We start from the raw sequence: 72,089 nt of genomic DNA, 5'->3' as shown, positions 1-72,089 counted from the left end.
TGTCAGGCACAGGAGCCCAATATCTGACTACAAGAGCCCCCTTATATACATTGCCAGGCACAGGAGCCCAATATCTGACTACAAGAGCCCCTTATATACACTGCCAGGCACAGGAGCCCAATATCTGACTACAAGAGCCCCCTTATATACACTGTCAGGCACAGGAGCCCAATATCTGACTACAAGAGCCCCTTATATACACTGCCAGGCACAGGAGCCCAATATCTGACTACAAGAGCCCCCATATATACACTGCCAGGCACAGGAGCCCAATATCTAACTACAAGAGCCCCTTTATATACACTGCCAGGCACAGGAGCCCAATATCTGACTACAAGAGCACCCGCATATACAGTGTCAGGCACAGGAGCCCAATATCTGACTACAAGAGCACCCGCATATACAGTGTCAGGCACAGGAGCCCAATATCTGACTACAAGAGCCCCCCTTATATACACTGCCAGGCACAGGAGCCCAATATCTGACTACATGAGCCCCCCTTATATACACTGTCAGGCACAGGAGCCCAATATCTGACTACAAGAGCACCCGCATATACAGTGTCAGACAAAGGAGCCCAATAACAGTGACAACAAGAGTGATCCTGAAACACACCTCCATGTGAACATAGCCTTAGAATAACCCGGCTTAATAACTTGAGCGATAAGTGTCCATATTGCCTGGATACACTCTCCATACAGTATACAATGTATGTATACCGCCACATGATAGGTAAATAGTTGTCAGATCGTGACTGTTAGTGATGATAATTTTATTAATCACTTTAATATAATCACAAGATAGCAGAGGATGAGAAGGCGGCATGTACTACAAACATGAGTGTCAGCCCCCGGAGAGTCGCTGTCAATAGCATTCACTGCCGGAACGTTCCCGGAAGTCATGAAATAATAATGGGGGAATATTTATTAGCTGTGATCCCCCGAGTCCTGTCACCACTCTCCCGCTGAATGCATCAACTACTTAGCGCTAATGTGACCTGTATGGCATCATTACTTCAGTGCTCCGGTTATAGCCAGGCCGCGCCGTATGCTTTTGTGCACCATGGAAGACAAAACATAGAAACAAACATTTGCAATATGTTGATCTCGGAGTTGTAACTTGGGGCTCAAATGCAAAAAACAAGGTCCCTGTCATGTGCCATCTATAATCCTGGCATCTTCCTAAGTGCCCTTCGTCTTTAAGCTTCATCAATACAATTTTATTGGGATAAAGGGATTTTCCCACAATCCTATCTTCAGGAGCGCACTACTCCTCTTCCTCCCGGCTTCCTGCTTGTGCTCCTGAAGACTGACAGGTCAGATCAGCGGCATAGTCGGTGCCGCTGGTTTGAACTGTGTGCTTTCCAAAGCTGCAAGCAGAGGCAGCTTTTCCTTTGTAGCATCGGAGGAGCACGGTAGAACTTGAGAGCAGCTGTATAGGAAACAGCTTAAAAACACACGCTCCTTGCCAAGGAAACTGACCACCTAAGTCAGGGGTGTCAAACTGCATTCCTCGAGGGCTGCAAACAGGTCTTGTTTTCAGGATTTCCTTATACTGCACAGGTGATAATTTAATCACCTACACAAATAATGAGTTGGTGATTAAATTATCACCTGTGCAGTACAAGGAAATCCTGAAAACATGACCTGTTTGCAGCCCTCGAGGAATGCAGTTTGACACCCCTGACCTAAGTGGTGGCCGATAAGCAACAAGCTGTAAAGAATACAATTAAAAACCCCTAAGTTATTGAGAACAGAAAGGAGAACAGAAACGAGGTCATTTTTAAAGTTGCTAATTTTTTACAAGCATTTTTCAATTTTGCCTGTTTGATAAAATGAGGCAACCCTTTTAACAAAGCTAGATTGCGAAATAGTCTGAATATAGGATAATATGCAAATTGCCTCTTCTGAGAAAAAGAGGACTTAAACTCTATAGCGCCACCTGTTGGAAGTAGCGATCCTACAAGTCACAATCAACTCTTTAACGAGTCGTGCAATATGACTTATGATAAAAGCCAAATCAGTATCTCAATTCGCAGACACGGTGTTTCGGGCTGTTGGCCCTCGTCAGTGCGAAGCATGAGAATTAATTTGGCTAGGTGAGAGGCTCTGGACTGGGGTCTAAGGGGTATCGTTTCTCCTTATGGAGAGTGACATACCAAATTAGTTCTCATGCTTCGCACTGACGAGGGCCAACAGCCCGAAACACCGTGTCTGCGAATTGAGATACTGATTTGGCTTTTATCCTAAGTCATATTGCACGACTCGTTAAAGAGTTGATTGTGACTCGTAGGATCACTACTTCCAACAGGTGGCGCTATAGAGTTTAAGTCCTCTTTTTCTCAGAAGAGGCAATTTGCATATTATATTTCCCAGGGGAGCATTGCACGGCGAATAAGCCTCCTTACTTTGACAAGCCAGAGATGGTATGTCACTCTCCATAAGGAGAAACGATACCTGAATATAGGATAGACATTTCAACCTTAAGTACTCTGGTAAAGAATATTCAGAAAGATCAAGAATAGATATATCATTCTTAGTGACATTTTAAATTGGCCTTGTGGTATTCTCCAATTGTTTTATTTCTTTTTGTGCATCCACCTCGTTCCTTCTATCCACGCACCCATTTCCTTCCTTTGGGTATGGGTCTGGGCACAAAGGAAGCCACAGACAGGGTTCCTGTTACTAAGGCTATGTGCACACATATAATGGTCCACTGCGGATTTTTCCGCAGTGGATTTGATAAGTCTGCAGGGCAAAAAACGCTGCGTTTTTGCTGCAGATTTATCTCGGATTTACCGCGGTTTTTCTGCGGATTTCACTGCGGTTTTGCAACTGCAGTTTTTTATAAGAGCAGCTGTAAAACCGCTGCGGATCCTCTCAAAGAAGTGACATGCTGCGGAATGTAAACCGCTGCGTTTCCGCGTGGTTTTTTCCGCAGCATGTGCACAACGTTTTTTGTTTCCCATAGGTTTACATTGTAATGTAAACTTATGGGAAACTGCTGCGGAAACGCAGTGTTTTCCGCATCGTGTGCACAGAGCCTAAGAAGTTGCAGAAGGCAAGGCGTCTGACCTTCCCAAACAATTTATCAACTCTTCCGGGAGATCTTCAATTTTTCCTCTTGGAATGTTGTGGACGAATTGGCAAGTAAGAGACATGTTACAACAATTCATGTTAAGGCCACGTTCACACGTTCAGTATTTGGTTAGTATTTCACATCAGTATTTGTACGCCCAAATCATAGGATTACCATGATCATGCTACAACTCAAGCCATATTACAACCTTCATGAAATCCATCCATGTCAAGGCCATTTGCAACTTTTTTTCCCCAAATGCTGATATCGCAACAAGGTTTATTCACAGGCAGGACTGAAGACTTGGTGCAGTTGTGGCAATTGGACAATTGTACTCCATGAACATCACCGGATTGGGTTTTAGCCTCATGCACCCGACATAATAGAAGAAATGGAAAATCATTTGATTCTGTTTTGCCCCTTTTGCAGATGTTCTTGAGTTGCAGAGTGCAGGGCGGCGTTCCTCTCTGGACCGCGGATCACGCACGTATCCGGCTTCTCTCTTGTTATACAGATATATTTTTATTGGTTGGTGTAGACGGTTTCTGAGGATTCTTTCAGCTGCTGTTCAGAGGCATCTGGAAACTCAGGAAGTGGATCAATAAGAATTGATTTTGCTCGGGACCCGGGGAGCACGTTTAATAATCTCGTTTAGAGGTTGCGAAAAACATTTGATTCAAAGGCCAGAAGAGAGAGGTGTATGGAAAAAAGCAGGTACAACAATGCTGGGGGCTAATGCAGATATCTTAGAAAAATACCAAAATCAAGGCAAATATCACAAGCAGGAACACATGAACCGCTCCAGATACTGAGAACAACCCTGTTCTATCAGGAGAGGCTTACAAGTACAGCAATCAAAGCAGTTATAAGACACTGAATAACCCCTCTCCTAATGCCGCGTTAGGATTTATGAATTTCATAGAGGTCTTTCAGTTCTTGGGACCCCAGAGTGGAGAGCGGTACGACCTCTAATGCACTCACCATAACCAACGAGTTGTCATATGGAATTCAAGGGGCTTATTATTCTTAATAGAGGATTTCATGGCTCACACCTCCTCCTCCTCCTGTACAATAACTAAGAACACCTCTATGTACAGGAGATAATGCAAGATCGCCATTCACAATAGGTGATGTCACAGCTCACCTCCTCCTCCTGTACAATGACTGATAACACCTCTATATACAGTAGATAACACAAGATCCACCATTCACAATAGGTTATGTCACAGCTCACCTCCTCCTCCTGTACAATGACTGATAACACCTCTATATACAGTAGATAACACAAGATCCACCATTCACAATAGGTTATGTCACAGCTCACCTCCTCCTGTACAATGACTGATAACACCTCTATATACAGTAGATAACATTGGCGCCAGCATTCAGAATAGGTGATGTCACAGCTCACCTCCTCCTACTGTACAATGACTGCTAACACCTCTATATACAGTAGATAACACAAGATCCACCATTTACAATAGGTTATGTCACAGCTCACCTCCTCCTGTACAATGACTGATAACACCTATATATACAGTGGATAACACAGGATCCACCATTCACAATAGGTGATGTCACAGCTCACCTCCTCCTCCTCCTGTATAATGACTGCTAACACCTCTATATACAGTAGATAACACAGGATCCACCATTCACAATAGATGATGTCACAGCTCACCTCCTCCTGTACAATGACTGTTAACACCTCTATATACAGTAGATAACACAGGATCCACCATTCACAATAGATGATGTCACAGCTCACCTCCTCCTCCTGTACAATGACTGCTAACACCTCTATATACAGTAGATAACACAGGATCCACCATTCACAATAGATGATGTCACAGCTCACCTCCTCCTCCTGTACAATGACTGATAACACCTCTATATACAGGAGAACACAGGATCCACCGTTCACAATAATTGATTTTACAGCTCACCTCCTCCTCCTCCTGCACAATGACCTTTGCCCACATGAGAGCTTCCTCAGATATTGCACCTATATATAGAAATAGGGTCTGATTCAGTGTATTGCTAATAATAAGTAGCAGTTTAATATTATGCCTCGTGTCCAGTTTGAAAATTGATAGGTTTGTAACATTTTCTTTTCATATGATATAAAAAACAAAAAAATATCAAAACTTAAAGACATTTCACATAAAAACTTAATTTAAAACAATAAGTCATTTTCTGGTATTTCGTTCCCTTTAAACTCATTCTCATGTTCTGATCTTCACATAGATGACTGGATGCAAAGAAAAATAAAAGATTCAAGACTGGATGTAAACACCAGATATGGATCATATTTAAGGGAACTGCCAATGGTAAAACGATGTTAGAGATATAATCTAGGAGAAAATTCATAGTAACATAATCCTATCGGGCTGCAGGCGACAGCCATGACTAAATATTTAATTTAATCATATATTAATAAATCAAAGCCAAGAAAATAATTACGTTTTACACCAATATCAAATGTTTGGTGAGGGGAAGAAATGTGCACACTGTTTACACAGGGACCAATGGCAAATGGTGAGGGTTGTGTTACAGAATTGCATGCATTTGGGGCTCAGAGTTATTTTTGCTATTCGATCTGTTTAAATATTTTGCACCGTTTTGCTTTTACAGGATCACTGCATCTCTGCAGAAGGTTGCAAAATGAGTTAAATTACAATTTGGCAGTGAGTTCTGATGAGAAGTTTGCAGTATATATATATATATATATATATATATACTAGCTATTGAACCCGTTCTACGCCCGGGTGGCGAGCATTTATATTGGTATATGGTCTCCATCCTGGTATGTGCTGCTCCATCCTGTCATGTGCTGCTCCCATCCTGCGCCCGTTCTGTCATTTGCTGCTCCCATCCTGCGTCCTCGTTCTGTCATGTGCTGCTGCCATCCTGCGCCCGTTCTGTCATGTGCTGCTGCCATCCTGCGCCCGTTCTGTCATGTGCTGCTGCCATCCTGCGCCCGTTCTGTCATGTGCTGCTGCCATCCTGCGCCCGTTCTGTCGTGCTGCTGCCATCCTGCGCCCGTTCTGTCATGTGCTGCTGCCATCCTGCGCCCGTTCTGTCATGTGCTGCTGCCATCCTGCGCCCGTTCTGTCATGTGCTGCTGCCATCCTGCGCCCGTTCTGTCATGTGCTGCTCCCATCCTGCGCCCGTTCTGTCATGTGCTGCTGCCATCCTGCGCCCGTTCTGTCATGTGCTGCTGCCATCCTGCGCCCGTTCTGTCATGTGCTGCTGCCATCCTGCGCCCGTTCTGTCATGTGCTGCTGCCATCCTGCGCCCGTTCTGTCATGTGCTGCTCCCATCCTGCGCCCGTTCTGTCATTTGCTGCTCCCATCCTGCGTCCTCGTTCTGTCATGTGCTGCTGCCATCCTGCGCCCGTTCTGTCATGTGCTGCTGCCATCCTGCGCCCGTTCTGTCATGTGCTGCTGCCATCCTGCGCCCGTTCTGTCATGTGCTGCTGCCATCCTGCGCCCGTTCTGTCGTGCTGCTGCCATCCTGCGCCCGTTCTGTCATGTGCTGCTGCCATCCTGCGCCCGTTCTGTCATGTGCTGCTGCCATCCTGCGCCCGTTCTGTCATGTGCTGCTGCCATCCTGCGCCCGTTCTGTCATGTGCTGCTCCCATCCTGCGCCCGTTCTGTCATGTGCTGCTGCCATCCTGCGCCCGTTCTGTCATGTGCTGCTGCCATCCTGCGCCCGTTCTGTCATGTGCTGCTGCCATCCTTCGCCCGTTCTGTCATGTGCTGCTGCCATCCTTCGCCCGTTCTGTCATGTGCTGCTGCCATCCTGCGCCCGTTCTGTCATGTGCTGCGGCCATCCTGCGCCCGTTCTGTCATGTGCTGCTGCCATCCTGCGCCCGTTCTGTCATGTGTTGCGGCCATCCTGCGCCCGTTCTGTCATGTGCTGCTGCCATCCTGCGCCCGTTCTGTCATGTGCTGCGGCCATCCTGCGCCCGTTCTGACATGTGCTGCTGCCATCCTGCGCCCGTTCTGTCATGTGCTGCGGCCATCCTGCGCCCGTTCTGTCATGTGCTGCGGCCATCCTGCGCCCGTTCTGTCATGTGCTGCTGCCATCCTGCGCCCGTTCTGTCATGTGCTGCGGCCATCCTGCGCCCGTTCTGTCATGTGCTGCTCCCATCCTGCGCCACCATTGTATTATATGTCCCCCGCTCCAGTGTGTATGCCCCCGAATGCTGCTGCCATATAAAAAAAAAAAAAATACCATACTCACCTATCGTCCGGCTCCACTGCAGGTATGTCTTCAAGAAAATGGCGCCGGAAAGCGGGGACTGCGCAGGCGCCGATTCCGGCAGCAGGAATCGGCGCCTGCGCAGTCCGCGCTTTCCGGTGCCATTTTCTTGAAGACACACCTGCAGTGGAGCCGGAATGTGTCTTCAAGAAAATGGCGCCGGAAAGCGCGGACTGCGCAGGCGCCGATTCCAGCAGCAGGAATCGGCGCCTGCGCAGTCCGCGCCCTCCGGAGCCGGGAGCAGAGGAGCCGGGAGACGGAGCCGCAAGCAGCGCTGGAACCGGGAAAGGTGAGTATACTTACCCTCCCTCCTGGCGGTCCCTGACTCTCCGGTGGAGATCGCGGTATGCGTTCAGTGCTTACGCATACCGCGATCTCCCGGGAGCGTCGCTCTGTGAGGCCCAGACTGCGCCGGCGCTTGCGCAGTCTATAGACTCTGGCTTCGGACAGAGTGACGCTCCCAGCGTTATATTATAGATATATATATATATATGTATATATATACATATATATATATATATATATGTATATATATATATATATATAGTTCCTTTTAACTGATTTTTGACCACATCTAAGTTCAGCTCAATATGGACGTGGTCAAAAATAAGCGCAGAGGAGTTCCGAAGAAGGCACACAAAAGAGGTACAATGTCAAGAGTGCGTCACGTCCTCCTGGGAGATCTGGGGTTAGAAGATTACCATGAAGTGGGATTCGCACATCTTCCATTGAGCCTGTGTGTTTGCGTCCCATATTAATTCGATTTGGTTTCCTTTAGTGCTAACGAGGTTAACGACTCTTTCTTTGCCGATCAGAAACTTGCAGCTCCATTTTCAGCTGCTTCTGATCTGCTCATTACCTCTCCCTATAAAACCTAGCCATACCTTCTCTGTCTTGCCAGTGAAAGCTTTGCTCCCTAGCTCCTTGGAGACGCTGTGCTGAATAGGAGATAATTGTCGCTACAGGAGACTGTTGCCTGCTGTTTTTGGGTGAATGCTTTCCTCATTGTCCTATTCCTATTTGGTTGGTACATTCCTATCCTTCCCTATATACCTGTTTATCTTTGGTGGTTGTATGCTTGTTGCTTTCTGCTATCCTTGTTTTGGCTATATGTCTTGTTTACCTTAGATTTCTGTCCCAGGCCTCATGGGGTGAGGGAGAGGACAGATCAGGGTTAACAGGGGCATAATAAGGTCGGAGACTCAGGCCTCTCCACCTTCAAGAGTACCCCTGGGACAGGGATTATATGGGTCTTAGTTCCAGGAACAGTTGGAGGACCTCCTTCCTTACCAAAGACTCTGACTGCGTGACATACAAACTCTCCTATCAGAATGAGCTCACTGACGATTTCTCTGTTCACTCATTCTGCAGTCAGCCAGATGCAGAGAGCTAATGAGTCTGCAAAAATCAAAAGGTGCAACATTTTTGGCAAAATCTAGTTGCAAAAAATATTTTTATCCCACAATACTTGCAGCTAAAAAGACAAAAATATTCTTAAAGGTGATTATTATCTTTAAAGAGGTTTTCCATTGATGGCCTATCCTTACCAGAAAGTAGATGCAAAATTTAGGTTAGATACAAACTTATTGACGAGATATGATGGAGCTCATGTTGAAATCAGCACCAATGTGTTAAGCGATAATATAGCGATTATATTTCTCCTTTTGAGCTGTTATGGTAGCATCTTCTGGTCCACATTCATAGAGGAATAGATTAATGAAGGTGATGTGGGACGAACTATTGGGCCTGGACCCTATCTGACCCTTTTTTTGCAGCTATGTATAAGAGAGGTGTCCAAGCATTGCCATGTGTATTAAAGTAGCCGCAACTTCCATAGACTTCAAAAGAAAGACAACCATGTGTGCAGGGCCAACTCTTCTTGGTTGATTAGGACTGCCGAACATCTATCAGAGAACATTTGTTTTCCTGAAAGGCAGATTCCAGAACTAAGCTTGTGAACAGTGACTGACATGGGCATACCTCATGGGCATACTCTCCCAAAATGTCAATGAGGATCCCAAGAAAAATGGTAGACCACTTGGACTCCCGAAGGTGCTGTTAAGTATCTTGGGCACCACAAAAGCCTCTTGAAAAGCAGAATAAGAGTGTTTCTCGTGCATGGTGTGGGGATGCTACATCATCAGACTCCCAAACACATGTGTAGGGGTTGGAATGGGTTGAAAGGGTTGTGGTCTTTCAAAATGGGCAGTTTTATGGGAAAAATCAGCAGCGCAAAGAAAGTAGTTTCAATATCTTCCATGGTGGGTCTAGAAAATGCAGATAAAAGAAGAGCTGGGTTTTGCCGGTGGTGGAAGGAGTTGGATTTCTTAGCTTTCAAATTGGAGTGCTGTCAAATGCCTTGAAAAGTAAAGATATTACAGTACCAGACTATATTCCCAAGCGGCATGGAAGTCAGATGTGGATGAACATCCCTTAATGGGGACTTTAAAGTTTTAAGGGGGTCCATGGCACACTCCTTCCTCCAAGGCTAATCTCTGATGCCAATGCTAGATCATCATATAATCCCAATAGGGAATGGTTACAGGCAAGGAATAACATTATTATACCACTACGACGCTACTGTGAGACTGAAATAAAATGTGGGTCAAACATAATATATCAAGAAATTGTGAAGCTTTTCTCTAGATCCTCCAGGGAACAGAATGCAATAAGGATTGAGTCCCACAGTATAATCATTTCATAGACAAAATTCCTACAGTGAAATTATCCATAACGTGATCAGTGAACATCGCTGATATCACCTTGTAATAATTCATTCTGAACAAGTGTTAATAATATTTACAGTCAATGGTAGGAAAAGTGCTCAACACGGATATAAAGCATTAAAGGAAATCCTCTCAAAATGTAAAAAGACGTTTCATCTCTATCATTTGAGGAGAAGTGAGGACAGTGGTTTGTATCCACTAATGTGACTTGTGGCCAACAGGGCAGTGAAAAAAATTAAATCTTCAAATGCCACTTGAAGAGAACAAGACAGGGCTGTATATAAGAATCTTGGGCCCTATAACAAAAATCTGTCCCCCTTAGTACCCCTCAGTCACGATTCCACAGTATTGCCCACAGTGCAATGCCCCCATAGTGACCCCACACAATAGTGTGCCCCAAGAATTCCAAATCCATATTATATTGCCCCCACAGTGCCAGTACCACAGTGTAATACCCTAACAATGACCCCCCCCCCCCCAGTATGATGGCCCCAGAGCTCCAACCCCATATTATATTGCCCCCACAGTGCCACCATCACAGTATGGTGCTTAGGTCATTCCCCAATCATATTATGATGGCCCCAGAGCTCCAACCGCATATTATATTGCCCCCACAGTGCCACCACCACAGTATGGTGCTTAGATCATTTCCCAATCATTATGATGGCCCCAGAGCTCCAACCCCATATTATATTGCCCCAACAGTGCCACCACCACAGTATGGCGCTTAGGTCATTCCCCAATCATATTATGACGGCCCCAGAGTTCCAACCCCATATTATATTGCCCCCACAGTGCCACCACCACAGTATGGTGCTTAGATCATTCCCCAATCATTATGATGGCCCCAGAGTTCCAACCCCATATTATATTGCCCCCACAGTGCCACCACCACAGTATTGCGCTTAGGTCATTCCCCAATCATATTATGACGGCCCCAGAGTTCCAACCCCATATTATATTGCCCCCACAGTGCCACCACCACAGTATGGTGCTTAGATCATTCCCCAATCATTATGATGGCCCCAGAGCTCCAACCCCATATTATATTGCCCCAACAGTGCCACCACCACAGTATGGCGCTTAGGTCATTCCCCAATCATATTATGACGGCCCCAGAGTTCCAACCCCATATTATATTGCCCCCACAGTGCCACCACCACAGTATGGCGCTTAGGTCATTCCCCAATCATATTATGACGGCCCCAGAGTTCCAACCCCATATTATATTGCCCCCACAGTGCCACCACCACAGTATGGTGCTTAGATCATTCCCCAATCATTATGATGGCCCCAGAGCTCCAACCCCATATTATATTGCCCCCACAGTGCCACCACCACAGTATGGTGCTTAGATCATTCCCCAATCATTATGATGGCCCCAGAGCTCCAACCCCATATTATATTGCCCCCACAGTGCCACCACCACAGTATGGTGCTTAGATCATTCCCCAATCATTATGATGGCCACAGAGCTCCAACCCCATATTGTATTGCCCCCACAGTGACTCCCACACTATGGTGCTTAGACTGTTCCCCAAATATATTATGATGTCCCCAGAATTTGAACCCCACACCACCCCCACACTGCAATGCCCCCACAGTGACCCCCTCCAGTATGGTGCATAGACCATTCCCCAACTGTATTATGTCCCCAGAGTTAACACACAGTATAATGCTACCACAGTGGACGCCCTCCCCCTCCCCGCACTATAATACTCCCTTAAGTTTATAAATACAGAAAAATCAGTTAATCATCACCTCGCTCAAGAAATCTTTACCAATATATTTTTTATTTTATTTTACAATGTCCAGCCTGTATATGCATTGAGCTTCTTACTGGGGTAACTTTTTGATTATGTGATGACTGGAGTTTCCTTTTAACTTATGGTTTATGCATAAGAATATAAGCACATGTGAAAAACATGGATTCCTGTGGATAATATGCTTTATATTGTTCCTTTTTATCAGTGGTTAGCACAGCAGCCTTGCAGCACTGGAGTCCTGGGTTCAAATCCCACCAAGGACAACATCTGCAGGGAGTTTGCATGTTCTCCCCTTGTTTGCGTGGGTTTCCTCCGGGTTCTCCGGTTTCCTCCAACATTTACAAAGACATACTGATAGGGAATCTAGCTTGTGAGCCGGAACGGGGACAGTGATGATAATGTGTGCAAACTGTAAAGCGCTGCGGAATATGTTAGCGCTATATAAAAATAAAGATTATTATTATTATCATTATTATTATTATCACTGTTGTAGTGCAGTTTCTACCTTGTAGCAACATTGTTGCTGTTTTGTAAACAACACAATATGTGTTACTACCCACAGGCCGTATACAAGAGAATTCATAGCCCTCGGTACTATGAGATATTGCTCTGTCTTGAATATTGCCGACGCAGCAGAGTTATTTTGCAAGTTCCACTATCCAAAGTAAAGGACCGTTCTCCAAATTGAGCCGGAGACTGCTCAGAGCCCCTCTCCGACTTATCTCATGATAAGTGAAGTCATAAGACGCGTACAGTAAGTCATTTCATGCCTACCTGCATTGCATTTCAGGGGTGCGCAGATTTTATCCGGAACACAGGCAGAACTCATTATCCCGGGAAGACTATTATTTACAATGCACAAGTCACTCCGCTCCGGTATCTCTCCCTGCAGATGCCAGACATATATATTGTAATCGGTAATGGCTAATATAGAGCCAACCTTCTCCCGAGCCGGATCTTAAAAACAAAGAGAAGAAGCTATGATTAATAAACGTTCATGTGTCAGAAGAGAATACAACAATCGCATTATAATCTGCGGCCGACGAGCCAACAGAACGTGGGTCTCTTGCCAGGTATAAATATTAAATCCATTTATTACTCCTTTTTTTGCCACAAATAAATAATCTCACTCCAAACTTAGTTATTTAAGGAGAAACTAACCATAAAATATAGGATGAAATACATTTCAAGACCAGGTCAATCCCATAAGACCTCGGTCGTATCAGCAAATTGAAGGACAGTAATAAAGTCCATTTGATGTTGCCAACTACATTCTCGCTGCATTTGCTGCTGCAGAGACAGTAGATAACAGTTTGCCGGGCATGTTGAGAAGTAAATCAATGGCGCCTTTTGTATTAAAAAGGTTGCCAACTTTGAGGCAACGCTTTAAAGTGAACCTGTCCGATCCCCCATGCCCTCCAACCCCCCAGCTTCCCAGCTTTTGTGCATTTATAGCTAAATTCTCTGCCTCACCAGCCCTTTATCCTGTTAGTCACCTAAACACATTGAAATAAAGTATTTATAAGTTCCATTTTTCTTACGCTAATTATTCTTTTGATTAATTGATAGGGCGTTAGTTTCCCAGACTAGTCGTCCCTTTTTGCATGCTATCACGCTCCTGTGGGCGTCATCGCCAGCTCTCTGCAAGCCTTGCGCATGCGCGCAGCTTTCTTCAGTTCTTCAGGCACGTCATTGCGCCTCTAAAGCCGGATGTACGCTTCCAAGCTTCAGAGGCGCACTGCGTGTGATCGGAAGTGAAGGGGATGGCTTAGGTACATCTTCTGCATTTTCGATCATGGCAGTGTGCCTCTGAAGCCTAGAAGTGTACATCCGGCCTCAGAGGAGCAGTGACTTGCCTGAAAAAGTGAAGAAAGCCGCGCGCATGCGCAAGGTTCGTAGAGAGCTGGTGATGACGCTGGGTATTACAAATCATTTTATCGGGCGTGATCACAGGCAAAGATGGATGATTAGTCTGGGGGAGACCGCCCTATTAACTAGTCACAGGACTAATTAATATAATAAAAGCGCAGCTTATAAATACTTTTTTCATCATGCATTTAGGTGATTAACAGGATAAAGGGCTGATTAGGCCAGGCATTTATCAATACACAAATGCTGGTGAGTTGGAGAGCATGGGGGATTGGACAGGTTCCATTTGAAGCATTTTCTCACTTTAACTGAATCTGTACCCCCAATAAGATGTAGCTAACATGGAGAAACTAAAAAAAAGCCACATCATACAAAGCAGACTCACCAAAACCTTGACAAATGCTGTAGCAGGATGCAGCAGGCCCCCACTGATAAAGGCTGGAGCAGCACAGGTGCCAGCTACTGATGAGAACAACCACCCACTCACCTATATAGAGGGGTTCGCTGCCTAGCAGCAAAAATGCAAACAGCCTATTGATCACGCCCATAATATTAGCCGGGGGGCTGTCCAGCACTATATATATGCACCACACAAAAACAAAGCCAACATAAAGGGGCCCTGCTGCACACTGCAAAAAAAAAATGATAAAAAGTGCAATAAAAAGATGAAAAAATTAATACATATAAGAAATCCATTAATAAGATTTATCCTATCAAACACAGCACTGTAACGCTATTTCCCACATATACATTATTAATATATAATATATAACACATACACATCACATACTTATAGTTTAAACCAGAAGTTTCCATACACTACATAAAAAGACACATCTGCATGTTTTTCTCAATATCTGACATGAAATCAGAATAAATCTTTCCCGTTTTAGGTCAATTAGGATTACCATAATTATTAATATTAATATTTACCAGCTGCCAAAATAATAAGAGAGATAATGTTTTAAGGGCATTTTTATTACTTACTGCAAAGTCAGATATTTAGGAAAAATATGCAGTTGTGTCTTTTTATGTAATGGATGGAAACTTCTGGTTTCAGCTATACTTGCACACACATTGTACACATAGACTTTTACACTACACCTACTTTCTTTTCCAGGCACATCTCAGGATTGGAGAGCAGCCCCTCTCCTTCTGTCCCCTCTGAGAGAGCTGCCTTATTTACATTCAGGCAGGAGAGTAAGCGAGAAGGAAGGATTTTGAATCTCCATCATCTTGCATCATCTTCCACCTTCCGACCTAACTGCTTCCAGGGCTTTTTTTGGATGACCGGTTTTGTTAGAAAGGAGCCCACCTTATGACGGATGTCATTCTGTACCTCTAAAATTCAGCTGTAAGGCTACGTTCACATTTGCGTTCTGCCGGGCTGCGTCGGGCGCAGCCGCGGCGACGCATGCGCCATGTGCCCCTATATTTAACATGGGGGCGCATGGACATGCGTTTGCATGCGTTTTGCGATGCATGCGTCTTTTTTGCCGCAAGCGTTAGGGCGCAGAGGACGCATCAAGATGCATTTTTTTGGCGTCCAAAATCCGGCAAAAAACGGACGCATGCGTCGCAAAACTATGCGTTTTGCATGCGTTCTTGTTTGCGTTGTGCGTTGCGTCGCCGACGCAGCCACGCACAACGCAAATGTGAACGTAGCCTAATCTCTGATGGAGCACAAAACCAATTGTTAAATTCTCCTGCAGCACCACCACAGGTTAAATAAATTATTACACAGTGAACATAAAAAATAAGTGGTCTCTTTAGTTTGCATGAAGTTTCTGGGTCCTCTAGAGCAAGAGTCAATGCAACGGTTGAAGAGCATCAAACCCTTAGACTATGTGCACATGTTGCAGATTGGACGCTGTAGATTCGCAGCCGTTTTCCATGAGTTTACAGTACCATGTAAACCTATGGAAAACAAAATCCGCAGTGCACATGCTGCGCAAAATACCGCACAGAAACACAGCGTTGTTCTTTCCACAGCATGTCAATTCTTTGTGTGGATTCTGCATCGGTTTGCACCTGCTCCTCAATAGGAATCCACAGGTGAAATCCGCATAGAAACCACAGAAAAACCAGGGTAAATCCACGGTAATTCTGCAGGAAATCCGCACTGCGGATTTACAAAAATCAGTGGGGAAAAATCCACCCACCATTCCGCAACGTGTGCACATACCCTAATACTGTTTTTCAAAATGCCTTTTATAAACTAGACAACCCCTTCAAAAAGTATATTCTGACAACTTTTAGATTGTTTGGATCTTGTAATGTAGAGATCGATATTTGTGGATTTCATTACGTTCGAACATACGGTTAACAATTTATTTCACGTCGTGTGGTTTTAAGAGGGGGTTGTAGACCTACTCTAATAACCAGGTGTGAAGAACATTGAACCTTTTATGCTCCATTGTGCGGTCTACTACCTGGCAGACGGTATACAATTTGTGGAATCAATGCTGACCAGAGAGATCCCTTGGCGCAGCGTCTTAATGGTGCGCAGCATTCTGGGTATGTCAAGGCAGGAAGAGATTAAATGCCGCACATCTACAGAACATCACACACTGGTTTTATTGGATTTAGTTGTTTCGTAATATGCCAGGGCTTCTCGACAAACAAGGCTCCTTACTCCAAAGTTTAATTTCTTCTGAGCGAAGGTTTTCAAGACCAGGAAGGGTTTTTGTAAATGATCTGGAACTGAGCCTCAAACAAGTCTTATCTCTATAATCACAATGCTAATCCTTCAGACCATGGGAACTGTGGGAGATATTAACCTTTAGGGAAAGCAGAAAAAAGCCAAGTCGGTGTTTGTCTCCTTCACTACATTGGAGGCAGATACTTTGCTGACTATATGGATGAGTTATGATGGCATACACAATGATCCATACCTCCCTGATATTATTGTGTGCTGATATATAAAATATTCTCTAAGTATAGGATATACAGCTCAACATGGCCAAAAGTAGCTTTCAAACCCTAAAACCTGCTCCTCACATCTAATGATACCATTACAGTAGTATTCTCAGCCACAGCATATGCCATAAAAGTCTGATAGATGCTGCTCCCCGAAATGGGAAGAGCCCCCTATCTCTCTGTTAAGGTGTCTCGCCGAAAGGTTCGGAAGCCCATACAGCTGACCATACAGTAATGGGATCCACATCCGTCAGACATTCATGGAATATTTTGTGGATATGCAATGTGTGTCACATAAGCACATACACAAATATGAATCATAACCGAATCTGCAGATTTTTGCTCTTTGGATGGTAGAAGATGAGGAAGAATAGATCAGGCATGTTGGATTTTGATAACAGATAAATAGAGAATAAGTTCACTGTTGACGAAATACGAGTCAAGATTCATGAAATTTGAAATTTGATTTGTGCAAATTTTTTAAAAAAAATGTTGGCTTCCATTTTACACATTGCAGAAGATTGCATTAGTCACAGAAGCCTCACATGACCTCAGTCTTCCTCATAATACCTTGCACCTACCGCATCTCATGGTAAAATTGCAGCCAATCACCTGGGACTGTCATAGCCTGTATAAAAAGCTGAGGTAGGAAATGCAGCAGCCATTTTAAGGTAATTTAGGATAGTGAGAGAATATTGCAGCTTATAGCTCATCAAAAGAGATATTAATAGAAAGCCCTAAAACATTGGATAAATACCCCAAATAGCAATGTGCTGTATAAGTGCAACAGTAAATAAGATAAGTGTGTTAATATGCAAAATGCCTCTTCAGAGAAAAAGAGGACTTGATCTCTATAGTGCCACCTGTAAGATAAGTGATATGGTGTACCTGCATATGAATTACAATTAAACTTTTTCCCTTGATTCTTAATGCCCTAAAAAGCAGCAACAAGGCAACACAACATAAAAATATGACATCAGTATCAGACTGAGATTATGTGCATGCTTTTCTCAAGAAACTGCACTGAGTTTTGACATTTCTTGTGCATTCCTTTTTTTTGAAAGGGAAATAATTGCTTTTAAAAAATGCAAAAGAAACTTACCCAAATCCAGGCATTTAACTATGACTGTCCTATCTATCCCACAAAGACTGCATGTTGCAAACAATTTTTTTTCTTATACGGTACCTATTTTATTAGTTAAATGTTACAACTGCAAATGTCTCATCTATAAAGCACCCTATTGCAGGTGCTGGCTTTTTAAACATGTATCTACTAGGCATTTCTAATCACATTATTATTGGAAAGGGGGTTGACTTTTCTTAAATAGAAATAAAAAAATGTAGATATTTAACTGTGGATGTTTTTGAACACCTGTTTTATAAGCCTAACTTGAGAACCGTAATTACTAAACAAATACAGAGTTCTGCTGCCATATATATTTTTTTCCATATGTGCAGCTACCTACCACCTTTTGTGGCAGGGGTTGAACAATTGTGATTGAAAAAATTGTCAAAAGTTAATTATAGTGTCGCAAAAGAAAAAGTAGCAATGACAATGGATTAGGTAGTGCAAAAAAAAAAAACATATATTACTGATAAAAATGTGAGATCCACTAGCAGCAGAAGTATCATTACTACCACTGGCACCAGCTGTCCTGGCAGTAGTACTACTAAATGTAAGTCACAATTGGCTTTTCTTTGCCTCCAGTAAGTGTATTAGTGGGTTTCTATGGAATTGGGGGTTGCTATGGAATTTATGGCACACCGCTCATCTTAATCACAGCAAGATAATGTTACCTCTGACAGTGACACTATCAGTTTGAGCCAGTGCTCTGCATAGTATGGTTTTCCTGGCCACTCATAACTAAAAGGGATACTTTCTGGACAGTTTTTAATTGAAAAAATAACATGAAAAGTCTTTCAGTATGCTGGATTATTAAATTGGCTGTCGGTTACTACCAGGTTACAATCCAATTCTATAGTGTCACTTTGACATTACTGAGGCTGAGTTTGTGTTAAAAACTTAAAAGGGGTTGGATAATCTCTTAAGAGACCTCATAGTTTTACACATGCCTTTTTAGGGTATGTGCACACGTTGTGGAAAGTCCTGTGGATTTTTCCAGACTGATTTTGGTAAACCCACAGGTAAACCGGACTGCAGATTACCTGCGGAATTACCACGGATTTACCGCGGGTTTTTTTTTTTGCAGATTTTGTGCGGATTTCACATGCGGTTTTACACCTGCAGATTCCTATTATGGAGCAGGTGTAAGCCGCTGCGGAATCCGCTCAAAGAATTGACATGCTGCGGAATAAACATCGCTATGTTTCCGCACGCGTTTTTCCGCAGCATGGGCACTGTGGATTTTGTTTTCCATAGGTTTTTCATGGTATTGTAAGCGCATGGAAAGCTGCTGCGAATCCGCAGCAAAATCCGCTATGTGTGCACATACCCTTAGAACAATTGGAGGTATTGCAAGGTAGAAAAAAACATGTTGACAGTGAGGGGGATCAATGAGTGGAACAGGCTGCCACAAGAGATGGTGGGTCATCCTTCAATGCAAGACTTCAAGCAAAGGTTGGACAGACATCTGTTTGAGATGTTTTAGTGAACTGGTTGATAACTATGGCCAATTTTTGGTACAGTTGTTATGAATGATGGTACATTTCATAAGTTTTTAGGTATTTTGGGGTATCAGAATTGTTTATCTGTAACTTTGAATGGTACACACAATAGAAGGTTAAGTAGACTTTTTAATCAATGAGTATGATGTGTGGACCGTCTCCAATTGTTAGAATGATTTTGCTTGGACAGCATGTTTCTTCTTCATAATGATATGTCTGCGTGTAAACCCAGTGGCAAATTTAATTAAAAAAATAGAACTGTAACATTTCTCCAACACAAAAATACTTTCTATTATTAGTTTCTTAAGTTGTTCAGATGCAGAGAACCAAAATTATAAAGCTATAATACTCCAGAAAGGGGAGACCTTCTAGAAACCTGTTTGGAGAATTGTCTTTTTACAAAGGGATTTTTGAAACTTGTCTTTAGGGTCATGAAATGGAGGAGACTATCTTATTGATAGCTTGCAATGTCAAGAAGAACATGACAGTGGTATTGTGAGCTTGCTTACCAAGTTTTTTTGCCCCAAATTCTACCTCACTTTCTAGAAAGAAAACATTCATTCAATGTGTATTAACCGGAAATAAGAGAAAATTCAAAGTAACGTTCTTTAATGATGCCGAAATCTTGGTCATTCATTTTATTAGAGCTGAATCTTTAAATAATATCTTTATTTTGATTACAATCTGTTACATAAATCTTTTTTGTTGAGATTTTCTCAATAGGTTAGAGATTTGTTTTTGGAGAAGACCACTGAGGGCCCAGATCTCAACATAGAAGAATAGTTTATCATGTCTAGTGTCCTGGGACCTTTTAGTTCTAATGCTTTTGAGCTCCATCTACGAACCATGTTCTCTGGTACTTTCATTGGAAGAGCAAAGTGCACCGTGCTTCACGTCCTCTTGATATGTGGGACAAATCTATTCATAAAGGTTTAAGATTTCAGTAATGCTAAGATTGTTAGACTTTTTTAAACTTGTTTTGACTTAGATCTTATTTTTATAAGATTTAAGTCTACATCTCTTGGTGTCCTTTTTGTCCACAGGATAAAACTTTTTCTCGTTACCCTGTGCTTTTTTTTATAACCATTTTCTTCCTTGTCCCATGGCTTTTGAATGATATCCTACTCCCAGTGAAAGTCCTGACCAACAGTTTCATAGAACTTAATGTTGTGGGGTCTATAGAATTCTCGTAACTGTTCTATATCCTCAGTGTTGATCTGAACATGAGCCCGACCCTTAGATTTACCCAAACAACGAGGTGCTCCTCCACCACCAGGCTTTTTGAGACATGGAAAACCCTTAGTCTTGTTAAAGTAGAAATGTTTCTCTGAAACCAGACGTTTGAGACCAAGGAAGTCCTGTACTCTTGCCATCTCCCCGGCTGGATCTGTGATCAGTCGTTCTCCACTTACAAAGTGCATTTGGGATATTGGGAAATGATTAAGCCAGGGCTGCAGATGTAAAGCATAGAGTCCAATCCGAATGGCATTCCAAGAAGTATCCACCTCCCCACTTGTCCTATTAAGGAAAGCCAACTCACTGAAGCTGGGGATGTCCGGTTTCTTGGATAGAGTCTGAGTATAATCAGAGATTGCCCGAGTGACGGGATTACGGACTACCACAATCAGTTTGACTCTGGGTGACATGTGTGAAATCCGATGAGGTGCTTCCCTTGTCACAAAGTAGCTTGGGGTCTTCTCCACTGTAATCTGGTGATCCAGTGATCGAGGCATCAGATTTCTGTATGCAAGGAGAAGAAAAATTTAAAAATTAAAAATATGAATTGTCCCTTAAAATTTAAGCCCGTTTTAGAAAAACCCTTGAATATCTGAGTATAATATATAGAATTAGATATGCAAATTATGTTTCCATTTGTCTCATCATCCAGAGACATTGAAGTAGAGAAATCTTCTGTCTCTCTACGTTACATAATACCAATGGGGATTTCATTGGGATATTCTAATGTTTTAGCTGGGGGACAATAGTACCAGATAAAGAGCACCCGACTGTATCCCATCATAGCATGAGCCTGGAGATTGAATATCTTGAAGGACACCAGATCTCCATCTAAAATTACTTTGTATTTTGTTTTGATTTTATCTGACCTTTTCACTTACAAAAGTAATATGACCTTGACAAAGCTACCACGAACTATGATAATTTAAAGGGTTATTCCAAACCGGGCAAGTTATTACTCTTCCACACTTGCATATTTCTAGAGCCCAAGAACTGGGAGCTAATCCAAGTGTGGGGACTCTCAAACAGCTTATCTCTAGCAATCAAAAAGACATTTTGGAGTGGAGGCATGCATACTCTATACTAACGGGCAATTCAGAACCATATTCTTGGAATCAATGGGGATCCCAATGGTCAGAGCCCAAGGGATCAGCAAGATAACAATTTTTACAGTTGGAAATAACCCTATAACACATTTTTCACTGTGTGTAGACCATCAGGTGCTATCCTTATGGATATTATTTTCAGTTTTGAGAAGACTGTACAAGTTTGAAAGGGTCATGCGCCCAGCATGGTCCAGAGGAGGACCAGCAGTTCATGAAGACTGTACAACTACACAGAGCAAAACTGCCGTAGAGAAACTATTGGGCACAGTATCTAGCAAAATAGAATAAGTATAGGAAAAGAGAATATCTCTGTAGTATCTGATGTAGATATATACATAGAAAATCCAACAGAACCAAGTGTACGGTTAAGTGTATTGGGAAACCTTGAAGGAAGCCCTACTAAGCGCAGTACAAAACCAGGCACTAATATTGATGTGTGCATAAAGCTTTACAGTGTTAGTATCAATTTGGGTCTAGTATAGCTTGGTCACTGGTTGGTTTTCTAACCACACGACCAGTCATCATTGATGTAACCTGTGCAGCCGTAAGAGTTAAGGGTGCCAACATCCACCTCCAACGCAAGTGGCTTGTGCATTATGATGAATGTAAAGGACTCACAAATAGGGGCCCTCTTCTGTCCGAGTCAACCCCTGACATACAAGACTTACATGTAAGATGTTGCATTGTTCTTAACAGGTTAATGGGAAAACATTTTTCAGATTTTCAAAGTCCAGCTCCGTGCGCTCCTCAGACGCAACCTAGGACTGTCAAAGCTATCGTTCCCGGCAGTGACAGCTGCTTCGCTCCCATGACTTGGGCTAGTCCTAATTAATCAACACCCTGCCAGTCTGCCACCCGAGAAGCAGAATTTAAATACATAGAGCCCTCTTTGCACCCGACGGAGCTAGAAATCATTAAAACAGACAGAGTATCCACTATAGATGTATGTGTGCCACCATCTACTACCCTGGTCTCTGCCTTACTGAGACAGGCATTTATGTGCAGTTAATTTGACTCAAAGTAATTAATTTGAGGTGAAATTCCAACCTAGATAAAGCAAGCTACATTCATTAAAAAACCTCATAATAAGCTACAGCTGCTGCAATTATTTCCTAATCAAAAGCTTGTCGGGATGAAGATTTATCCGTGTATTGCGCATCCGCACTGTGAAAGAAGCAGACTGGAAATTACTGCAGCCGCTCATGTGAAGCCATCAGTTAAGGCGATATTTGCTTTTTCTGCTTGAGTGGCACTATAAACAGAGATTCTTCTTCAGCAACGAGGGGGTGGACTAAATAAGCAAGATAGTCCTTTTCTCCTTCCCTATGGACTACCTATGCCCATAACAATATATTAAACACACTGCAATAAAACTCAAGTCAAAGTCAACGGTCAGCAAGAGAAAAAAATAGAGAAAGAAAGAAAAAATAGTGAAAAATAGAGAACAAAAATTGGAATAGCTCTCTGGTACTCTTAAGGCCATGTTCACACAGTGCGTTTTTTACTGCAGAACCGCAGCGGTTTTGCCGCTGCGGTTCCGCAGCTGTTTTCCATGCAGGGTACATAACAATGTAACCCTATGGAAAACAGTCACTGCTGTGCACATGATCCGTAATTTCATTTAAAAAGCCGCGCAGAATAGCTGCGGCAAAAAAGAAGGAGCATGTCACTTCTTTTTCCTGAACCGCAGCGGTTCTGCACCCATAGACCTCCATTGTGAGGTCAAAATCGCAGTAAAACCCGCAGATCAAAAATATATCTGCGGGTTTTACTGCGATTTGATGTGCAGAACCGCTGCAGCAGGAAGTGCGGGGGAGCGGGCGGAAGTGCGTGGGCGGAGTGTGGCTGCCCCCCCGTGCTCCGATCCCGCCCCCCCGTGCTCCGATGCCCCCCGCCCCCGTGCTCCGATGCCCCCCCCCCCAGTGCTCCAATGCCCCCCCCGTGCCCTAATCTCCCCCCCTTATACTTACCCGGCGTCCCGGTGTCCGTCCGGCCGTCTTCTCCCTGGGCGCCGCCATCTTGCAAAATGGCGGGCGCATGCGCAGTGCGCCCGCCGAATCTGCCGGCTGGCAGATTCGCTCCAAAGTGCATTTTGATCACTGAGATATAACCTATCTCAGTGATCAAAATAAAAAAATAGTAAATGACACCCCCCCCACTTTGTCACCCCCATTGGTAGGGACAATAAAAAAATTAAGAATTTTTTTTTTTTTTCACTAAGGTTAGAATAGGGGTAGGGGTAGGGTTAGGGGTAGGGTTAGGGTTAGGGGTAGGGTTAGGGTTAGGGTTAGGGGTAGGGTTAGGGGTAGGGTTAGGGTTAGGGTTAGGGGTAGGGTTAGGGGTAGGGTTAGGGTTAGGGGTAGGGTTAGGGTATTTTCAGCCATTTTAGCCCTAAAAAGCTTCCTAGGAAACACACAGTCTCTGCATAGAAAACTGCATAAAAAAAGGATAAAAAAACGCATCAAAAAAACGCATCAAAAAACGCATCAAAAAACGCATCAAAAAAGGACAAAAAAAGGACCAAAAAAAGGACCTGCGTTTTCTGCCAAGAGCTGCAGTTTTTTAAAAAAACTGTCCTGAAAAAAAAAGGATGGAAATCCTGAACGTGTGAACATACCCTAAAGAAGATGTGTCATCAGGTCAAAAAAGTTTGCTCTTATTCTATTTCTGATCTTCGCCTGAGTACTCTATTTTTTTTTTATTTAAACTCGGCATACAGTTCCAGAGATGTGGACCTTTCCATTTAATGCAATTTTTTAAAGGTCTTTATCAAAGAGGCGTGGCTTACAGGATCCTCGGGGGCGGGTGTCTTCATTCTGCTCTTCATTTCTACACTATGAACAATACCTCCTTTGTAAATACCATCAAAATTAGCACTAAATATAAAGGCCCACATCTTTTGAACCGTATGGCTGAATTTAAAAGAAAAAAGTGGACTATTCAGAGGAGCAGTGGGAAAAAAACAAGGGCAAAAGCTGGCTGCTTTTGATCTTGTGACAGATACTGTTTAACAGGTGTGCTGTGCTGTGCCATACGTTCTGTGTACACCTCTCCCTGTTGTGCAGTACCCCAAAAAACTTTGCGGGATCAGGTGTAGAATTCGCTGTGTGAGGCCCAGTTACCCACACCAGAGCCCTTCAGTGTTCTGGAGAAAAAACATTTAAAAAGGGTCTTTCACCAAATTTTTCATGTTGAACATTATGTAATAGTGGGTGAAAAGCAGAATAAGACATTGTTCTATCTATTCATTATGGAGATATTAGCAAAGTATCTGGCTGCTAATGGGTATTATCAGATAGTTGTCATACGTCTGGGTTCCAGCCTTGAGCCTATGCTTTGTGGTCGTTTTCTCTGTCCACCGAGTCGCATCAGATACACATTTTCTCTGGGTGTTTAGTTTCTGTTATCCTTGCTTCAGTCATCTATATATAATCATCTAAGGGGCACTTCCGTCTGTTTGTCTGTCGGTCTGTCTGTCACGGAAATCCTGCATCGCTGATTGGTCGCGGCCTGCAGGCCATGACCAATTAGCGACGGGCACAGTCCAGCCGCGAATTCACCTCTTCCTACTCTTCCTCTTCCTACTCTCAGTCAGTGCCCCCGGCCTCTCCATACTCCCCTACAGTCAGCGCTCACACAGGGTTAATGGCTGCGTTACACCTCGTTATGCCGCTTCGCTAATTGGTCGCACCCAGCCGGGCGAATCCTGTGTATAAATTGCATTATTCTGAAAACTTCATAAATAAACTACATACATATTCTAGAATACCCAAAGCGTTAGAATCGGGCCACCATCTAATTTTTGGATAACAGGTTAACAGGTGTTTTCATTTACTGAAAAAAGAAAATAATTCAGCTCACCCATATGATGCTATTCTCACAGCCCATGAGAATTGTGATCTGAGCACGGAAACGTGTCTGTTTGACGCCAGGTACTTGTGCATGAAAATGAAGGTATCCAGCTCAGGAAATAAAGTCAAAAGTCTTTATTTGGACAAGTTAAAAAATAAGCTGCTTAACAAACCGGTGCATACCTAAGGAAGGGATGTCTTGAGTAACTGGATGCGTTTTGAACATGTAAAGTGTTCTTAGTCCCCAGTTTTCATTTACTCATTTCTCTGCCCTATCACCTTTTGGGTGCGGCTTTATATACTTTCCCTCTGCTGGTATTTCCTGCTGGTGATAGTCTCATTTGGATGTCGAGCCATACTGCTTTAGTTTAATATCAGTCATGTTTTTTACCCTACATCTATCCTCTGTTTCTTTTTAGGAAGTAGGCGGCATAATCCATAACAGTACATGCTTAATCCTTTATTTTGTATAACGTGGTTTGTTTTACTCACTCTGGGATCTTTCTATTTCAGCAAACTTTCCCTTCTGTAGGTAATTGTCATGATCCCAATGGCAGGGGATCACAAAAGGACAAGCACAAAAACAAAACAAGCTCTAGGGTGATGGAACCTGAGCTGACCGCGATCCTGAACCTAAACACACAACTAGCAGTAGCCGGGGAACGTGCCTACGATGATTCCTAGACATCTCGCGCCAGCCGAAGGATTAACTTCCCCTATTAGAAGAAACACAGACCTCACTTGCCTCCAGAGAAACACCCCACAGAAATAGCAGCCCCCCACATGTAATAACGGTGAAATGAGAGGAAAGCACATACGTAGTTATGAAAATAGAATCAGCAAAAATGAGGCCCGCTAAAGCTAGATAGCAGAGGATACAAAAGTGAACTGTGCGGTCAGCGAAAAACCCTTCAAAAAACCATCCTGAAATTACTTGAACTCATGTGCCAACTCATGGAACATGAGGAGTAATTTCAGCCCACTAGAGCAACCAGCAGCAAGGAATCACATATCTGCAAGCTGGACTAAGACAAAAATAAAGCAAAACATGGAACAGGAAAATCAAAACTTAGCTTGTCCTGAAGATAACAAACGCAGGGAGCAGAGGTAAAAAGACACGCTGATTACATTGATAGCCGGCGAGGAAATGACAAAAAAGCCAGGTTAAATAGGAAACTCCCATAACCTGATGGAACAGGTGGACACCAGAGACCGCAGAGAACACAAGTCACCCAGTACCATCAGTAACCACCAGAGGGAGCCCAAAAACAGAACTCACAACAGTACCCCCCCTTGAGGAGGGGTCATCGAACCCTCACGAGAACCACCAGGGCGACCAGGATGAGCCCTATGAAAAGCACGGACCAAATCGGCAGCATGAACATCAGAGGCAATCACCCAAGAATTATCCTCCTGACCATAACCCTTCCACTTGACTAAATACTGGAGTTTCCGTCTGGAAACACGAGAATCCAAGATCTTCTCCACAACATACTCCAATTCACCCTCCACCAGCACCGGAGCAGGAGGCTCAAGCGAAGGAACAACAGGTACCTCATACTTCCGCAACAACGACCGATGGAACACATTATGAATAGCAAACGATGCCGGGAGATCCAAACGAAACGACACAGGGTTAAGAATTTCCAAGATCCTATAGGGACCGATGAACCGAGGCTTGAACATAGGAGAAGAGACCTTCATAGGAACAAAACGAGAAGACAACCACACCAAGTCCCCAACAAGAAGTCGAGGACCCACGCGGCGACGGCGATTAGCAAACTGCTGAGCCCTCTCCTGGGACAACTTCAAATTGTCCACCACATGACTCCAAATCTGATGCAACCTATCCACCACCATGTCCACTCCAGGACAATCAGAAGGCTCCACCTGACCAGAGGAAAAACGAGGATGAAACCCCGAATTACAAAAGAAAGGAGAAACCAAGGTAGCAGAACTAGCCCGATTATTAAGGGCAAACTCGGCAAGCGGCAAAAAGGAAACCCAGTCATCTTGATCAGCAGAAACAAAACACCTTAAATAAGTTTCTAAAGTCTGATTAGTTCGTTCCGTCTGGCCATTCGTCTGAGGATGGAATGCAGACGAAAAGGACAAATCAATGACCATCTTAGCACAGAACGTCCGCCAAAATCTAGACACAAACTGGGATCCCCTGTCAGAAACGATGTTCTCAGGAATGCCATGCAAACGGACCACGTTTTGAAAAAACAGAGGGACCAACTCAGAGGAGGAAGGTAACTTAGGCAAGGGTACCAGATGAACAATCTTAGAAAAGCGGTCACACACAACCCATATGACGGACATTTTTTGAGAGACAGGGAGATCCGAAATAAAGTCCATGGAAATGTGCGTCCAAGACCTCTTCGGGATAGGCAAAGGTGACAACAATCCACTGGCCCGAGAACAGCAAGGCTTAGCCCGAGCGCAAACTCCACAAGACTGCAGGAAAGAACGCACATCCCTCGACAAGGAAGGCCACCAAAAAGACCTGGCCACCAAGTCTCTAGTACCAAATATTCCAGGATGACCTGCCAACACAGAAGAATGGACCTCGGAGATGACTCTACTGGTCCAATTATCCGGAACAAACAGTCTTTCCGGCGGACAACGATCAGGTTTATCCGCCTGAAACTCCTGCAAAGCACGTCACAAGTCTGGGGAGACAGCCGACAAAATCACCCCATCCCTAAGGATACCAGTGGGCTCAGAATTTCCAGGGGAGTCAGGCACAAAACTCCTAGAAAGAGCATCCGCCTTCACATTCTTTGAACCTGGCAGGTATGAAACCACAAAATTGAAACGGGAGAAAAACAGTGACCAACGAGCCTGTCTAGGATTCAGACGCTTGGCAGACTCAAGGTACATCAGATTTTTGTGATCAGTCAAGACCACCACATGATGTCTAGCACCCTCAAGCCAATGATGCCACTCCTCAAATGCCCACTTCATGGCCAAAAGCTCCCGATTACCAACATCATAATTCCGTTCAGCGGGCGAAAATTTTCTAGAAAAGAACGCACATGGCTTCATCACTGAGCCATCGGAGCTTCTCTGTGACAAAACCGCCTCCGCTCCGATCTCGGAAGCATCAACCTCAACCTGAAAAGGAAGCGACGTATCTGGCTGACGCAACACAGGAGCAGAAGAAAACCGGCGCTTAAGTTCCTGAAAGGCCTCCACAGCCGCAGGAGACCAATCAGTAACATCAGCACCCTTCTTAGTCAAATCCGTCAAAGGCTTAACAACACTAGAAAAATTAGTTATGAAGCGACGATAAAAATTAGCAAAGCCCAAGAACTTCTGTAGACTCTTAAGAGATGTAGGCTGCGTCCAGTCACAAATAGCCTGAACCTTGACGGGATCCATCTCAATAGTAGAAGGGGAAAAAATATACCCCAAAAAATAAATCTTCTGGACTCCAAAGAGACATTTAGAACCCTTTACAAACAAAGAATTGGCCCGCAGGACCTGAAACACCTTCCTGACCTGCTGAACATGAGACTCCCAGTCATCAGAAAAAAACAAAACATCATCCAAATACACGATAATAAATTTATCCAGATATTCACGGAAAATATCGTGCATAAAAGACTGGAAGACAGAAGGAGCATTAGAAAGTCCAAAAGGCATCACCAAATACTCGAAATGGCCCTCAGGCGTATTAAATGCGGTTTTCCACTCATCACCCTGCCTTATCCGCACAAGATTATACGCACCCCGAAGATCAATCTTAGTGAACCATTTAGCCCCCTTAATGCGAGCCAACAAATCAGTCAACAATGGCAAAGGATACTGATATTTGACTGTAATCTTATTCAAAAGACGATAATCTATGCAAGGCCTCAAGGAACCATCTTTTTTGGCCACGAAAAAAAAAACCTGCTCCCAAAGGGGACGAAGATGGACGGATATGTCCCTTTTCCAAAGACTCCTTAACATAATTCCGCATAGCAGCATGCTCTGGCACTGACAGATTGAACAAACGACCTTTAGGGAATTTACTGCCAGGAATCAAATCTATAGCACAATCGCAATCCCTGTGAGGAGGAAGCGAACTGAGCTTAGGCTCCTCAAAAACCTCCCGATAATCAGACAAAAATACCGGAACCTCAGAAGGAGTAGATGAAGCGATAGAAATAGGAGATGCATCATCATGAACCCCCTGACATCCCCAGCTTAACACAGACATTGTTTTCCAGTCCAGGACTGGGTTATGAGTTTGTAACCATGGCAGACCAAGCACTAAGACATCATGTAAATTATACAGTACCAGGAAGCGAATCACCTCCTGATGAACGGGAGTCATACGCATGGTCACTTGTGTCCAGTACTGAGGTTTATTCATAGCCAAAGGTGTAGAGTCAATTCCTTTCAAAGGAATAGGAACTTCCAGAGGTTCCAGACTAAACCCACAGCGATTGGCAAATGACCAATCCATAAGACTCAGGGCAGCGCCTGAATCCACATAGGCATCGACGGAAATGGATGATAATGAACAAATCAGAGTCACAGACAGAATGAACTTAGACTATAAAGTACCAATGGCAACAGACTTATCAACCTTTTTTGTGCGTTTAGAGCATGCTGATATAACATGAGCTGAATCACCACAATAAAAACACAATCCATTTTTCCGCCTATAATTTTGCCGTTCACTTCTGGACTGAATTCTATCACATTGCATTATCTCAGGTGCCTGTTCAGAAGACACCGCCAAATGGTGCACAGGTTTGCGCTCCCATAAACGCCGATCAATCTGAATAGCCATAGTCATGGACTCATTCAGACCTGTAGGCGCCGGGAACCCCACCATAACATCTTTAATGGCCTCAGAAAGGCCATCTCTGAATTTTGCAGCCAGAGCGCACTCATTCCACTGAGTAAGCACCGACCATTTCCGAAATTTCTGACAATATATTTCTGCTTCATCTTGCCCCTGAGAGAGAGCCAATAATGCTTTTTCAGCCTGAATCTCTAGGTTAGGTTCCTCATAGAGCAAACCCAATGCCAGAAAAAACGCATCCACATTGAGCAACGCAGGATTCCCTGGTGCCAATGCAAATGCCCAATTCTGAGGGTCACCCAGCAGGAAAGATATAACAATCTTGACCTGCTGAGCAGGGTCTCCAGACGAGTGAGATTTCAAGGAAAGAAACAACTTGCAATTGTTCCTAAAATTCAGAAAACTAGATCTATCTCCAGAAAAAAACTCTGGGATAGGAATTCTAGGTTCAGACATAGGCGTATGTACAACAAAATCTTGTATATTTTGAACCTTAGCACCAAGATTATTCAGGCTGGAAGCCAAACTCTGGACATCCATGATAAACAGCTGAGGTCAGAGCCATTCAAGGATTAAGAGGAGGAAAGAAGCAGCCAAGCTGCAATTAAGGCTAGGCAGCAAACACTGAGGAGGGGAAAAAAAAAAAAAAAAACTTCCTCAGACTACTTTTCCTCCTACTTCAGCCAAAACGATGACCAATTTTTTCTGGCCGGCTATACTGTCATGATCCCAATGGCAGGGGATCACAAAAGGACAAGCACAAAAACAAAACAAGCTCTAGGGTGATGGAACCTGAGCTGACCGCGATCCTGAACCTAAACACACAACTAGCAGTAGCCGGGGAACGTGCCTACGATGATTCCTAGACGTCTCGCGCCAGCCGAAGGATTAACTTCCCCTATTAGAAGAAACACAGACCTCACTTGCCTCCAGAGAAACACCCCACAGAAATAGCAGCCCCCCACATGTAATAACGGTGAAATGAGAGGAAAGCACATACGTAGTTATGAAAATAGAATCAGCAAAAATGAGGCCCGCTAAAGCTAGATAGCAGAGGATACAAAAGTGAACTGCGCGGTCAGCGAAAAACCCTTCAAAAAACCATCCTGAAATTACTTGAACTCATGTGCCAACTCATGGAACATGAGGAGTAATTTCAGCCCACTAGACCAACCAGCAGCAAGGAATCACATATCTTCAAGCTGGACTAAGACAAAAATAAAGCAAAACGTGGAACAGGAAAATCAAAACTTAGCTTGTCCTGAAGATAACAGACGCAGGGAGCAGAGGTAAAAAGACACGCTGATTACATTGATAGCCGGCGAGGAAATGACAAAAAAGCCAGGTTAAATAGGAAACTCCCATAACCTGATGGAACTGGTGGACACCAGAGACCGCAGAGAACACAAGTCACCCAGTACCATCAGTAACCACCAGAGGGAGCCCAAAAACAGAACTCACAACAGGTAATTTGCAATCTGCTCAGGCAGCATAGGTTCAAGTTGCCATCGTCAACTCTGTGGTTAGGGCTATCTCAGCGCATGCAGGAACCACCAGGGACTGTGGGGAAAGGATCTCTAGTCTGAACAGGAATTGGCAGGGTCAGTTGTAGTTTTAGTATGCTATATATTTTCCTGAGTGAGTTGCTACACTAGCATAACAATAGCTTTTACTGGGTGTGTGTACTTTTTCTCCCTTCATGTCCCTGCATGACATTGCCCAATCATAAACAGACGGAAACACACAGCATAAAAAGACCACACCCCACCATAGCTTAGAGCAGGTTTTTCAGTGTATGAGACAAATGCCATACAACTCTAATACTGTGGTGTAACCTCCAACATGATTACAAAGAGCTGGGAGTAGAGCAGGGATGACTAACACCTTTCAGATAAGGTCATGGTTCCACCCCTCAGTGTGTCTTGGATGCAGTTAGTGACAGCTCAACCATTCAATCTGGTAATGTGTCTTGATGAAGCTGTCAGTACTTTGATTGACTGATCAGTCATCCAGTCTGGTGCATGCTGAGCTTTCAGTATATTGTTTGACAGCTCTGCTCTCCAATCTGAGACTGGGAGGCGCTGGCTGTCTTCAGGTGTTCATTGTCCTAGGTGATTGCCAGGCTACTTAACTGGGCTGTTACTCCTAGATCTCTGCCAGATATATTCAGCTATTTTGTGGTTTCTCTCTCTGTGCTTAGCGTCCTGTGTGTTGATCTTTCATTGCCTGACCTTGGACCATCCATCTGTTTAACCCCTTATGCGCCGATCCGCTATCCTCCTGGTATTCTGACCTCGGAATGTTAGCTGATTACGACTTTGTCGCTTCCTTCTTTTTTTAAAGTAGCCTCCTGGCTTTTGATCTCAGATTCCTTGACTATCTCATCTCACGGCTTGTCCTTGAGAAGTGACTCAGCGTAACATTCACAACAGTGTGGGGCAAGGGTCAGTGCAGCTGAATTTTGCTGTGTCGCATTGTAAACCCTTCTATCCGCCAATCTCTTGTCATAGCACTTTCACCTCTGCTGAACTACCCCTCCCCCATCGCTGCCTGCCCAGAGCAGAATATAAAGATGTCAGTAATCACACTTATGTCTACTGTGCCCAAGGAAACTTGTATTCACTCCGTAGTGAGATCTTTCATTACATCTTACAAAGGATTAACCTTCTTGCTCTTGGCTACTCCTGTGTGAGATGTAACGACACCCTGCTCTGTTCTCACTGCAGAGTGAGTTCAAGTTTCTGTAAGCCCAACAGTTATAAATGTGATTTCTGAGACATCTCTGGACAGGCAGTATTGATGGAAGGGCAGGACAGCAGAGATAACAGTGTTACTGTACAGAGGGATGAGGTGAGCTGTGAATTGTGCCACTATTGTGAACCTATTGTGAATAGTGGATTGTGTGTTATCTAATGTGTATAGAAGTGTTATCACTTATCAGTTATTACACAGGAGGAGGAGGATGTGTGCTGTGACATCACCTATTGTGAATGGTGGATCCTGTGTTATCTACTGTATATAGACGTGTTATCAGTCAGCATCGGGCAGCACGGTGGCTCAGTGGATAGCACTGCAGCCTTGCAGCGCTGGGGTCCTGGGTTCGAATCCCACCCAGGACAACATCTGCAAAGAGTTTATATGTTCTCTCCGTGTTTGCGTGGGTTTCCTCCGGGCACTCCGGTTTCCTCCCACATTCCAAAGACATACTGATAGGGAATCTAGATTGTGAGCCCCATCGGGGACAGTGATGATAATGTGTGCAACCTGTAAAGCGCTGCGGAATATGTTAGCGCTATATAAAAATAAAGATTATTATTATTATTATTTATTATTATTGTACAGGAGGAGGAGGAGGAGGTGAGCTGTGATATCACCTATTGTGAATGGTGGATCCTGTGTTATCTACTGTATATAGAGGTGTCATCTGTCATTGTACAGGAGGAGGAGGTGAGCTATGACATCACCTATTGTGAATGGTGGATCCTGTGTTATCTATTGTATATAGAGGTGTCATCTGTCATTGTACAGGAGGAGGAGGTGAGCTGTGACATCATCTATTGTGAATGGTGGATCCTATGTTATCTACTGTATATACAGGTGTTATCAGTCCTTGAACAAGAGGAAGGGGTGAGCTGTGATATCACCTATTGTGAATGGTGGATCCTGTATTAGCTACTGTATATAGAGGTGTTATCAGTCATAGTACAGGAGGAGGAGGTGAGCTGTGACATCACCTATTGTGAATGGTGGATCATGTGTTATCTACTATATATAGAGGTGTTATCAGTCATTGTACAGGAGGAGGAGGTGAGCTGTGACATCACCTATTGTGAATGGTGGATCCTGTGTTATCTACTGTATATAGAGGTGCTATCAGCCATTGTACAGGAGGAGGTGAGCTGTGACATCTATTGTGAATGGTGGATCCTGTGTTATCTACTGTATATAGAGGTGCTATCAGCCATTGTACAGGAGGAGGTGAGCTGTGACATCTATTGTGAATGGTGGATCCTGTGTTATCTACTGTATATAAAGGAGTTATCAGTCATTGTACAGGAGGAGGAGGTGAGCTGTGACATCACCTATTGTGAATGGTGGATCCTGTGTTATCTACTGTATATACAGGTGTTATCAGTCCTTGAACAAGAGGAGGTGAGCTGTGACATCTATTGTGAATGGTGGATCCTGTGTTATCTACTGTATATAGAGGTGCTATCAGCCATTGTACAGGAGGAGGTGAGCTGTGACATCTATTGTGAATGGTGGATCCTGTGTTATCTACTGTATATAGAGGTGCTATCAGTCATTGTACAGGAGGAGGAGGTGAGCTGTGACATCACCTATTGTGAATGGTGGATCCTGTGTTATCTACTGTATATACAGGTGTTATCAGTCCTAGAACAGGAGGAAGGGGTGAGCTGTGATATCACCTATTGTGAATGGTGGATCCTGTGCCATCTACTTCATAGCAAGAGAGAAAATTGCAAGATTTCATTTTTTTTTAAGTATTGATAATTATAACTAAAATTGAAAAAAAAGCAAATATTTTAACAAAAACATTTAACTAAAAAACCTGATGTGACCAATAAGTCATTTTTAATGACACATTCCCTTTAAAAAGCTATAGTATTAATAAAATATACGTAGAAACAATGGAATATATTTCTGATATCCAGTTGCATTTTCCGTCTCTGACTTCTTTCTGCGTAGCACTGTATGGAACAAGCCCTGGGGAATGAATGTGCTTGAGCGGTGGATCTTATAATGGTATAAACCACATTGTTACTGTAAATGAGGCAACAAGAGGCTGACCCTAGGGAGATCCTCTTGTAGATTCCCACCCTTGTGCCAATACTGTAGACATATACCAGTACATTCATCCAGTTATCTCATCCCAGTTTGATATTAATCCTGTTCAAACATGTCATATTGTTTCCAAAAATATTTCTCTGACTTCAGATAGTGGAATATTTCTAATGATGGCAGATGATGGGCCCAAGAGAAGGAAGTAGCCTGATGCTGAACAGTTTTGCCCACAGCAGCACATGTTCAATATGAACTATACTTCTCAAAAATATTTTTTCAAACATGTTTTTTCATAAAACTTACAGTAATAGATGAAATGAAGATTCTTAGCGCATAATCTTCATTTCATCTATTACTGTAAGTTTTATGAAAAAAAATTTTTGAAAAAATATTTTTGAGACGTATAGTTCATCGTGTTCACATTAGGGGTGCTGGTTGGGTTTTTCTGTCTCTCTCTCTATACAGTATATATATATATATATATATATATATATATATATATATATAATGTACCTGCTCTCAGATGTTTGCTTGTGGTCAGTGGAGTAATATTAACCTTTTCCCCCTTAATCTAAAGTATTTTTGAGGCAGTATGTGGTGATTATCCCATTGGCCTCCATTGTTTTTTCCTCCTCTGGCATAAAACTGATATAATATTGCATATTTCATTTCTAGGTGGCGTTTTTGCCATTACTAATCACATGATACTAATAGAAATTACACAATCTATGAATCACATGATTTCTAAGGCTGTGTGCCCACGTTGCATTTTTTATGCGTTTCTGCTGCGTTTTATGCCATACCGGAAATGCATAAAAATGCTTAGAAACCGCATTCCCATGCAATCCTATGGGATTTCGCAGTTGCTGTGCCGATGCTGCGGATTTTCCCGCTGCAGAATCGCATAGCGGTAAAATCCACAGCATGTTCATTATTTCTGCAGAATCACGGCGATTCCACAGCCATAGGATTGCATTGAAACGCTCACTATTTACGCATGTGGCTATGCCCACCATGCGTAAAGTGAGCGCTTCATCTGCAGATGGTACCCAGGGTGGAGGAGAGGAGACTCTCCTCCAGGCCTTTGCGAACATATTTCTGTAAAAAAAAAAAAGAATTAAAATAAAAAATAGGGATATCCTTTCCTTCTGATGGCCCCCGAAGTCCTCCTGCCTCTCAGCGGTGACGGTGACGTCACAAAGGTCTTTCGCGCAAAGCTTCCTGGGAACAGAAGCCGCCGGGAGCGCCGCTGAGATCGTGGGCCGTCAAACGGTGAGAATAACCATATTTTTAATTTTTTTTTACTATTTTTAAGATACTATCTTTTACCATTGATGCTGCATAGGCGGCATCAATAGTAAAAAGTTGGTCGCACTTGTCAAGCACTATGCTCGACAAGTGTGACCAACCTGTCAATCACTTTTCCAAGCGATGCTTCAAATTGCTTGGAAAACACTAGCATTCTGCAAGCTAAAAAACGCTTGTGTTTTGCGGGAAAAAATGCATGCGAATTCCGCATGCGTTTTACCCGCGGCAGGGAGTTGCGGAAATGCTGCGGACAGCATTTTATGAAATAAAAGGCTGAGCTCTGAAAGTCTTATTTTTAAGATTCATTGATGATTGAGAGCCAGTAATAGACTTTGAGGTATGCGCACACAACATTTTTTTCAGGTAGATTTGTTGAATAACCCAACTGAAAAACCTCTCAATAAATATAAAAAGAAAGAACATACGCACTGCAATGTAAAAAAGATTTGCCGGGCTTATGTTTAGTTTTTTGAACTTTTTTATTTTTCCGCAGAAGACAAAGAGGTTACAATAAGTGACCTGACCATTCTTCCACGGAAGCCGCTTACTATTTTATACATACAAATATGTAGCAATTGTGAGAAATATGATAAGACTTAACGTTTAATGATAAAAGTAAAAAACAAAAAATGCCACCTAAAAATAGAGAGCAGATATTCCATTTAGATGCAGGTCACCTTTTAGTACAACCTGGAAATCTGCCTATCTTACTAAAATTAGTAAAAAGTGATGTGATCTACCCTACAGTATGGAAATCACAATCATAAATCCTAAGTGTTGTATCGTGCAGTAAGATGGACACTGAGGGGCAGTTAGTTAGGTACTGTCCAGTGGTCCACCCACCTCCAGGAGACAAAATGTCAGATTGTATATATATTCTTAGGACAATATTTAATCCTAGAATCCTAGAATGTAAGAGTTGGAAGGGACCTCCAGGGTCATCGTGTCCAACCCCCTGCTCAGTGGAGGATTCACTAACCCATCCAAGACAGATGTCTATCCAGCCTTTGCTTGAAGACTTCCATTGAAGAACTCACCACCTCTCGTAGCAGCCTGTCCCACTCATTGATCACCCTCATTGCACAAAGTTTTTTCAAATATCTATTCTGTATCTTCTCCATTTCAGTCTCATTCCATTGCTTCCCATGTTTCCATGTGCAAATGAGAATAATGATGATCCCTCTACCCTGTGACAGCCCTTGAGATATACAGTACAGACCAAAAGTTTGGACACACATTCTCATTTAAAGATTGTTCTGTATTTTCATGACTATGAAAATTGTAAATTCACACTGAAGGCATCAAAACTATGAATTAACATATGTGGAATTATATACTTAACAAAAAAGTGTGAAACAACTGAAAATATGTCTTATATTCTAAGTTCTTCAAAGTAGCCACCTTTTGCTTTGATGACTGCTTTACACACTTGGCATTCTCTTGATGAGCTTCTAGAGGTAGTCACCAGAAATGGTCTTCCAACAATTTTGAAGGAGTTCCCAGAGATGCTTAGCACTTGTTGGCCCTTTTGCCTTCACTCTGCGGTCCAGCTCACCCTGTTGTGAATTCTGTTGTCGGGCTCCCTCCTGTGGTCATGAATGGTACTTCGGCTGGTTCTGTCCATGGACTTCCTCTGGTGGATGTGTTTCTGAGTTTCACAGGTGACCAGGTTAATTCGTTAGCTGCCGCTCTATTTAACTCCACTTAGATCTTTGCTCCATGCCACCTGTCAATGTTCCAGTATTGGTCTGTTCTCTCCTGGATCGTTCTTGTTACCTGTCTTCCCATCAGAACCTAAGTTCCAGCTTGTATTTCTTTGGTTTGCTATTTTTCTGTCCAGCTTGCTATTTAATTTGTTGTCTTGCTTGCTGGAAGCTCTGGGACGCAGAGGGAGCGCCTCCGCACCGTGAGTCGGTGCGGAGGGTCTTTTTGCGCCCTCTGCGTGGTCTTTTTGTAGGTTTTTGTGCTGACTGCAAAGTAACCTTTCCTATCCTCGGTCTGTTCAGTAAGTCGGGCCTCACTTTGCTAAATCTATTTCATCTCTGTGTTTGTATTTTCATCTTTACTCACAGTCATTATATGTGGGGGGCTGCCTTTTCCTTTGGGGAATTTCTCTGAGGCAAGGTAGGCTTTATTTTTCTATCTTCAGGGCTAGCTAGTTTCTTAGGCTGTGCCGAGTTGCATACGGAGCGTTAGGCGCAATCCACAGCTATTTCTAGTGTGTTTGATAGGTTTAGGGATTGCTGTCAGCAGAGTTCCCACGTCCCAGAGCTCGTCCTTATTATCAGTAACTATCAGGTCATTCCGTGTGCTCTTAACCACCAGGTCCATTATTGTCCTGACCACCAGGTCATAACATCACCCCAAACCATTTCGATTGGGTTCAGGTCTGGTGACTCTGGAGGCCAGGTCATCTGGCGTAGCACCGCATCACTCTCCTTCTTGGTCAAATAGCCCTTACACAGCCTGGAGGTGTGTTTGGGGTCATTGTCCTGTTGAAAAATAAATGATGGTCCAACTAAACGTAAACTGGATAGCATGCCGCTGCAAGATGCTGTGGTAGCCATGCTGGTTCAGTATGCCTTCAATTTTGAATAACAGGGCACATCTGTGAAATGAAAACCATTCCCGGTGACAACCTCTTGAAGCTCATCAAGAGAATGCCAAGAGTGTGCAAAGCAGTCATCAAGGCAAAAGGTGGCAACTTTGAAGAAACTAGAATATAAGACATATCTTCAGTTGCTTCACACTTTTTTTGTTAAGTATATAATTCCACATGTGTTAATTCATAGTTTTGATGCCTTCAGTGGGAATGTACAATTTTCATAGTCATGAAAATACAGAAAAATCTTTAAATGAGAAGGTGTGTCCAAACTTTTGGTCTGTACTGTATGTAGAAAGCTATTAAGTCTCCTCTTAGCCTTCTCTTTTGCATGCTAAACATTCCCAGATTCTTTAACCGTTCCTTGTAGGACAAACTTTGCAGTCCGCTCACCATCCTGGTAGCTCTTCTCTGAACTTGCTCCAGTTTTTCAATGTCTTTTTTAAAAATGTGTCCATACCTGGACACAGTATTCCAGATGAGGCCTGACCAAGGAGGAGTAGAGGGGCATAATTACTTGGTGTATCTCTGTATGTTACTCTCCCAGTATCATCTGATACTTCAGGTCCAGTGTTAACAGAGGTTAAACTAGGACCAGCAGAAAATATTAGTATACATATATCAGACCATGTTATATTCATAGACATAAACCAGTACACGGGGCATGATATAAGTTAGAACACATCTTGATTAAAAAAAACATGGAACGTTCTCGCCCATTCTGCGCTCTTCATTTTAGGTGGGGTGTACTTTATCCTGGAATATTCATCCAGGAGAGAATAGGGGTGCAGTCTTTCCCTATAGATGTCTATAGCAACTGCGTATGACTCTAACCCCAAGTACTCTCATCCAGAGGATTGACAAAAGGATGACCTATACCTAAATGCGGTATCTCCTCTCTTTCATTTTAGGTTGAATTTTTATTGTTTTACTTTTATCATTAAAAGTTAAGTCTTACCATAATTCTCACAATTTCTATAGATTTGGTCTGAATGAGTGGGACATTTGTATTTGTTAGTGGGCATTAACTCCCACCAATTTGTTTTGTCAATTTTATATACGCAACTTAAAAAAAATACCACTAGCAAAGACGCCACAAAAAACGGAAGCAATTATGACAAGAAAGGCGCTTAAGGAAAAACACCGCCTGCATGAAAACCTCGCCGGATTAACCGGCGAATAGAAGACATCGTTTTCACACAATGAAAAACAGAGGATCTTTCCTGCAAAATTAACTTTCAAGGAAGAGTTTAGAGGCCCAATAGATGGTTGATCAGTCCAGCCAAATTGTCAGATTTGGCCGATATAAGTCCAATGTGTATGATGGAATTTAGACTTTAGAATGTAGAGGTGTTGTCCACCTTTTGATATATATATATATATATATATATATATATATATATATATATATATATATGTATATATATATATATCTTTTTTAACATTTGCTTTTCTTACTTTTATCATTTTGAGTACAGGTCCTTCTCAAAAAATTAGCATATAGTGTTAAATTTCATTATTTACCATAATGTAATGATTACAATTAAACTTTCATATATTATAGATTCATTATCCACCAACTGAAATTTGTCAGGTCTTTTATTGTTTTAATACTGATGATTTTGGCATACAACTCCTGATAACCCAAAAAACCTGTCTCAATAAATTAGCATATTTCACCCATCCAATCAAATAAAAGTGTTTTTTAATAACAAACAAAAAAAACATCAAATAATAATGTTCAGTTATGCACTCAATACTTGGTCGGGAATCCTTTTGCAGAAATGACTGCTTCAATGCGGCGTGGCATGGAGGCAATCAGCCTGTGACACTGCTGAGATGTTATGGAGGCCCAGGATGCTTCAATAGCGGCCTTAAGCTCATCCAGAGTGTTGGGTCTTGCGTCTCTCAACTTTCTCTTCACAATATCCCACAGATTCTCTATGGGGTTCAGGTCAGGAGAGTTGGCAGGCCAATTGAGCACAGTAATACCATGGTCAGTAAACCATTTACCAGTGGTTTTGGCACTGTGAGCAGGTGCCAGGTCATGCTGAAAAATGAAATCTTCATCTCCATAAAGCATTTCAGCCGATGGAAGCATGAAGTGCTCCAAAATCTCCTGATAGCTAGCTGCATTGACCCTGCCCTTGATGAAACGCAGTGGACCAACACCAGCAGCTGACATGGCACCCCACACCATCACTACCTGTGGGTACTTGACACTGGACTTCAGGCATTTTGGCATTTCCTTCTCCCCAGTCTTCCTCCAGACTCTGGCACCTTGATTTCCGAATGACATGCAAAATTTGCTTTCTTCAGAAAAAAGTACTTGGGACCACTTAGCAACAGTCCAGTGCTGCTTCTCTGTAGCCCAGGTCAGGCGCCTCTGCCGCTGTTTATGGTTCAAAAGTGGCTTTACCTGGGGAATGCGGCACCTGTAGCCCATTTCCTGCACACGCCTGTGCACGGTGGCTCTGGATGTTTCCACACCAGACTCAGTCCACTGCTTCCTCAGGTTCCCCAAGGTCTGGAATCGGTCCTTCTCCACAATCTTCCTCAGGGTCCGGTCTCCTCTTCTCGTTGTACAGCGTTTTCTGCCACATTGTTTCCTTCCAACAGACTTACCATTGAGGTGCCTTGATACAGCACTATGGGAACAGCCTATTTGTTGAGAAATTTCTTTCTGGGTCTTACCCTCTTGCTTGAGGGTGTCAATGATGGCCTTCTTGACATCTGTCAGGTCGCTAGTCTTACCCATGATGGGGGTTTTGAGTAATGAACCAGGCAGGGAGTTTATAAAAGCCTCAGGTATCTTTTGCATGTGTTTAGAGTTAATTAGTTGATTCAGAAGATTAGGGTAATAGGTCGTTTAGAGAACCTTTTCTTGATATGCTAATTTATTGAGACAGGTTTTTTGGGTTATCAGGAGTTGTATGCCAAAATCATCAGTATTAAAACAATAAAAGACCTGACAAATTTCAGTTGGTGGATAATGAATCTATAATATATGAAAGTTTAATTGTAATCATTACATTATGGTAAATAATGAAATTTAACACTATATGCTAATTTTTTGAGAAGGACCTGTATATGGTTGCATTAAAAAATTTAATGGAGCTCAGAAAAAAGACGGAAAAAAAATTAACAATTAACAAACACTCCTCTGCTAATTCATTCTGCTTCTAGCAATAGACAGTGCAACACAAAAGCTAAAAAAGTTTAACAATGAAACATGTTTAATGAAATCCAATTACAAAAATGATTTTAGTCCTAAATAATTGCATTTAAAAAAATGTTTCTCAAAAGTTGGACAACCCATTTTTAATGAATAAAAATACATACTTGGCCACAGATGTGAAATATCTGTTGACAAAACCAACTAATTTTGCGGAGACTCAAATAAAATCTCTTGTCTATGACCAACTTTACCAAATACTGAAGCTAATGCTATTCACAACAACAGGACAATTCCTCCTTGGACTCTCTATACTTTCATTAGTTCATAACATGGCCAGTGGTCAAGTATCTGCGTCCTACTGAAACAATTTAGCTCCTCACAGACCCAAGATTTCCGACGAACCCTGGGGCAGAAGGTGATTGGATTTGTGTGAACACCACCCCAAATTTGGTGTTCCAGAGTGCTGACATTAGTTGGTGAAATACAAATGTGTTGAAAGAAGACAAATAGGGGTTATCTGGGATTAAAAATAAAAATTTGAGGAAAAGTATCTAGAATTAATATTCTTTTTTTGCTTTTAAATAACAACATACAATTCTTTTGTCTAGGGAGGTAATTACTGTAGAATTAAAATGGCCATTCTCCTGTTACACATGCGAAGTAGCAAGCTACGTTGGTGTGACCTGGACATAACATATACCATGTAATGTCATTCAGATACACAGGATGGACAACAGTGTGAGCAGCCACTTCTTACCTCAGCACCCCTGGTATCTCCAGTTTTAGATAGGATAGACAAGGTGGTCAGCAGTGTGAGAAGCCTCTTCTTATATTATCATCTGTGGAATCTCCAGTATTAGATAAGATATATAGGATGGACAGCAATGTGAACAGCCTCTTCTTATCACAACATTCCTGGTATCTCCAGAATTAGATCAGATATACAGGTAGGAGCAGTGTGATCAGCATCTTCTTAGGTCAGCACCCCTAGTATTGCCAGTGTTAGATCAGATAGACAGGATGGACAGTAGTGTGAGAAGCCTCTCCTTACTTTTGCTTCCCTGTTGTCTCCAGTGTTAGATGAAAAAGATACGATAGACAGCAGTGTGAGCAGCCTCTTCTTGCCTTAGCATTCTTGGTATCCCTAGAATTAAGTTAAATGGACAGGGTGAGAAGCTTTGTAAGCTGCTTCTGCTTACTACCACACCCCTGGTATCTCCAGAAGTAGACCAGAAAGGCTGGGTGGACAGCAGTGTGAGTGGTCTCTTCTTACCTAAGCAGATAGGGTGTTCAGCAATGAGAGCTACCTCTTCTTACCTCAGAATTCCCTTACCTCAGAATTCCTGGTATCTCCAGTATTAGATCAGAAAAAGAGGATGGACAGGAGTGTGAGCAGCCTCTTATTACCTCAGCACCCTTGGTATCTCTGGTATTAGATCAGATAGACATGGTGGACAGCAGTGTGAGCAGCCTCTACTTATATTAGCGCCCCTGATATCTCCAGTGTTAGATCAGATAAACAGGATGAACAGTAGTGTAAGCAGCCTCTTTTACCTCAGCACCCTTGGTATCTTCAGTATCAGATTAGATAGAAAGGGAGGATAGCAGTGTGAGCAACCTCTTCTTGCTGCAGCAATCTTGGTATCCTTAGCTCAGCCATCCTGGTATCTCCAGAATTGGATCAGATAGACAGGATGGACAGCAGCGTGACCAGCTTTTTTTTACCTTAGCACCATTGGCATATCCTGTATAAGATTAGATAGACAGTATAGATAGCAGTGTGAACAGCCTCTTCATACCTCAGCACACCTGGTATCAATGGGCATTAGATCAGATAGACAAGGAGGAAATCGGTGTGATCAGACTCTTCTTATCTCAGCACAACTGGCATTTTCAATATTAGATCAGATAGACATGGTGGACAGCAGTGTGAATAGCCTCTTCTTATCACAGCATTACTGATATCTCCAGAATTAGATCAGATATATAGGTTGGAGCAATTAGAGCGGCATCTTCTTACCTCAGCACCATTAGTATTTCCAGTGTTAGAGTAGATAGACATGATGGACAGTAGTGTGAGAAGCCTCTTCTTACCTTTGCTTCCCTGGTATCTCCAGTGTTATATGAGAAAGACATGATAGACAGCAGTGTGAGCAACTTCATTTTACCTTCGCATTTTTGGTATCACCAGAATTAAGTCAGATTTACAGGGTGAGAAGCTTTGTGAGCGGCCTCTTCTTACTACAGCACCCGATATATCCAGAAGTAGGCCAGAAATACAGGGTGGATAGCAGTGTGAGTGGCTTCTTCTTACCTAAACACTCTTGGCATCTCCAGTATTAGATCAGATAGACAGGGTAGTCAGCAGTGAGAGCTACCACTTGTTACCTCAGCATCTCTGGTATCTTCAGTATTAGATTAGACAGACATGGTGGACAGCAGAGTGAGCAGCCACTTCTTACCTCCGCATCCCTGGTATCTCCATGGTTAGATCAGATAAACAGGATGAACAGTAGTGTGAGCAGCCTCTTTTTACCTCAGGACCCTTGGTATATCCAGTATTAGATTAGATAGATAGGGAGTACAGCAGTGTGAGCAACCTCTTCTTACCGCAGCAATCCTTGTATCCTTTCCTCAACCACCTCAAGTATTAGATCAGACAGGCTGGATGGACAGAAGTGTTAGCAGCCTGTTCTTGTCTCAGCACTCCTGGTATCTCCAGTATTAGATCAGATAGACAGGGTGGACAGCAGTGTGAACAGCCTCTTCTTACCTCAACACACCTGGTATCACCAGCATTAAATAAGACAGACAGGGAGGACATTGATGTGAGCAGGCTTTTCTTATCTCAGCACCTCTGGTATCTCCAGTATTAGATCGGATAGACAGGGTGAGCAGCAGTGTGAGCAGTCTCTTCTTATCTCAACACCCTGGTATCTCCAGTATTAGATTAGATAGACACGGTGGACAGCAGTGTGAGCAGCCTCTTCTTACCTCACACCCCTGGTATCTCCAGTATTAGATCGGATAGACAGGGTGAGCAGCAGTGTGAGCAGCCTCTTTTTACCTCAGCGTCTCTTGTATCTCCAGAGTTAGATCAGATAGACAGGGAGGACAGCAGTGTGAGCAACTTCTTCTTACTGCAGCAATCCTACTATCCTTACTTCAGCAATCCAGGTACCCACAATGAGTATATCTTCCACATGAAGGGGGATGTAGATTCCTGCTGCGCCTGCTCACAGGCTTCCATTCTAACATTCTAGGACAGATTTTTTTCAGTGTAACAAAACGACGGCCATTTTAATTCTATAGTTATTTGCTCCCTACACAAAAAGATTGTGGTTCGTAAGAAAATGTAATTAGGAATTTATATATTAATGACATCTCCTTTAGTTATTTTTTTCGGCTCCTGGAAAAACTCTTTAAGGATCCAGGGAAATGTTGGCACCTACTAAGCACAATCTGATAGGCAGGAGACAACTCACTGGTGGCCAAGCAGGAAAATACCTTGTCCGTGGTGACCTACTGGCATTGTCCTGTCCCTGGTGGCCAAGTTGTTTAGTTCTAACCAGTCAAATATTAAATTCCTCTTAAAACATTTAAGTTCCCTATGAAAAAATTTTTAAAAAAATCCCTTCAAGATTCTTATATGTAATTTTAATTATACAAAATTTTATTTTGTTTAATAAGACTGGTTTTTTTTTAAATATTCATTCATCATTTTGCACTGACTCCTCAAGAACACAGAATGTAATGGCATCAGGGACTTTGAGAGCTGTTAAAACAAGTATGCAATGTGATATGAGCAGGAAATGGACTGTACAGAGAGAATATTACTATTCAGGTGCTGTACAATTTATGTTTACCGGAAGAGAACCTTTACATCACCGTGTAAGAAACTGTATGACGAAGAAATGAAGTCACTTTCCTTTATATTCCTTGCCAGTATGTACACACCTACAAGAAAATACCAAGGAATGAATAATGTTGAAACGAAAGTGAAGTTTCCTTATGGACCACGTTGACTTTTATTTAATTATTTAAAAGGTACATCTGGACTAGTAAATGTGCATAATGTGCAACAGAGACTTGGAAGTTTGCAAATTACATCCTGAATCAGGCTCATCTGGCACCGGTTGCAACTATCCTCCATCCTCCCAGACAAAGCTTTGGCTGGCACAATCATTGTGGAGAATTGCCAACATGTCTTGCAGACATAACATATATGTGCACAATAGGAACACCTATCATAGGTTATGCTGCCGGCTTGTGAGGTAAGGTGTTCGACTCATCGTTAAGATTTCTCAAAGAAACTACAATAGATGGACCTCAGGCTTATTCTTCTGTAGATTTTCATAGCTTCAATATATAGCTAAATCCACTCTTTTTTATGGCATACTTAGAGCTGGTCATAATCTTATATTCCGCAGAGGAAGTAGAAATTCACAAGAACTTGCAAAGTTTTTCTGTTCGAAATCATGACTGGGTGGAAGACCCTACATCAATGAGAGTTGTCAAGGCAAATGCAACAAAAAATACTGCTAAATCTAGTCTTGTCTTCTGTTAGAAAAGGAAATGTCAATCATATTCTTATACTGCGATGAGATGGTCAGAGAGTGTGCAAAATTTTAAGGTCCGAGATCTTTTCCAAGTGGAGAACCTACAAGACAACAATCTAAGGTACTTCTCCCTGGTTGACTACTTGAGTGGTCCAAATACAAGGATCACCCATGATGTAGGCACCTTTTGCATACCATTCTGCCATGTCATTCATTTTGTCAACTTCCTTCTACATGTTGTGCTCTGTGAAACCATATTGACAGCTTGTCAATGGAGCCACCACACCGTGACATAATAAATTCGCAAGGCATAGCATGTAGAAGAAGGTGGGCAGATGTGTCTCCTTCACTGGACTACACAATTCTATGCCAACACCTTCTATCTTGTGATGGACCTGCCCATAGACAGTGACAGCAGCATGGTTCTCCAGATGTGTAAACTTCTCCAAATTAATGATCGTAAAGTAGTACTCAGTTTCCTGGTACAAGTATTTATCTAGTGAATAGACAATTTTTGGGGATATTACTGTCCCAAATATCACCGTTGACAGGCATTTTTATTTACTGGAGAGAGGCAAGAAAATTACTTTAAGGGCAAGATGTGTTATAGCGACCCTATTGGACTGGGCCGCATCAGTGCTGGGGTCTCCTTGCCCCCGATTTCCATTGATAACATTTACCATATACTACAAGCATGAAGCGCACCTAGAAGAAGTGTCATACAGCAGGCACCCAAGTCAAACTGCTGTGATCAGAGCTGGCTCCAGTCATAAAAGTTTTACCCCTTAGTTGTCAGTTGTGGATGGAAATGGGTGTGAGGTGTCCTCTCTGACTCCCCTTTCCACCACAGGCCATATGATTTGCCCTATACAAGTAAATGGGGTTGTGTTGTATTTCCCTGCGCACCACAGACTTGGTGTTCACAATTCAAGGAAAATCACACATCTAGCACTACGGCTCCCAAGGGGTCCTTCAATATGAGCCCATTTTTCTAAGACCACATTTTGACACAAACAGAAGTGCTCCTAGATTTGCAAAAATTCTGTCAAAAGTAGATTTTTAAAGTTTTGCTCCAATCTATTAATACATTTTTCCCATTGACTACTACTACTAACTACTGGAAGGAGCATTTGGCAGGAATATTGTGAACGCTGCACAGATATTAATCACTGGCACATTAGTCAGGAAGCCTTAGGACGGCAAAAAATGAGATCCAGTGCTGGCAGTGTACTCTCCCCGAGCTATGCTAACATGCTGCTCTTCAGAGGCCTAAGTCAGCGTATTCCCACACTAAGAGTACCTTTCAAATACCATCATCTTGGCAGACGCAGCTCCCAGCCGACCCATTCCATATACCCTAGGTCCGCGAAGCACCTATCTGCCACATGGAAAATATAAATCAACGGACAAACCTCAGAGTCAAAGAAATCCTCGCTGCTGCCAGAATCTAATCACGGCCAGTCATAGATTTTCCCATTATAACACTGATCAGAAGTATTGATCCGTTTGGAGGTTGGTCTATTATTTACCAACCAAATGGATCAGTTTCCATACTCTTAATTTTGCCAATGATCAACTCATATCTTCAACAAGCAAGAAGAAATTGCACTTGTTAGATCGAAGGAGGAGAAAACATCTCGGCTATTAGATGAAAGAATGGATATGTCTATGATAGGTAAAAAATTGTAAAAATGTTGGACTTGAAAATTACAAAATTAAATCAGGCACCTGATTGGTGGAGAACTGTAGAAAGACTAGTCAATTTTTACAATGCCATTTCAAAATAGATCTCCCGAAACAATGACGATTAATTTATTTTTCGATCAAATCCTAAATTGAACAGCTAAAGTGTGTAAGAAAACCTTGTAGTAAGTCTTTGATTTCCCTACAGCTCCTCCACAGGAGAAATCAACCATTACACAGATTGCATTTCAATCAATCTCGAATATGCATGGACATGTCAGGTCCTCCAGAATAGGAAATGGGGGACCCTCAGTAATTCAATATTCCCTAATAAACTATTTTGGGGCATACATAGAAATCAAAGGGTCGCACAGCAAACCATCAAATTGGCCCTATTGTTAACGACACCAAATGTACTGTGCCTTTTTATTGCTTACAGTTCCATTTTTAGACTGTAAAATTATTTTATAATATTTAATATCTATATAGGGACCTTTCTGAGTTCCCCAAATTCTGGATAAATGCCGCCACCACTAGGGAAAGATAACTCTATGTGGACTGATAAAATTAATATTGAACTCAATTTGAGCTGCATACACCTGTCTGCAGTAAGCTCCACCTATTGGTGAATGCAGGTAGCCACTATGATGATATCACTGGTTTAGGTCCTTAATCGCTGAAATCACGGGCCCCCTTGGAGCTGTGTGTCCTCTTTTTTTTTCATACTTATAGTATTAAGGATATTTGAAAATTATTCTTCTAAGCCAATATGCTATAGCTTTGCTGCAGTTTGCCTTTCTATAATTTAGTTTATTGACTGTCAGGTAGGGGCCCATTCTGAGTTTGCTATGGGCCCCATGACTTTAGTAATGACCCTAGTGGTAATACCGCCACAACCTGCATTGCAAAACATTTTGCTGTGATTCGGAGAGTTTAGCTGTAGAACTCATAGGAGTCCAAGTCCTCATGTGCCCTCTCTTCATCGTTCTTTACAACAGAATTTGGGAGGCAGCCAAGACAACTGCTTCTGGTTCTACATAGAAATCTATACTTTTAGATATTGTTTTTAACTTGAAAGGAGTCAAAAAATGAATTCAAGCCTTCAAAGGAGGTTGCATAATAAAAAGGTAAAGGAAAAGCTTCAGTGTACAGACACGGGACATCTCATACCAGGGAATTGCATTACAAGCAGTTTCTTAATACAAAGTTTGATATATCTTACACCGGGAAGGAATCCTGAAAAACTGAGTCTCTATTAGTGTTGAGCATTCCGATTCTGCAAATGCAGTATATTTTATAGCCAGAAAGGCTACGCAGACAGCTGCGGGCTCATATTCATAGCCTAGAGAGGGACCATGGATATTGGCCCCCCGGCTACAAATACCAGTCCGCAGCCGCCCCAGAAATGGCGCATCTGTAAGATGCGACAATTCCGGCACTTAGCCCCTCTCTTCCCACTCCCGTGTAGTGGTGGGATATGGGGTAATAAGGGGTTAATGTCACCTTGCTATTGTAAGGTGACATTAAGCCGGGTTAATAACGGAACCAAAACAGCCACGACCAATCAGCGATGGGCACAGTCCGGCGGCAAAATGGCCGCTCCTTCCTCCCCGCAGTCAGTGCACGCTCCATAATGTCCTCCAGTCAGCACTCACACAGGGTTAATGGCAGTGTTGACCGCGGTGTAACGCACTCGGTTAACGCTGCTATTAACCCTGTGTGACCAACTTTTTACTATTCATGCTGCCTATGCAGCATCAATAGTAAAAAGATCTAATGTTAAAAATAATAAAAAAAATAAAAAATCGTTATATACTCACTGTCCGTCAGCCCCCCGGATCAGGAACAGCCCTTTCCCGCTCCTCGCGACGCCCCGGTGACCGCTCCATGCATTGCAGTCTTGTGAGATGATGACGTAGTGGTCTCGCGAGACCGCTACGTCATCATCTCGCGAGACCGCTACGTCATCATCTCGCGAGACCGCAATGCAGTCCTCAGACCGGAGCGCGCGAGGAGCATCGGTAACCGCTTCGATCCGGGGGCCAACGGAGGGTGAGTATAACTATTTTTTATTTTAATTTTTTTTAACAGGGATATGATGCCCACATTGCTATATACTGCGTGGGCTGTGCAATATACTACGTGGGCTGTGCAATGTACTGCGCGGGCTGTGCAATGTACTGCGTGGCCTGTGCAATGTACTGTGCGGGCTGTGCAATGTACTGCGCGGGCTGTGCAATGTACTGCGCGGGCTGTGCAATGTACTGCGCGGGCTGTGCAATGTACTGCGCGGGCTGTGCAATGTACTGCGCGGGCTGTGCAATGCAGTGCGCGGGCTGTGCAATATACTACGCGGGCTGTGCAGTATACATGGGCTGTGCAATATACTCCGTGGGCTGTGCAATATACTGCGTGGGCTGTGCAATATACTGCGTGGGCTGTGCTATATACTCCGTGGGCTGTGCTATATACTCCATGGGCTGTTCTGTATACTATGTGGCTGTGCAATATACCACGTGGATGTGCTATTTACTACGTGGGCTGTTATATACTACGTGGCTGTGCTATATACTACATGGCCGGCCGCGAATTGGCGCGGGATTTGAACCACGCTTCGCTAATTGGTCGCGGCCGGCCGAATCCTGTGTATTCAATGTATTATTCTAAAATCTTCATAAATAAACTACATACATATTCTAGAATACCTTCGAATTGGGCTACCATCTAGTATTACATATATTAATGTTTGAATTTCTATATTTTTGTATTGGGAACAGCACCATACACCCGTTTCTAACTTTAGCAGTACTTACATGGTGGATGTGCTTCACAAGGAATATGGGATAAACTTTGGCATCTCCGTTGAAAGCGATCACATTAATTTGTTGGACTGGTATATGGCCCCCATCTTACCAGGCTGGATTGAACCAATATCACAAGGTTACCATAGTCCACGAAGGCCTTGACATGACAGGACAGTTTTTTTGCAAAACAATATCAGATCTGAGGCTCAGTTGCTAGTGATGGAGATTCAACACATTGGTCACAACGCGTCATAACTGCGTTTATGCCTTTTGGTCCGTTTTGTCTATTTATTTTTTATTTTTGGGTGGTTATTTTGCCTGTTTCTCATTTGCACCTTATTTTGCTATTCATTTGTACCTATTTAAAGGCTATTCTACATGAGTTTTTTTTTAAAATTTTTATTGTGAGCCTAGTATGGGGTCTCTAGATGGTTTTGGCTAATTTATCAATTGCGACTTTTTAAAAACTCACAAATGTATCGCAGTTCTCCCTTGGAGTGAATTTACGTACATCTAAAAAATGTTATCAAATTTTCTGCAATTTTAGCGGAACATGTGACTTTTTTGAGCAAAATTAATTTTTTATTTTTGGAACAAAAATCATCAGAGAATGACATGAGCCAAAAAAAGAAAAGTGATTTAAAAAAAGCAAATCATGAATAGTGGCCCAATAGGTTCAGCAAATAGTGATTAACACGCTCCATGGCTGAAGAGGACGATTTACAGAATTATGTCCCAGGTCATGGCATCTCCAGCACTGGAATAATCCTGGTCTCATTAGCAGGGAATCCTTTCTAAGGATACAACACCACTCCTGTAGAAGTTTGAGGGGTAGTCCACGTTCTGGAATCTTTTTTCAATAAATGGTTTCCTTCAAAATATTTTATTTTTCCTTGGTGGGACCGGCAGCGATTGCAAGAAATGGAGGTCCAGCACTCTTCTGAAGATAAAAGATTTATGGCTTTATTGTCCACAAATTAAAATCCAGCTCAGACCAGCAAGAGATTCAGCTGACGCGTTTTGAACGAACAAACGTTGATTAAGAACATTTGTTTGCTCGAAAAGTGCCAGTGAATCTCTTGATGGTCTGAGCTGGATTATAATTTGTGGACAATAAAGCCATAAATCTTTTGTCTTCAGAAGAGTGCTGGACCTCTTTTTCCAAGCTTGAGTGATCAGTTACAATCTGTGGGAAAACCTGGTAGCAAGTGGTCAGTTTCCGGCCCTGCCACCGCCGGAGTAATGAAGCGTTACATAGTTCTCATTATAGGCTACATGTGTGACGCATGACCATGGTGGACCCTCGAGAGAAAGAGACCCTGACCTCTGTTCTAGCTAATAGATGACGGTCCTGTTTTTCTTATAGGAAGTAATAGAATAGACACCCCTTTATGGAAAAATAATTAAAAATTCATGACTATTGAAATACTTGTTTAAACAGAGGCCGCCTCTGAAGGACATTATTGTAGACGGCTCACTCATACTGAATTGATCTAGCGACGTGTCCCGCAGTGCTGTTCAGAGTCAGGATTATGCCGGGTAATTATTATAATTACATCATTAATGAAATCATTTAAACAAACAATATTCAATGGGCACAAGAGCCCAGCTAAAAATGAGTTTATAATCTCAGGAACAAGAATGTGGAATCAAGTTGTGAAGGGACCCGGAAGCTGACAGGACGTGCATTTTAAGTCGGCTCTGAGACGTGATCCAATGTATTTGGATATAGACCACAGAATGTCTTAAAGAAGCGCTTCCATCCAAGTTTTTATCCTCCTAATATATTGCAGTCATTATATTATACAGCACTCTGTGCTTCCAATTGCTCATTTTACCTTTCTACCCAGATAATTCTTCTCTTTTCTATTAGGTCTATGACATCACACGATTAAACAGTAAAGAAAAGCAAAAGCGCAATAGGGTCTTATCCATGTTAAAAAGGTTAATAATTATAAGTAGAACCGCTCACCTTATGAGGTTGTGTGAGAACCAGATGCAGCAGCTTCCATGAAACATTAGATTTAAGTAGCAATATAGGACGTGTTTCTCCTCTCTCCGGAATACAACACAAATATTGGTAAATAAAATTGTAGGGTTATTATCAGCGTGTTTCGGAGTCTGACTTCTTCTTCAGGACAGCCGTACATCAATGAAGTCCTCAAGAAGGAGTCGGTGGACTCTGAAACGCGTTGACAATAAACCTGCACTTTTATTTACCAATATTTGTGTTATATTGGGGAGAGCGGAGAAACTCTTCCTATCTTCCTTCTGCTTAAATCACATGATTAAAAACAGACTAGTTGAATCCTTCTATGCTCTATTTAGAAACAGGAAGACTATTTCCCCAGCATGAGTCATCAGTCACTGCAAAAGTCCTTGGCATGGGGAGAAAGGAGCAGCTGGGTCAGGAGTTGAAGAGGAGAATGATAAATGCAGGGAAAAGAGAATTATCTGGGTAGAAAGGCAAAATGAGCAACTGTAAGTACACAGTGCTATATAATATCATGATTTCCATATATTAGGAGGATAAAAACTTTGATGGGAAGAGTGCTTCCTTAATCCGTTCACGCCATGGCCATTTTTTATTTTTTTTTTTTCATTTTCATTTTTCCTCCTCTTCTTCCAAGAGCCATAACTTTTTTAGATTTCTGTCAATATAGCCATATAAGTGATTTCTGAGGGGACAAGTTGTACTTTTGAATGGCGCCATTGAATTTACCATATATTTCACTGGAAAACGAAAAAACAATTCAAGGTGCGGTGAAATTGCAAAAAAAAGTGCAATTCCACCATTTTTTTTCTTTGTTTTTTATTTACCATGTTCACCATATGGTAAAACTGAGCTGAAAATATGATTTCCCCGATCAGTACGTGTTCACAGATACCAAACATGTACAGTTTATTTTTTATTTAAGTGGTAAAAAAAAACTATGAAAGTTTTTGCATTTGTCACCATGTTCCGAGACCCATAGCGTTTCCATTCTTCAGGATATGGGGCTGGGTGAGGGCTTATGTCTCGTGCTCTGAGCTGACATTTTTATTGATACCAATGTGGGAACAGATTTGATGTTTTGATCACCTCTTATTGCATTTTATTTAAATATTGCAGAGACCAAAAAACTGTATTCTGCTGTCTCGATTCTTTGATCTTTATGCCATTTACCTATCGAATTTATTTTGATAAATAAATATATTGAATATTTCTGAAATATGTGTTTTTTTTTTATTGCTTTATTTTCATTGGAGCAGTAGACATGACATCATCGTCCCCGCTCACCTCCTGAAGTGTAAAAAGCCCGATTACTCCTTAAACGTAGTCTAAGAAGGTGGCCTCTTACCTGAGGGTCTCCTGGTCAGCCTGTTAGATGTGGGCAGTTCCACTTTTGCAGCGGACCCACAGTTTGGAAACCATTGGATTATTTCTAATGGGGGTCAGAGAACTATACTTTAAATAGGTGGTCTTCAATCTGAGCCTCTCGATTTGCTGCATGCTTGAACCTGGTGGACAACAGTTCCGATTTTTCTGGGACTGTCTTGATTTTTCTTAAAAGCAATCTCAGCAAATTTGAGAAGTCTTGAAAGACTTCTATACTCCCTAAAAGTAGTGAAAAATACATGATGAGCTACTAAAGAATATATAAAAGGGTATGGTCAGATATTGCCTGTGAATACATTTAGTTTTGCAATGTACTGCTTATTACATTCTCAGCCATTCTTTGGACATTAACACATTTCCTTAGTTTACAGTTTATTTCCTTTCGAGACCGACCATCTCTGTTGAACAGCAAAAGATGCACAGTTCTTACAAGATGCTTATCATTAAGCTTGTAAGCACTGTTTTGAAACTGAAGCTGTTACCTTGACCAAGAGTGCCCAAATTTCTACATGCCCTATCGGGTTCCCGCAATAGTGTCTCAGGGGCCCAAAGGCTGAAAGAAAAAAATATGTCTTCCTAACCACTTAGATGCCATGGTCGCTTTCAGCACTGCACCTAAGGCGTAAACTGCTGTGATCAGAGCTGTTTTCTATGCACCAGTTATTGATGGATGTGTGTGCTGTGTAAAACAGCCAGCACCCACCAGGTATGGCTCCGCCAAACAAATCCTGCAGACCCTTGACATACATATATGACGGTGGTGGAGAGAACTCGAAAGGAATGTCAACAAGGAGTAGGGCTGTTTGGCACTGGCCCCCCTAGTTCCTTTTCCTAGGAACTGTGGTCCCATGGTCATGAGATCAGGACAGCTAAGGGGGTTTTCCAGATTAAAAATTAAGCCAAGAGCAAGGAATGAGTTAACCCCCTCTTTATACATGCCATTTTAACCCTAGCTATTTCCTTCCTGCAGTAATCATGTGACCACTAAAGACAGTGATTAGCTGCGGTGATCATGTGACCACTAAGGTCAGTGATTGGCTTCAGTGATCATGTGATGTGAATGCTGTATGATATGTAATAGCTGTAGGAAGTAGTAGGCAGGAAACTTGCTAAGCAGCAGCTGATGTAAAACATGAAAATACTTTTTTTAAGCCCATTTAATGCTAATAGATAAATTTAGATACATTCTGGAAAACCTCTTTAATTAATTGAGAATGTTGGATGTGAAGCAAACAAAAAAGACTGTCCATTGGTAAATCTAGCCTACTTTGCCCTTTAAATATCTAATTGATATCATTTTGATATCTAATGGAGCTCCTATTCAGATACAGTTTGGTCCTAAAATACTTGCTCCAAACTCAGCCCTCACCTTTGACATTCCCCCCAGGCCAAGAGATAAGTTAAATACACATCAAACAATGGGGCCTCATTATCCAGTTAAGGCATTTCCTTGGACAGGGCAGATCAAAAGTTTTTTTTAATTAGCTCAAGCAACTAGGCCTTTGAAACTCTCTTCAGGTGGGGGGGGGACAAAAGGCATACACCTGTATCCCTCAGCACCAAGTTCAGCAATGATCACAGGGGTGTGAACTCTTATACAGTTACTAGCCAACTGGCTTCCTTTGTTGAACTCAGGCTGACACACAAACATAGTGGCACCACAGATTCCATGCTCAACAGCCCAAGGCTCTGAGATATTAAATCTAGAAAATGACCTATAATAAAATAATGCAATATCTCTGAACCTAGCCAAGAACTTAATCAGAATCTGCATTCCTTTCACCACAAGCCCATACCATGCAACCACCTCTAGAGCTGCGATATAGAGTTATAAAGCATAGCTACCAGGAATTAAATACGATAGCCATATGTGGTCTCCCTGCACAGATAAAATCCAGCAGAACCCAGTAGGGCATCCACGGTTCTGGACAGAAAACCATGCACTTAGGTATGGGAGGAGAGAGGCTGTAGAGACCAGGGGTTGGCGCAGCGCATGGGAGGGAGCAGTCAAGGGGATAATAGGCAGTTCCTCATTTTGGACATAGTTTTTATACTGGCAGGAGGCCCGTTAGCTGACGCGGCCAGAGAATTACATAACAAAGATTTGGACCTGTGATTCATTTGCACCTCCCTGTGGTCACATGCTACATCAAACGGTAATTGCAATCTATATGTACCCTACCCTTGTACTGCACTCTTGACTGTATACTTGTATATTTGTTCTTGTATATATATATATATATATATATATGTATATATATATATATATATATATATATATATACCTGTATGTTTCTAGTGTGCCTTTCGGTGATTAAATATAAAATTAATCTTGGGCTTCTATTTTATCTCGATTCATGAATCCCCATGTCCGCACACTCGGTTGGTTATTATACGGTACCCGGGGTTGGTTTCTGACCTGATATACGCCTGTTGTCGGACGGGCTTATATCTAACGAGGAACTAGTGGCAGCATGCCGTACTGTGTTAGTGTGGAACCCTGACAGTGATGGCCAGGAGGTTTATATATATACATCCCCAGCCTGATATATACTCCCCCTCACTGGGAGCTCCTCAATAACTCGTACCTATAAGGAAAGCCTCTCAGGTGACTATTTGCCCTTGTGCAGTTCCCTGACTGACCTGGGGTAAGTGGTGGTGCCAGAGAGTCGATCCCTGCTGGGTCATTCTCTCCCCTACCCAGAGGTGAGTGAAGTTGACACACCCCCTGTACGATCTGTCACATCACCCTTAGGTTATCTATGTTATTGCAGCTTAACCTTAGTCAAATAAATATTGTCATACCAGATACAACCTACGGACTGGAGAGGCACTCTTTGTGAGATGAAGCAGACCTTTTTGTCTAATTTGTGACAACTCATAGAAATACTGTAAGTCGTTTCCTCGTCCACTATTGAATATATTATCAGCAAAAATTGATGTAAGACATTAAATTTTCAAAGAAGTAGGTAAATTCTCCCTGGTGCCGTCACACAAATAGTAACTGGAATATAAATGACTTCACTTTTCCACTTGAGTTGTCTTCTACAGCATCTGCGTCTACATGATAAATACGGCCACCGGCGGTGTCTGCGTCCCACTCGTACATTGTAACCTCTGTCTCTCTTTTGCTGTCGCTGAAGGGAACTTTTTCCCGAAGAATGAATCCTTGTTGTGTGTGATATCACCCATTATCAGGTGGAAGTGATCGCTGTCCTCTCATGAGAGATCATGGAGAATCTCAGGATACCTCCACACAAGGATTGTAAGAGGTTGTCCACTTTGGACAATCTCTGCTGTCAGAAGAATCCCCCAAAGATACGATGATGAAGAGTGGAGTCTGGTAACGTGTGAGTAATCTCCCTACAGTGCCACCTTAGGGCAAAGGAAGCATTACACCATTTGATTTAATGCATAGACATGCTGATGAGGAACCTTAAAGACCGTCACAATGCAAAATGTTGTACTTTTTGCTCTTATTTTATCCCTGCAGTTCCTTTGAGTATCCAGATTTTTTAAAATACACGATACGTTCCAGACATATGGGCCTTTTTATTTCGCATTAGTTTTATAATCTTTTTAACCCAGGGCAGCAGCTCACAAGTTAATGCAGAGCAGACTATAGACACACCCCCAGAGAAACCTGGCAGCCACGCCCCCTTGGAAAAGACCGGAAAAAAATACCACTAAATAAAAAGGTCCATATCTATGGAGTCGGATGCTGGATTTTTTTAAAGAGAGAAAAAAAGAACAAATAAATAAAGACACATGGGAGCAGCGGAAATAAAATAGGAGCAAAAGAGGGACACTTTTGTCTTGATGATGACAGGTCTTCTTAAAGGGGAGATCCGCTCTAATAACTTACTATTCCATTACAGGATATTGGAAAATGGCTCTTCAAACCAAGCAAACCTTTTCTAATATAAGTCAAGTCACGTCACATAAGTGCTTCTTTGACCCAAAAGAATTTTAAGAGAGTTATAAAGTATATATTGCTGCTATGGCTGGGTTCACATTGCGTTATGGTGGTACGTTTAATGGACTACGTTACACCGCGGCATAACGCGGTGTAACGTAGTCCGTTAACGCCGCCATAGACTGCAATGTCGGGTGTGCGCTAAGGATGTGCCGTCATTGAGTGACGGACCCCGAGACGTGGGCTGCAGCGTTTCCGGGTCTGTCACTGCTAGCGCAGATAGAGCTAGCAGATGCTCCATCTGCGCTAGCGCGATGCAAACGTCGGCACTTGCGTTACAGCAGCCCGTTAGCGTATGTGCTGAACGGGCTGCTGCTAACGCAGTGTGAACCCAGCCTGATATAAATAGTGCCTCACCTGTTCAAAGGTTGTGTATGGTATTGCAGGGTAGCTATATTTAAGCTATTTTCTATCTATCTATCTATCTATCTATCTATCTATCTATCTATCTATCTATCGATCTATCTATCTATCCATCTATCAATTATCTATTATCTATCTATTATCTACAGTATCTATCTATCTATCTATCTATCTATCTATTTATCCATCCTTCTATCCATTGATCAATCTGTCTTTCTATCATTTATCTATCTAATTCTTTTATCTATAGTCCATCAAATAATTTTATTTAAAGTTGTTAAGCATAGTGGTGAGAAAATCTGTTTATAGAGTCTCATAAAGTGTAATAATGCCACTGTTAATGAGACTGCAATCCTATAATTCTCATAAGCAGGCAGGTACCATAACATTTTTCTATAACAGCGATAAATCTTTTTCTATCTATCTATCTATCTATCTATCTATCTATCTATCTATCTATCTATCTATCTATTATCTATTTATCTATCTATTATCTCTCTATATTATCTATCTATCTATCTATCTATCTATCTATTATCTATTATCTATTTATCTATCTATTATCTATCTGAAATAAAAAAAATGTCACTTCCAAAAGATGAACCAAGTAGTGTTTATTCCAAGTCCTTGCATACAACACCTAGAATAATTATCAGATATTACTTTTCTAATCTTTTTTGAAATGGTAGTGCTAACTTTTTTTTATATATGTATATATACAGTAGCCCAGTGGTCCGAACTTAGTGTCTTCACTGTCTTGTACTCTTGCTGTGTTTGATTGGTGCTTCTTTAGCTTTTTGGAAGATATATCTATCTTTCTATCTATCCTTCTATCTATCTATCTAATTATCTATTTATCTGTCTATCCATCCATCTATCCATTATCTATCTATACATCTAGCTATTATCTATCTATCTATTATCTAACTATTATCTATCTATTATATATTATCTATCTATTATCTATCTATCTTCTATCTATCCATCCATTTGTTATCTATCTATACATCTATCTATTATCTATCTATCTTTCTATTATCTATCTATCTATCTATCTATCTATCTATCTATCTATCTATCTATCTATCTATCTATTCTATCCATTCATCTAACCATCTTATATCTATGTAATACGTTAGCCCAGTGTTCTGCTCCTCTGCACATTTCTCCTGAAATCTCAGCAGGATATCCCAGCCGCACTATGTTTAGAGTCAGGAAACTATTGCCAGAACCCATAAACCCTCACCATAATCTGACTGACGCATATCATAAAAATGAAGTCAATGGTCTCCAGATGACTGACTGACAAGCAGGCTTATGACAGCGGTGCGCAATTACTACTGGGTAATTCTGTGGCAGGGAGAGGGTTAATGCGCTGCTGTAGCACAGGGAAGACATGGTAATTAATGCCTGTATGGTCACTCCAGCGCTGGAACAAATCTGCTCCCCCCTGGGATCTCACTGAGAGTCTCTATATTTTCCTTCTACACTGATTTAATTATCTAGGACATTGGTTGTCCATGTGTCCATGAGGAAGACCTGATGTGATCCCAGCTCCTGGGCCAGGCAGGGTGCTGGGACCCTCCAGTCTGCAGGGATGATGCTCTCCAGTGAACATTCTACAGTATTGGAAGTCATCTGTCATGGTCACCTTGCTGGCAGGATTTGTGCAGTCCTTGCAATGCTTCAAGGTAACTGCGCTCAATCATTCTCCATGACTCCAACTTGAGATGTAAAGTTTCAAGAATTAGAAATGGTTTGACACCTATAATGGGGAAAATGTCATCACACTCCCCATGTGACAGCGCAGCTACCCATGGAACTACTGCGAACTTTATCTGTGCCATTGAAACCGATTTAAAGGGGAACTGTAGTTGTAAAAAAAAATACCCTCCTTTTAGAGAGTCAATAAAACTGATTGGGGTCTTATTTTTTTCCATACAAACATTTGAAAAATGATTGATGAGTAGAGAACTCTGGTTAATATTTTACTCAGCATTTTTATTTGTCTATTTATTTATTTGATTAATTTAGACCTCCTGTTATTATTGCAGATATGGGTTGCTAATGCTAACCCTACAGATATTGGATTGTAGAGGTAGGAGCAAGTAGTGGTTACTGTTACTGTCTACTTTTCAATGTATTTTGAGTTAGATATGATTTTTTTCCTTATCCAGGACTTTCCTTTTTTCCCCCACCGATCGTAGTGTGATAAGTTTCTAGCCTTTCTACTAGGGTTATTAATTTCAATACAATCAGTAAAATAGTCAGGTTTAAAGACATCGCACGATTCTATGCAATCAGATGACTTCTGACATGTGAATGTTTGCTGTAATGGAAAAGATAAATATTTGAAATTTTGATGGTAAACAAAACGATAGGACGATCGGTAATGACGATCGGTAATGACGATGGTTGCATTCCTCCCCAGCCTTTTATATAATCATGCCGGCAATGGAATCTCCACTTACCTGTACCAGTCCAAGCCCCTCTCATAGTTCCTGTCAAAGAAGTGTGGTTCAGTACCCATAGCTCTCACTTCTGGGTGCACCCTAATAAATTCCAGGACTGCTCTAGTGCCCCCCTTCTTCACCCCCACAATGATCGCTTGGGGGAGCCTCTTGTGCCCATATCTGAATGCAGCGGTGCTATTCCCGGTGAGGTGACCCTGGTGCTCAGTAGGTTTTTCCGGGAACCCCATTATTTCAGGAGGTTCGGTGTGATTTTTGCCACTCCAGTCGGTGTAAGAAGATAGGTCCATGCTAGTGAAAGCGAGTGCAGCGCCGGAGTTCGGGCACAGGAGCACCTTCTGCAGTAGTTTCTTGCCCCCCAGTACTGGGGGGCAGCTGAGGTGCTGATAGTCACGGATGTGCATGTTGGGGTGCCCACCCCGCAGGATGAGGTTGTAGCAGAGCAGGGTGCAGGACAAGCACAGGGTGCACAGGAAGAAATACCTGCGGGCATTGCGGGGGCTCAGTCTGGGTGCCATGACTCCATGCACAGGGGCCACATTGTGGCCCCCTGGGCTCCTGCATGTGTGACTGTCCCGGTAAAGCTGCACACAGATGCCGGCACTGGTGGCTGGCACACCCCCCCTGTCTGAGATCAGCTGCTGAAGGAGGGCTCACAGGTTCTCCCACCCTTCTGTCTTAACCCACCCTGTGCTAAAACAGGGCAGAGAAGCATTACACCACGCTTAACCCCTGCCAGACCCCTGCTGTGCAATAAATCCAAGCCCATGTCCTAGCAGCAGCAGCAGCAGCAGCAGCCGGCATCCAGCGCTGGAATGACGGGAGTGTTATCTGCCATTATTATCACTCAGCGCAGGCTTTATAGTCCTCTGCTACCACAGAAGATTTCCTTCTCCTTTTCTTTTTTTTTTTTTTTTGCAATTGGTATTCTGGTACAGAAAGAGACAAATATATTCATGAAAAATCATTTTCTAGTGTAAGTGTATTGAAAATATTGAAAAGCTTTGCAGCTTATCTTTTTCAAAAAAAGTATAGTTTTTTTTAAAGAATCCAAAATAACGAACAAAATGTCTAAGGCAAACTCTGATTAGTCATTGTTCACATCTCTGCCTGTTTAGTCTGTGTTCACATTTTCTACTCTGTTTAGGTTGCACTCATAGGTCCGCTTGTGCTTAGGCTGTGTTCACATCTCTTCTTCTGTTTCGTCTGTTTTCATATTTTCTACTCTGTTCAGGCTGCACTCTTAGGTCCGCTTGTGTTTAGGCCAGTCTCACACGTCCAGATAATTCCGGTACCGGAAAAATCGGTACCGGAATTATCCGTGTCCGTGTGTCCGTGTGCTTACCGTGAACATCAGTGTGGCACACGTGCGGCAGCCATGTGCCGCCCGTGTGCCAACTGGGTACCACACGGACCGTGCAGGAGACAGCGCTAAAAGTAAGCGCTGTCCCCTGCATCAGGTGCTGAAGCCGCCATTCATATATTCTTTCCAGCAGCGTTCGCTGGCTAGAAGATATGAAAAATCCTTTTTTTTTTGTTTTTTTCCGTGTTTAAAATAAAGATCCCTGTCCCCACCCCCCTCCCACCCCCTGTGCACCCCCCGCTGTTAATAAAATACTCACCCGGCTCCCTCGCAGCGTCCTGTCCTCGCCGCAGCTTGTCCTGTATGAGCGGTCACGTGGGGCCACCAATTACAGTCATGAATATGCGGCTCCACCCCTATGGGAGGTGGAGCCGCATATTCATGACTGTAATCGGCGGCACCACGTGACCACTCATACAGGAGAAGGTACAGCGAGGACAGGATGCTGCGAGGGAGCCGGGTGAGTATTTTATTAACAACGGAGTTGCGCACAGGGGGTGGGAGGGGGGTGGGGACAGGGATCTTTATATTAAACACGCAAAAAAAAAAGGATTTTTCATCTTCTAGCCAGCGAACGGTGCTGGAAAGAAGATATGAATGGCGGCTTCAGCACCACGTGGGGGGACAGCGCTTACTGTAGCGCTGTCTCCTGCACGGCACACGGACTGCACACGGACAGCGTCCGTGTGCGGTACGTGTTTTACACGAACCCATTGACTTTAATGGGTCCGTGTAATCCGTGCGCTCCCACGAACACTGACATGTCTCCGTGTTTTGCACACGGACACACGGTCCGTGAAAACACGCTGACATGTTCAGAGACACATTGATTTCAATGTGTCTACGTGAGTCAGGGTCTCCGGTACGTGAGGAAACTGTCACCTCACGTACCGGAGCCACTGACGTGTGAAACCGGCTTTAGGCTGTGCTCACATCTCCTCTTCTGTTTAGGCTGTGTTCACATTTCCCCCTCTATTTAGGCTGTGTTCACGTGTCTTCCTCTGTTTATGCTATGTTCACATTTCCAACTCTGTTTAGATTGCATTCACATTTCTGCTTCTGTTTAAGCTGTGTACACATTTCCTCCTCTGTTTAGGCTGTCTTCACATCTCTTCTCCTGTCTAGGCTGTTTTCATATCTCCTTCTCTGTTTAGGCCTGTTTCACACGTCAGTGGCTCCGGTACGTGTGGTGAAAGTTTCCTCATGTACCAGAGACACTGACTCACGTAGACACAGTAAAATAAATGTGTCGCTGCAGATGTCAATGTGTTTTCACGGACCGTGTGTCCATTTGCAAAACACGGAGACATGTCAGTGTTTGTGGGAGCACACGGATCACACGGACCCATTAAAGTCAATGGGTCCGTGTAAACACGTACCGCACACGGATGCTGTCTGTGTGCCATCCGTGTGCGTTTTTCCTGTCATAGGGTTAAAATTGAAAATATTGTTTCAATACACGGACACGGAAACACGTACAGCAAACGGACAGCACACGGACAGCACACGGACCCTAAAAACGGACATCACACGGATCCCACACGGACACACGGATACGGATAACTCCAGTACCATTTTTTCCGGTACCGGATTTATCTGGACGTGTGAGACTGGCCTCAGGTTGTGTTCACATGTCTCCTGTTTAGGTTGTGTTCACATGTCTCCCTCTGTTTAGGTTGTGTTCACATGTCTCCCTCTGTTTAGGTTGTGTTCACATGTCTCTCTCTGTTTAGGTTGTGTTCATATCTCAGTCTCTTTTTAGACTATGTTCACATCTCCTCTGTTTAGGCTGTGTTCACATCTCCTCTCTTTAGGCTGTGTTCACATCTCTCTTTAGGCAGTGTTCACATCTTCTCTGTTTAAGTTGTGTTCACATCTCTCCCTCTCTTTAGGCAGTGTTCATATCTCCTTTTCTGTTTAGACTGTGTTCATATCTCAGTCTCTTTTTAGGCTGTGTTCACATCTCCTCTGTTTAGGTTGTGTTCACATCTCTCCCTCTCTTTAGGCAGTGTTCATATCTCCTTTTCTGTTTAGGCTGTGTTCATATCTCAGTCTCTTTTTAGACTGTGTTCACATCTCCTCTGTTTAGGCTGTGTTCACATCTCCTCTCTTTAGGCTGTGTTCACATCTCTCTTTAGGCAGTGTTCACATCTTCTCTGTTTAAGTTGTGTTCACATCTCTCCCTCTCTTTAGGCAGTGTTCATATCTCCTTTTCTGTTTAGACTGTGTTCATATCTCAGTCTCTTTTTAGGCTGTGTTCACATCTCCTCTGTTTAGGCTGTGTTCACATCTCCTCTCTTTAGGCTGTGTTCACATCTCTCTTTAGGCAGTGTTCACATCTTCTCTGTTTAAGTTGTGTTCACATCTCTCCCTCTCTTTAGGCAGTGTTCATATCTCCTTTTCTGTTTAGACTGTGTTCATATCTCAGTCTCTTTTTAGGCTGTGTTCACATCTCCTCTGTTTAGGTTGTGTTCACATCTCTCCCTCTCTTTAGGCAGTGTTCATATCTCCTTTTCTGTTTAGGCTGTGTTCATTAGTGTTGAGCGATACCTTCCGATATCGGAAAGTATCGGTATCGGTTTGGATCGGCCGATATTCAAAAAATATCGGATATCGCCGATACCGATACCCGATCCCAATGCAAGTCAATGGGACCAAAATATCGGAATTAAAATAAACCCTTTCTTTCCTTGTAGGTTCATTCTACATGAAGGAAAACAACTAAGAATAATGTAGGATGTATGGGGGAGGTGGCGGAGACATTAAAGGCAATGAGGATTAGTCCAATCAAATAGAATAGCATGTTTTTTTTTTTTTTTAAAGACGTTCGGATTGAAAAAGATATTGACTATGTAAATTTTTTTTATTTTGTCAGATATTGATGTTTCACTATTCCACGCCCTTCCCCTTCTTTTTTTTCTTTTTTTTTTTTTCTTTTCCCACACTTTCATCTTCATCATCATCAGCATCTTTGACATCAACTTCTTCACCTTATTCATCTTCTTCTTCATCTTCTACCTATTTTTTTTTTTTTATTACATTCTTCATATTCATTTTCTTCAACTATTATTATTCTTCCTATTCTACATATTCTTTTTATTCCACTGTTATTATTCTTCCTATTCTACTTCTTCATCATATTCTCATTTGTGACAGGCATTCCCGTAGTTGTTATCTATAAAAGTTGGAAGATTACACCTTCCGTTCTGCCAGTCACAAAAGTTACATTTGTCCGCGTTCAGTTTGGCCTGCAGCATCAGGCTTTATCCAGGGGCACCACGAGGAGGAACGGACTCACCCCCATACACTGCTTAGTCTTCTTCTGCATATAATTTAGATAATATCTTTTGCTCTGATATTAAGTCTTATGCTTAATGTTCTTCTGCTCTTTGTTCTGCAGCCTCTTGTTCTTCTGCTTCTCGGTCTTCCATGTTGTCGTCTCCAGAGTCGTCGTCTCCAGTGTCGTCATCTCCGCCGTCGTCGTCTCAGCCGTCGTCGTCTCCGCCGTCGTCGTCTCCGCCGTCGTCGTCGTCGTCATCGGGGTGGTCTTCCGGGTCGTCGTCATCGGGGTGGTCTTCCGGGTTGTCGACGTTAGGGTCTTCAACTTGGAAATGTAGCAGAAGGTACAAGAAGGCTGAGAAAATGCCAAGAACCAGCTGATGGAACTGGAACTCGGATGGCTACCCGAAGGTTCAAGAGCCTATGGAACTACCGAGGACCAGCTGACGTTACTGGAACCCGGTTACTAAGCAGGAGGTACCCGTGCTAAAAAGCACTACCAAGGACCGCCTGACGTTGGCGGAACTCGGATACCCAGAAGGAGGCACCTAAGCCAAAGGCTCTGCCCGGAACCAGATGACGTTACTGGAACCAGGATGGGGAGCAGAAGGTACAAGAGCAAAAGACACTGCCGAGAACCAGCTGACGGTACTGGAACCCGGATGGGTAGCCGAATGTCCAAGAGCCAATGGAACTACCAAGGACCAGCTGACGTTACTGGAACCCGGTTACTAAGCAGGAGGTACCCGTGCCTGAAAGCACTACCAAGGACCACCTGACATTGGTGGAACTTGGATACCCAGAAGGAGGCACCTAAGCCAAAGGCTCTGCCCGGAACCAGCTGACGGTACTGGAACCAGGATGGGGAGCAGAAGGTACAAGAGCAAAAGACACTGCCGAGAACCAGCTGACGGTGCTGGAACCAGGTGGTGGACCCGAAGGCCCACAGGAGAGGAGAGAACAGCTAGGCCGCGAGGTAGCCGCAGTTACCGAACCCCAACAGTCCTACAGGGGGAGCTGGGCCTACTGGCACTACAGAACCAGCATTGACTACCAGTTCACGCAGCCCACATAGGAAGCTCCTAAACTGGAGGCACCCTGGAGTTGGCTAACTCGACCGCCCCACGACGGGGCAAGCATAGGCGTCTCAGTGAAGTTGACACAACCCGGAAACAGCTGACGGTGCTGAAACCAGGCTTGGCACGAGGGAGTACCTGTGACAAGAACACTGCCGAGAACCAGCTGGCGGTGCTGGAATCCGGATGCGTTGCCCCAGTGTGCAAGAGCCAATGGCACGACCGAGGACCAGCTGACGGTGCTGGAACCCGGTTACTAAGCTGTAGGTGCCCGCGCTTAAAAGCACTACCAAGGACCGCCTGGCGTTGGCGGAACTCGGATACCCAGGAGGAGGCACCTAAGCCAAAGGCTCGGCCCGGAACCAGCTGACGGTGCTGGAACCAGGTGGTGGACCCCAAGGCCCACAGGAGAGGAGAGAACAGCTAGGCCGCGAGGCAGCCGCAGTTACCGAACCCCAACAGTCCTACAGGGGGAGCTGGGCCTACTGGCACTACAGAACCAGCCTTGACTACCAGTTCACGCAGCCCACATAGGAAGCTCCTAAACTGGAGGCACCCTGGAGTTGGCTAACTCGACCGCACCACGACGGGGCAAGCATAGGCGTCTCAGTGAAGTTGACACAACCCGGAAACAGCTGACGGTGCTGAAACCAGGCTTGGCACGAGGGAATACCTGTGACAAGAACACTGCCGAGAACCAGCTGGCGGTGCTGGAACCCGGATGCGTTGCCTTGCCTATTAAAGATTGTCTTCCTAGAGCCCCAACTAGCGGTGTTGGAGCAAAGGGTAAGCAGGGGGAGATGAGTGTAGGCCGAAGCCTGCACTGGAGGCAGCTTTGTGTCTGCGTTGCGTTTGCAGGACACTTTGCCGGCTACACACTGGGGGAACAGCTGGCGTTGCTGAACCCCACTAACACAATGGCGTGTGTTTTTATCTGTGCAGCTAGCACTTGCGGGCAAAAACTAGCGATGTTAGAGCCCGTGTTGAAGCAGGAGGAGGAGGAGAGGAGCAGAGTGTAGGCCGAAGCCTAGTTGAACCAATTTCAAAGGAAACCTTTAACCCCCCCCTCAGGTGTTACAAAGTACAAGAGACACACCTTGTGCAGTATTAATGCTGCACAAGTGAAAGGTTGCTCTATTAATTTGTCTACTTGCACACGCTGAATGAAAGACATACACAATTTACCCCATTCTACAGTCAAACTGTAGTGGATGCGTGACTTGGTTTTTTGATGAGACGCAGCACAGGTGTCCAAAATAACGCCTTGGTGCTTGGCGCAGCTTCCTGAGCGTTGTTATTTGCTGTACAGGAGTCTGCGCTCTTGTGTTATCCCTTGGCAATGCCCTGTTAGCGCTGCCCATCTTATGACATCATTTCATGTTGGCCGGTGCGGTTAACGATGGCCATAAATCCCAGACCCACAGTGTCTTTTCATAAAGCCACACTGCGGTGCTGGGATTCGTGGCCTTGAGCAGTAAATATTTTGGCCGCTCACACACGTCCTTACACCTGCTTCAGACTGGGCGGCCTCTGCTGATCCCTTCTCGCATGCCGCGGCCATGAGGCTGCACAGTCTGAAGAAGGCGGAAGGAGATGAGTTAAGACAGGCGAAGATATGCACTGCTCGTGCCCATCAATCACACCCTCGCAGTCAAAATAATTAAGACAACGAGGAGCATTTTATTCAGGCAGGGCGGACGAACAGGCGCAAGTAGCCAACCAATGATGTCAGAAGACGGGAAGCGCTACCAAGGGGGGTGCTGCGTATCATTAGAAAGGAAAGTCACACCTCAGGGACAGTGGAATGGTCTCAAAGAGACACATTTTGTACGTGTTGAGTTCCACGTGGGCAAGGAGAAAACATCAGCCACCTTGTACAAATGCAGCAGTACTGCTGTACAAGGTGGCTGTTATACATAGAAACACCTGGGGGTGGGGGCCAGGCTCCCTTCAATTTCAGTTCATGTGCCTGCGTGGCGTTTGCAGGTCACGTTGCAAGCTGCACAGCAGGGGAACAGCTGGCGGTGCTGAACCCCACTAACACATTGGCTGGTGTTTTTCTCTGTGCAGCTAGCATTTCCGGGCAAAAACTAGCGGTGTTTGAGCCCAAGGTCAGCAGGAGGAGGAGGAGAGGAGCAAAGTGTAGGCCGAAGCCTGCACTGGTGGCAGCTTTTGGTCGGTTGTGCCAGCGTGGCTTGTGCTGGACACGATGCCGGCTACACAGCGGGGGAACAGCTGGCGGTGCTGAACCCCACTAACACATTGGCTGGTGTTTTTCTCTGTGCAGCTAGCATTTCCGGGCAAAAACTAGCGTTGTTAGAGCCCAGGGTCAGCAGGAGGAGGAGAGGAGCAGAGTGTAGGCCGAAGCCTAGTTGAACCAATTTCAAAGGTTACCTTTAACCCCCCCTCAGGTGTTACAAAGTACAAGAGCCACTCCTTCTGCAGCATTAATGCTGCACAAGTAAAAGGTTGCTCTATTAATTTTTCTACTTGCACAAGCTGAATGCAACACGTAGACTATTTAGCCCATTATACTGTTAATCAGTAGTGGAGGCGTGACTTGTCTTTTTAAAGAAAAGCAGCACAGGTGTCGAAAACAACACCTTTTTGCATGGGCGCAGCTTCCTGAGCGTTGTTAGTTGCTGTACAGGAGTCTGCGCTCTTGTGATCCTTTGGCCATGCGCTGTGAGCGCTTCCTGTCTTATGACCTCATTTCATGTTGGCCGTTGCGGTTAGCGATAGACATGAATCCCAGACCCACAGTGTGTTTTTAAAAAATCACACTGCGGTGCTGGGATTCGTGCCCTGGTGCACTAAATATGTTTGCCGCTCACACATGTCCTTACACCTGCTTCAGACTGGGCGGCCTCATCTGATCCCTTATCGCCTGCCGCGGCCATGAGGACACCCAGTCTGAAGAAGGCGGAAGGAGATGAATGAACACAGGCAAACATATCCACTGCACATGCCCATCAATCACACCCTCGCTGTCCAAAAAAATAAGACACCGTGGGGCGTTGTTTCGAGCAGGGGAGATGCACAGGCGCAGCCAGCTAACCAATGATGTCAAAAGATGGGCAGCGCTAACAAGGGTGGTGCTGCGTGTCATTACAAAGGAAAGTCACACCTCAGGGACATTGTAATGGTCTCTAATGAGACACATTTTGTACGTGTTGAGTTCCACGTGGGCAAGGAGAAAAAGTCAGCCACCTTGTACAAATGCAGAAGTACTGCTGTACAAGGTGGCTGTTATACATAGAAACACCTGTGGGTGGGGGGCAGGCTCCCTTCAATTTCAGTTCATGTGCCTGCGTGGCGTTTGCAGGTCACGTTGCAAGCTACACAGCAGGGGAACAGCTGGCGTTGCTGAACCCCACTGACACATTGACTGGTGTTTTTCTCTGTGCAGATTGCATATCCGGGCAAAAACTAGCGGTGTTAGAGCCCAGGGTCAGCAGGAGGAGGAGGAGAGGAGCAAAGTGTAGGCGGAAGCCTGCACTGGTGGCAGCTTTTGGTCGGTTGTGCCAGCGTGGCTTGTGCTGGACACGATGCCGGCTACACAGCGGGGGAACAGCTGGCGGTGCTGAACCCCACTAACACATTGGCTGGTGTTTTTCTCTGTGCAGCTAGCAGTTCCGGGCAAAAACTAGCGGTGTTTGAGCCCAGGGTCAGCAGGAGGAGGAGGAGAGGAGCAAAGTGTAGGCCGAAGCCTGCACTGGTGGCAGCTTTTGGTCGGTTGTGCCAGCGTGGCTTGTGCTGGACACGATGCCGGCTACACAGCGGGGGAACAGCTGGCGGTGCTGAACCCCACTAACACATTGGCTGGTGTTTTTCTCTGTGCAGCTAGCATTTCCGGGCAAAAACTAGCGGTGTTTGAGCCCAGGGTCAGCAGGAGGAGTAGAGGAGCAGAGTGTAGGCCGAAGCCTAGTTGAACCAATTTCAAAGGTTACCTTTAACCCCCCCCTCTGGTGTTGCAAGGTACAAGAGCCACACCTTGAACAGCATTAATGATGCACAAGTCAAAGGTTGCTCTATTTAATTTTGCTCCTTGCACACGCTGAATTAAACACGTACACTATTTAGCCCATTATACTGTCAAACAGTAGTGGAGGCGTGACTACTAGTCTTTTTAAGAAGACGCAGCACAGGTGTACAAATTTACACCTAGGTGCTGTGCGCAGATTCCTTACCGTTGTTATTTGCAGTACAGGAAACTGCGCTCTTGTGTTATCCCTTGGCAATACCCTGTTAGTGCAGGCCGTCTCATGACCTCATTTCATGTTGGCCGGTGCGGTTAACGATGGCCATAAATCCCAGACCCACAGTGGCTTTTCCTAAAGTCACACTGCGGTGCTGGGATTCGTGGCCTTGTGCAGTAAATATGTTCGCCGCTCACACATGTCCTTACACCTGCTTCAGACTGGGCGGCCTCAGCTGATCCCTTATCGCATGCCGCGGCCATGAGGCCGCACAGTCAGAAGAAGGCGGAAGGAGGGGAGTGAAAACAGGGGAACATATGCACTGCTCGTGCCCATCAATCACACCCTCGCAGTCAAAATATATGAGACAACGGGGGGCGTTGTGTCGGGCAGGGGGGACGCACAGGCACAGCCAGCCAACCAATGATGTCAGGAGACGGGCAGCGCTAACAATGGGGGTGCTGCGTGTCATTAAAAAGGAAAGTCACACCTCAGGGACATTGTAATGGTCTGTAATGAGACACATTTTGTACTTGTTGAGTTCCACGTGTGCAAGGAGAAAAAGTCAGCCACCTTGTACAAATGCAGCAGTACTGCTGTACAAGGTGGCTGTTATACATAGAAACACCTGGGGGGGTGGGGGGCAGGCTCCCTTCAATTTCAGTTCATGTTCCTGCGTGGCGTTTGCAGGAAACGTTGCAAGCTACACAGCAGGGGAACAGCTGGCGGTGCTGAACCCCACTAACACATTGGCTGGTGTTTTTCTCTGTGCAGCTAGCATTTCCGGGCAAAAACTA

The 72,089-nt window shown here is 43.4% G+C and overlaps 1 protein-coding gene across 1 annotated transcript; it reads right to left on the bottom strand.

The window, feature by feature from the left end:
- Positions 1 to 19,849: 19,849 nt before the first annotated feature.
- On the bottom strand, positions 19,850 to 62,248 carry LOC138645230 (heparan sulfate glucosamine 3-O-sulfotransferase 2-like). Its single transcript, XM_069734348.1, has 2 exons — positions 61,376 to 62,248; positions 19,850 to 20,989 (listed from the first exon to the last, which is right to left on the bottom strand). Exons 1-2 carry the CDS (start codon positions 61,891 to 61,893, stop codon positions 20,371 to 20,373), a joined length of 1,137 nt encoding a protein of 378 aa, XP_069590449.1. The 5' UTR covers positions 61,894 to 62,248; the 3' UTR covers positions 19,850 to 20,370.
- Between the last annotated feature and the right edge of the window lie 9,841 nt (positions 62,249 to 72,089).

The sequence above is a fragment of the Ranitomeya imitator genome, chromosome 7, assembly GCF_032444005.1.
Source record: "Ranitomeya imitator isolate aRanImi1 chromosome 7, aRanImi1.pri, whole genome shotgun sequence".
Classification (NCBI taxonomy): Eukaryota; Metazoa; Chordata; class Amphibia; order Anura; family Dendrobatidae; genus Ranitomeya; species Ranitomeya imitator.
The sequence above is the reverse complement of the archived record's forward strand: the minus strand, read 5'-3'. Positions and strand labels throughout refer to the sequence as shown.

Coding starts and splice junctions, on each gene's coding strand:
- LOC138645230 (XM_069734348.1), bottom strand. CDS start 61,893: ATGGCACCCAGACTGAGCCCCCGCAATGCCCGCAGGTATTTCTTCCTG. Junction 20,990..61,375: donor AGGGGCTTGGACTGGTACAG/GTAAGTGGAGAT, acceptor CCTTGCATACAG/AAATCTGATGCCTCGATCAC.